Here is a 60,948-nt window from a genome sequence, read left to right on the forward strand (position 1 = left end):
AATGAAAGATGATTAGAAACAGGTGGAGGCAATGGAATTGACAATGGGAAACAGAGCTAGGAAAATGAAAACAAAGAGCACATGGAAGAAAAGACAGGAGAAAAATAGAAGAATCACATGACAAGGGGGGACTATTGCAACAACTAGGCAAGCCTAGTTTTTCTGGATCATGTGAACAAAGTAACATTTTGGATCCTGGGGTATTTCTGAATGAAGCATACTACTTTTCAAGCTAATCTGCTGCAAGGAATTGTGATGTTTTGAGGCTATCAGGATGTGGGGAAGAGGCACGATCAGACACATGTTTATTTTATATAAGTGATACATGTAGTAAATCACACACGCTCTGCACACCTTAAACACCAACACACGTACTGCGACACACAAGACATATATACAGCCAAGACAATTACACATAACACAGAACAGGTGGACGACATGAGGGGGCGTGGCAACGCAGACGAACACACACATACACCAAGATGTTTGAGGAGGGAGTGGGGCCATAACATGACAGAGCCGCCCCCTCAAGGCGCACCAGCCTAACGTGCTGCGGACCTGAAACCAATGCCAAATGGCAAGGCCAGGGGACCGGGCAGTCCGCCACAGGCCAGCGTGAGCAGGAACACGGGGGGAATACTGGGACTAGGATAAGGACAGATACAGGAACATACACACTAACGGGGACTGACAGACACAGAAGGGAACAAAGTGATTGGCACATTTAAGGTAACGGGGACAGATATGGTGATAGGGACAGGCACTACACCACACAAATTAAACAGTCCAGGGAAGAGTGAGGGAACCCCGATTGTCCCCTAAATGTCAGCTGGGCCAGAGGCCAACCAGCCTGGGGGGAGTGCCTCTCTCCTGCTCGGTTGTCGGAGGCTGTGTGGACCCTGGCGCATGCACATAAGGCATTGTACCAGTTGTGTTGCCTGGTTTCGGAGCAGGCCCTGGTGCCGCTGCCTTTTTACCTCCCCGAGGCTTAGGCGTAGGCGCATGCACTTTGGTGCTCCTCATTTTACAGGAAGGAGTTTCCTCCTTTGCCAACGACACTGCCTCTTTGCCAGTCACCTGCGGCTGCTTGCTTGCAGAGCGGCTTGCCCTGGGTGGAGCCTTAGGTGGGGCCCTGGGTGCTGGGGTTTCATCCTCCTCAGAGCCTATGGTGTTGTTTTGAGAGGAAGGATCCTCCTGAGGTACCTCCTGCACCTCCATCGATGGGTCACCCTCTCGATTGGAACCCATGTTTGACTCCAAAGCAATGTCACTACACTCCCCACTCTTGCCATACTCCGCTTAGTCCTCTGTAAGGTCCATGCAGGACCCAGTAGATTCCACCTCCAAGTACCAGTCCTCATAGTTCAGCTGGTTTCCGGAAAACCCAGCAGAATCCACCTCTGAGTAACAGTCATCACAGTCATGCTGGTCTCCGTAGGACCCATAGAGCAAGGCCAGGATGAGTGATGGTCTCTCAGCAGTAGGGGAGAAGTTCACGGTGTCTGACTCTTTATACCAGTCATGGAAATCTTTATACCAGTCATGGTAGTCAGACGTAGTCCCGTGGCTCCCCCACTTCCATACCAGGACCACGCTCCCCTATAGTGGGAGTCAGGAGGGTACCCAAGAACATGGGAGGCTTCTGTGCATGGTCGAGGAAGTGCGTTTACTCCCCCTCTTCCACTTCTTCTTACCTTTCCCAGGTATAATTCTTCGGTTGGTGTTTCTGTGACGTTTCAAGGCAATCAGGATGCGGGGAAAAGGCACGATCAGACACATGTTTATTTTACATATAAGTGATACATGTAGTAAATCACACTCGCTCTGCACACCTTAAACACCAACACATGTACTACGACACACGAGACATATATATACCAAAGACGATTACACATAACACAGAACACGTGGACGACACAAGGGGGCGTGGCAACGCACACGAACACACACACACAAACACACACAAAACAAGATGTTTGAGGAGGGAGCGGGGCCATAACGTAACAGGAATCATCCACTTTTAATTAATTTCTTTGGTGCCAGTGCTGGTGCCAAAATCTCAAATGTTTCCAATTTTCTACCACACAAAAAGTTCTTGGCCAGTAAAATTGGTGCCAATCTGGTTACATAATATTGCTGGTCTAAAACAAATTAACCTTTGATGCAAGCTTCTGTAGGGACCCTGGTATCACCATGTAAAGTTTACCTGCTTTTCCACTATTAACAACTAAAAGTACAAGAACCATCGCATAAACAGCAGCAATAAATCATCAGTGGTCTGTGAAAGGAACAAATGTATTACTTGCGATATTGCTGTGTGGATTATACAATCACTTCCGACTTCTGTTTTCAGGTTAGGGAATGTCATCATCCAGTTATGTAATCTCTGGGCTCTCAAACCTGGGGAAAGGCAGGTTTTCTTAAAAAATAGCACCAACTTCAGCATGAAAACTGGCACTTTGTTGATGGGAAAATGGTATTTGTGCTTTTCCACTGTTAATTATAGCCACAGCTAGCAATAAATTCTAAACATGAAGCATTTTTACATCTCTTGTATATGTGACTTTTAGTGAGATCTTTTATAAAATGATCCTAGTGTTTTCCCTTCGGAGAATTATCTGCAGAGAATTTAACCTATAAATTCTTGACTGCAATATCTGAAAAATCGGGGACACAATGTTAACTGATTTTCAAGTTGCAGCTATCTGCCTATTTTAATAATGACTCATACTTGCAAATTCTCATCTTGAATGTTAACATAACCTAACTCCAACAAAGCCAGTTAATGTTATTAAAAATAATCTCCCTTTAGTTTATTTTTAGTTTTCATTTGTGAACTTGTCAATATGATTTAGTTTCTTACTAAGTTAATCCAAGGGACAATATTTGTGTTCGATGTCTGTGGAATTGTCGGACACCATCTTGGGAGCTTGGTGGATTATCAAGGTTATGAGGTCAGACTCCTCCACTGCATCCATGCTGAAGGTGAAACTGTTACTGTGTGGAGAATTTCAAAGACATTAATTGGTTACAAAATGCAGTAGAGCAAAACACAATATGTCCTCAAGACCAGACCAAAAAGTAGGTGCCACAGACCATCTACTACATAGTAGCAGATTATAAAATCGCTTAGGAGGAAAAAAAAAAATTTCAGACTTACTTTTGAGCAGTTTAATTTTATCCTCTGCCAAAGAACACTTCTAGAGAGCCACTGAACTTTTTGTCACAATACATGAATTATTTGGTAAAACCTCTAATTTAAGACTCATCTTACCTATTATACTATGCTTCAGGCCTCAGAAGCTATATGTTAAGGATAATGGTGTAAAGGAGGCAGAGGATTTTAGCTACCTTGAATGCTCCAGAACCTTTGCGTGGTATATAAAGGACTCTTGGTGAGGTGCCGAATAAAGATATTCCAACCCATGTCTGGATGACAGTGCAAGATGCTGTGAAATACCTGGTGCAGAGGAATGGTGTAGAACCATTTTTCTTTGGTAGAAATTGTTCTACTGTTATCCAAATAATCCTTAAGGAACCCTCTTTTTTCTAAGTAGGAATTTAGGACTGGAGTACGATGTGCTGAGTAAGCTGGTGGCTAATTTCATTGTCTTGACTGATGTGGTAGCACCAGTTCAGGAAGCAGATAACTAGGTTATAACATTAAATCATAAACAAGGAAGCCACAAACTTTATTGGAACCTTTTGCTCACTACATTTCATGCACCATTTCCATTTTGTCGTCATAGTTCATCTTATCCAAAAATAATGACAATAAAACCTTAAATCCTGACCTCCATCAAGGCCTTGAGCACCTGTGTGTTTCTCCGTCACTTTAATTACCTTCCATCAGGTTCCACAAGGGCTAACACAATAAGGGAGGGTGAGAAAATATTAATCAAAGAGATTTGCCAAAATGTCATCCAGTATTAAAACACATCCCTTGTTGAAAATCCTCAAAATAGTTTCTGTGGAAGGGCAGCCTCGTTTTCTGAGCTTTCTGTCTCTATTAGGAGGATGACAGCTGCTGTTTGCTCACACTTTAGAAATTAGATCATTGAATACCCTTCTACTGGAGCAGTGCCAATAAATGGATCCAGTTAACAAGGTCCAAAAAAAGTTTGCACTGATCTTGGCCAGAATTGGACAGGTTAGGTTGGCTTTAAAATGCATTAGAGTTTGCTGCAAATACCTATTACTCTCACCAACAGTACCACCACCAGTACCATAACCACCACCACCACCATGTCAGGCACCTTCATTATCATCCTCAGAACTGAACTAGGAGGAATAAAAGTTAGATTTCAAACTTTTTATAGACTTTTTTGTTGTTGTTGTTAGTCTTTAAATTTCCCCTATCTGCATGCTACAATAGGGTTGTAAATCTTTAATCTGTCAGCAGCAGTCTTGAAAGTCACTTGCTTTGTTTGTATGTTTGAGCAAAACAGTGTGCTTTGATGTTAATGTTTCAACTCCTACCAATCACATTTTGCATTTACATTTCATTGTTGCTTAGGAGATGCTGTCATAACTTTTGAATGTGTTCAGAGATAATGAACCCACAAGTAACACAGCCCACAAGAGGAATTGTACAAAAGATCCAACAGTAGCATCTTAGAGCTTTAAAACAGTTAAATAATTGATCTAAAAAAGCAGAGAATGCTACAGAGAAACAAACACATAAGTACCCTGCATTTCTATTTGATAATGACATAACACTCTTATGTATTGCTATTGCAATGCAAAAAGCTATGGGCTGCGATTTACATATTTATTATATTTAAGCACATTTATTTTATATACATCTCATTATAATGCACTCTACAAATGTCTCTCATATCAAATTTATTTTGAATTATCTACCTAAAACTCTCAGCTACACAGGCCAGGAGATGCCAAACACACTATCAGTGTTTTGTTTTTTTGTTTTTTTTTTTAATGACGCAGGGCACCTCATGGATCTGGATAGTGCCTCATTCACTCACTTATGGTTAGCAAGCAGTAAATTCTTCACTGAGAGGTGCTACTGTGGACAAACACAACAGGGGTTCTACGTCATTGGCGTGCTTTGCATCAGTGACACCATGCCCTTGTTTCTTCAACACTGCAAAGTTTCACTACTGAAATCTTGCTTCATATTTTAATCTTTATATTTTATACTTGTAGAGAATATATAATTTGGATTTGCTAAAATTATTAAGCCATGTAACAATATAATTTTCCCCTTATATAACACTTAATTGAAATTAAATAATTCTTTATTAAGGAACATGTTAAAATCAGTTCAATTAAAATGTATTAATATAGTACTATATACAACAGCCATTGACACAAAGCAGCTTCATAGATGTCTGTGATCAAGTCCTCAGTGAGCAAGCCAAAGGTGGCAAGGAAAACTTCACTAAGACTATGAGGAAGAAACCTTGAGAGGAACCAAGACTCAAAAGGAGAAACTCATGTAAAAATGCTAAAAATTGATAACTGTAAATGAAAGCTTGTAGGGAGAACAATTCTTCAGTAGGCTTTATTCACTTTATTCACAGGTTAGCAGGACTGTATTTGTCTATAGGTGACTCCAACCCTCTTGCTGTGCCAGTACCATCATTACTGAAGAGAAGGAAAATTTGCATCCCACTCCGCTAAAATCTGAGATCAGTACACTGTGTGACAGAATATATGGGGCAGATTCGATTTGTTTCTTATTGACACTTCTGTCCGTGCCCAGCAGAAGGTTGCTTCCTTTTTATCGATCCAGTATCTGTGGCCATTTGTCTGAAGTCACAGTCTCATAAAAATATTGGTACACTCTGACCCTTTTCCACAAATCCAATGTTGTTTGGGCTTTTACATCTTATTTAACACAAATTACTCAAGACAATCATTGTTTGGGGAGCACAGGCCTTAAATTATATAAAAAAACATGACTGTAAAGGGATGGAGGATGGACACATATTACTGCTGACTCAGAGTACACGTTAATATTATATCCTTTGTCTGAACTACATAATCACAATGGGTCTCATTGGTATTTTTTTTAGGTAGACCACTGAGGTGAATTGAATTAAAAGGACTACTTTGGAGCAGATGGGAAAAAAATCTAAGGGTATTTTATGGGCTAAGCAATATACAGCGGCACCAAGTGTATGCTCAAAACACAGGTGCATTTTAAAAACATACACATATCACTGCCCACTCAAAGTCAGAGGTCACCATGTAACAGCAGAGTCCTGGAACTTTTTGAATCCTTAGGCACATTGTTGGCAAGCTCGCCCAAAGCTTGCCAGGTCTTACCTGGAATACTAAAATCCAGAGTCCTCAGACCACTGGCAGGATCACAGCTAGGGTCTTAACTTTTCACCAAGGACAAACACACACACACACACACACACACACACACACACACACACACACACAAAAGCCTGCTCTGTGCCAAAAGATTACCCAAGGCATTAAAACTCTGACAATTCACCTTGCATACTGTTTCACTATGCACCCACTTGGGTAACTTGGCCAGAGTGCTTGAGAAATGAGGGAGCCTGATGAGGTGCAGAATAAAGATATTCCAATCCATGTCTGGAAGACAACGAAAGATGTTGTGAAATACCTGGTGCCAAGCCACTTATTTGGCTCTGAAATGTCCTTGGGCTATTTTATTGAGTTACGGATTAGCATGTCATTCCTAAGGACAGGAAATTCAAGGCAATCCACTTTTGCCCTTGCTCTAAATGACACAGAGTGCTTATTTTCTCTGCTACCTGAGCTACGATTGGCTCCGATGAAAGTTAAAAACCATGCTGTTCCCCACGAAGTACAATATTTTGGTGCACCTCTGCTCCCTTCACCTGAAGAGTGCACTAAGGCTGGCATGCCGAAATGTCTGTCCACTCTGACCTTCTGCTTTGAAACTGCCTTCCATCCTAAAGCAAACGTGCCAAACCCTGCAAACCAGAAAGGTTTCTGGGCCCATTCATCTGTGAATGCGGAGATGGCTGCTTTGATTCACCTCTTATTTCATATTGCATGTGAGCTATGCGTTAACATATAGAACGGTATAGAAATATCATTTATATCTGTTGGGATATTTCCCAGCTGAGTCTGTGGGAGTGTGGCGTGAGTGAACATTGTGCTACATTGATTTAATGATGCCAGCATACTGACAGGGGAGAGAGTAAGAATGCGTAGTGGGAGGCAATCTACAACGTAATTACCCCAGCAGCCAGTCCCATCACACACAGTCTGGGACAGCGCCTCAACTTGCGTCCAAAAGGATCGCTGTTATGCATATTGAAGGTTTACCAATGCAAAATATGAGATGATATAAAAAGATCCGCACTAGAGATGAAGATTAACATACATCCTTTTGGCATCATGGGAGACTGGGTGACAGTTGCGTTTGTAAGAATGTAATGCAGTCGTGGAATTGATAATGCATGGATGTGGGTCATTTATAGGAAGTCATGTGGGTCAGGTTACAATCTGCAGTGCAAAAAGTACAGTTCCGATACTTGGGAGGGTGTATACAAATGCAGAGTTTAACAACAGAAATGATCCAAAAGACAAAAAAAAACAGGTAAAAATGCAGTCCAGATGCCAGGAAAAGAACAGCAACCGTATCCAAATGCTAATTCTTGGGAAAAATCCCTGTGGGGGAAAAAAGAATGGCTCATAGAGATTCTCTAGTTAAGATGCATTTTTAGTCAGTGATGGTTGCATGGGATATGGTCCAGGTGGGTTGGTGTTCAGAAAGCTGGAGAACTCAAGTGTGTGTGTAGCCTTTGCCAGAGGAAGGCGTGACAAAACGTGAGATTTAGAGCAGAGGTTAAGCTCAGAGAATATAGTATATCTTGGATTTTGAAGAAAACTTCAAGCAACAACAACAACAAAACATTTAACATACAGCTATAATTCTTCATAAAGTTCCTAAAAATTCTTCAAAGCTGCCGAGCTTTGATAAAATCTGCCACAATACAGAAAATATACGGCGGTCAGTTGCTTTTTGCACAAACTGCTATATGTCCGTTAATATTAGTGCTAAAACCACAACAGTATGATCTATGCAAGGCCATTGCCATTTGACATTTTTTAACGTCTTTCCTCCGTCTTCCTGTTTGCACAGCTTCAAATTCTATGCATATGTATATAACTGTGTTTCAGTGATTCAAAAGGAGAGAATAACTTCCAGTTTTGTTGTTTACTAATAAAAATCTCTGGATGACATTCAGGCAGAGCTGGGGCCTCTTACTGACAAATCTGGCATTTATACTTAATTAGGAAAACACTCAGCTCCACTGAACTTTTAATTACAGAATATTCAGTTTGCCAATAACCATGACCCAGACCTACCCTTTACCACTGACCTGACATCATTGACATGAGAGGTGGATTGAATCAGAATGAATCACAGGAATTCCTATGAACCTTTCCTTGCAAGTATACACTGATCACTTTCCGCAGTAATTTAGAGTAGATATAGTTATGTACAAAATAATAGCAGTGTGTTTTAAACAACTGAAAAAAACGCAATCCTCATAGCACTTATTTCCATATACACAAGGGCACTGGGAGCACTGCATACTCAATTCCAAATGAAAACATGAATGAAATATCAATTTTTAAACTGAAAATGAAGAAAAAAGAATAATAGGCTGTTAAAAATATAGCAGTGTCTTCATTTTCATTTACAAACTCGAATATTTACAGTATAAACTGAAAGTTGTTTAAAGATTTAGCTTTTCTGTTGATCACTGAACTAATATTTTGTTGTATAACCTTTATTTCTGACTGCTTTACAGCTGTGTGGCATGGAGTCAACTAACATCTGACACCTGCAAATAGATATTCCTGCCAAGCTGACTGGACTACATTCCACAGTTCTTCTGCATTCTTGGGTTTTGCATCAAAAACAGCATTTTTGATGTCACTCCACAAATTCTCAATCGGATTGAGATCCAGGGATTGGTCTTGCCACTTCATAACATCAATCTTGTTGGTGCGGAACCAGGATGTTGCCCGCTTGGTGGTGTGTTTGGGGTCATTGTCCTGCTGAAACACCCATTTCAAGGGCATTTCTTATTCAGCATAAGGCAAAATGACCTCTTCCAGTATTTTGGTATATTCAAACTGGTCCATGGTACCTGTTATATGATATGATGGGTCTGACTCCAAAGTATGAGAAACATCCTTCAAACCATTATGCTTGCACCTCCATGTTTTACAGTTTTCACAGTGTACCGTGGCTTGAATTCAGTGTTTATGGGTTGTCTCACAAACTGTCTGTGGCCTTTAGACCCAATAAGAACAATCTTGCTCTCATCTGTCCATAGAACGTTGTGCCACTTCTCTTAAGGCCAGTCAATGTGTTCTTTGGCAAACTGTAACCTTTTCAACACATCTTTTTTTCAGCAATGGTACTTTACGAGGGTTTCAAATAGTTTGGCTTCACATAGGCGTCTTCTGATTGTTGCAGTACTCACAGGTAACTGAAGATCTTCTTTGATTTCCCTGGAGCTGATCATTGGATGCTTCTTTTGCCATTCTTGTTATTCTATGATCTATGCGGATGGTAGTATTTCTTTTCCTACCACGTGTTTTGGGTTTTGCCATTTTAAAGCATTTGAGATCATTTTAACTGAGCAGCCAATTATTTTCTGCACTTCTTTATGTTTTCCCCTCTCCAATCAACTTCTTGATCAAAGTTCTTTCTCCTTCAGTACAATGTCTGGAATGACCCATTTTACTCACCGGGCAAGGGCTACAACCAGCAGGTACAGCAGTTGCTGCCCTTCTTCTTTAAATAAGGGCCATAATTGACACCTGTTTCTTCATAAAATGAATGACCTCACTAATTGAACTCCACACTGGTATTAATATGAACACGCCCCTTTCATTAAATGAGTCAATTACAACCAATTAGCAGTGTGCATGTAATGACTGTTGATTCTGTTGGTTGCCCATTACTTGGTTACACCTAGTCATGAATTTTTTCCCCCATGTTGTATTATCTTTTCTGCCAAAATCAGTAATTAAATACATTAGTGATGTAATACTGCTGAGTATAAATTGTTTTTTTACAAGTATAAATTGTTAGCTATGCTAATTTCCTTGTTAATTTTGTTTCTTTAAACAGGATACTGAACTAGCAGGTCAGGGATAATTAAAGGCCAGTGAGCCTTTATTTCATTTCCTTTGGCAGTAAGATGTGGCCTTCAGAAGGCTTGCATATCCTAAAAATTGTAGTGCTGTGCTTTTAATGGCCATTACAAATGCATGTACGTGTGTCCACAAAAATACTATCACAGTGCATCAGGTTTACAGGGCAATATTGCAGAAAAGGTTAATGGAAAGAAGCAATTATGACTGCCTGCCTAATCCAGAAATAAGAAACTATATGAATTTAATAATTTGTGAAGGATGTTGAGCTCAAGATTTTATACAAACTAGTTAGCTAGCAGATTTTAAATTAGTCAAGCAAAACCTACCAAATGTCATTCAGAAAATATGCTCACATTTTAGTGTGAACTCTGTTTAACTCCCATCTCATGCATAAAAGAATTTACCAGTAAAAATGGACTGAGTTTCATTTTCTGCAACAAAATTCTGTGCTTAGAAAACATTAACATTAGTATTATATACACTGCAAATATGAATAGCACCATACTATTAATGCACGTTATTATCTCTTATCTAAGGAGGTATCAGCATGATAAAAGTTCATGGCATTCTTAGTAAAAATAAATGATTACATTCCACTGCAGTACTTTGTTCTACAAGCAGCCTCAACAAAGAGTAATCCTTTTAGATCTCAAGGAATAGACTACGAGTATCATTCATGAGTTAATCCCTTGATCTTGGAGCTGGGCCTTCCAAAGTATTTACTGAACTTAACAAGCTCACAGTAGATTACAGATAGGAAATGGGTTTTGACCCAATTAGCTGTTTTAGCATCCCATCTCTTCTACTGAAGAGTCAAGGGATGAAATTGTGAACTAGAACCAATTTCCACTGATTGCCTGCAAAGTTATTATGTCAAATGACAATCTTTACAGCCTTTCATTTCTTCCTTTTTTCAGTCTAATGCTTAATGAAATATGACTCAGATACATCGGCCTTTTGATATTTTTATTAAGTTACAGGTTTATAAAATTCAACACATATGCACCAAACAGTTTTCCCCCACATGCACAGTTTAAATATACAAGACCAAACAGTTACTTTTCAATTTGAAAATGTCAGTGGTATAGGCAAATCATCTCACAGAGATTATGCATTAATACATCAGTATTAAAACTCACAACCAAGTCATGTAAAAAACATTACATTATCTATACTGGGCAAATTTAAAAATATATAGTCACTATTTACATCTGGAAAAAGGTATCAATTATTGGTCAGGATTACTGATAAATACACCTGTGCTTAGGGAACACCGGTTGCTAAAACTTTAAACAGAACATCCAACATTGCTAAGTAACTCAGGGACATATATTTTTCATATAACATTTACACTAAAAATAAGCGTGCTTTAGGCTTGATTGCACAGGTTCAATAATAAATAATCAAAAACAAGCATATGCTTCCTGCAGTGAAATGTCCAGATGCAGATACTGTACTAGAAGGGTGTTAATTTACATGTGGCCAGTACATGAGTATAGGGACCACACCAGTAATTGAAAAAGGTATTCAATTCACAATCATACATTAGATGAAAAGAACAGAAGGTCTCAATAGAAAAATCATAGTACTGTGCTTACTGGATTTCCAACTGAAACTTTAAAGTGAAATACCACTTTAAAAACAGATATACATTAAATATGTAAATAAATTTAAACAAACCATATTTATTGGCAAAAGTTATTCCACGACAGTTATCCAAAGTTATTCCATGATAGTGAATCGATATTTTGTTTTAATAATAAAAAGTGTGTGTGTGTGTGTGGGGTGGGGGTGGGGGTGGGGGGGGGTAAGTAAGTAAGTTAGTAAATAAATAAATTTTAAAAAAGGAGATCTAGTATTATTGTATTAGTATTACTGACAATTAGTACAATATTCATGTGTGTCCACCCATGTTCTTTTCAGACAAATTTTGATTCAAGGGAAACATACCACCTTCCATTCCATTTCAAGGGCCACTTTCTTTTCTTCCACCAGTACTCTGTTTACTCCTAACTGCTTAAAATGGCTCACTGGGGCAGGAGGTCTGCAAGGACATCTCAGAGCGCCTCCACGCTCGGGCCTTGGCGCCGCTTGAACGCCAGCATCGGTCAATCAAGGGCCTACATTGTGACGGCCTCAATAATGGAGCAGAAAAATCAATATTCCATCGACTGGCCCAGCGCAGGTCTAATCAAGCGGGCCCAGACCCTTGCGAAAGCTCGGGAGGGAACAGATAGACCAGGGTGATTGGAGCTTTTTCGGACGAAGCGCCACGGGGGACTACGGCGCGCCCGATCTGGTTGGGCGAGCTGAGAAGCCAGGTCACCTTGGCTGAGCGGGTCTCGGGGGGGAAAGTGGGTGTGGGGTATTCACGTGCAAACGCAAACCTATCTGGCAAAGGCACAGTTCCTCATAGCCAGTCACCTTACAGGAAAGGTCTACCAGTTAGAAAAAAAGAATTCACCAACTTGTAAACCCAAACAATACATGTGACTGGGGACCAAGGTCATTATTAGGCTCTACTGACTAGTCTTGGAGCATATATGTAAATAAGATGAAAAATCGGCTGAACATGTTCTTTAAAACCCATTGTTAACAGAAATAAGTGTCTTGCTTTTGACATTACAGTTAGATACACAGGGTCATTGTATCAATAGGGTCAATGAAAGTCTAATGTGGAATTTTTACTACATTGGTATGTGAATTATTTCCTCTTATGGTACCATATGCACTTTTTTGAGTGTATTATTCAAACAATACCATGCATAAGGAGTCTCAATGATCAAGATTCCAGCTTCTGACCTCAGATGAACCCATTACGAGTAGCAAAAATCAAGGTGTGGGCTTTATAAGGATTCCGCCCCCCTGGATTCATCGCTAATGCATTTAGACCTATAAAACTTTTAGCACGACGCCGATTTGCGCTGACTTGCTTTGTGTCTTGCCACTTAGTCAGCTCCAGAAGCGCGCTTGCCATTTCAGAGCTACGTTTGCCACCCCAGAAGTGCATTTGCCACTCCAAAAGCCTGTTTGCCAGCTTACCAGATTCTGCCCTTTGAGGTGTAAATTCGCTAGGCTGGAACACGGATCTCATCAAGGCACTGGTTTTATTCAAAGCTGATGTGTACAGTAGAACTGAATCTGCAGCCCTACGTTCACCTCTGTTGCTAACCCGGCCCTCCATGCCGCTGTTGTTAACCCACTAGTAACCCACAGTACTGCCAGCGTGAGTTAAACCCTGGGGAGAATTTGGAGTTGCATGTGGGGCCAGCTCCGTCACTTAATGAGCAAAGCACACGTTGTCAAAACACTAGCCTTAATTGTGCCGAATGCCTAATGCACAACCCATCCATTATTTAACAGGAACAGAACAAAACACTACATCGCATCAAAGGGACGCAGATATGGTTTCTTCAGTTCAGGATCTGGCAGCCCTGCTAGGGGCTTAATAGCGACCCACTCTGGAGTAATGGGTACGTGGGGGAAGTTAGATAAAAGAGGGATGCAAAAGGTAACAGTGGCGTTCTAAGATAGCGGTAAAATCTGCCCACGTGGATAGATCTAGGAGCTGCGGCCCTCTAGCCGAATCCCAACTTTGATGGAAGTGAATGCAATACAGGTCCAAGGAGAATATGTACTGCTGACTTCTTTCACCCATGCAACCTACAGGCTCCTTTGAAATACACTGCTGAGCTGCAGCCGCATGGCTTGGATATATACACTAAGAAATGTGAGAGCTGAAACTCCTGTCGGGTGGAGTTTACAGGGATTTTCCACACACAGGCTGGTGTCACATAAAATAAAAAAAATAAATAATAATAAATAAATAATCATATATATATATATATATATATATATATATATATATATATATATATATATATATATATATATATATATATATATCAAGACAATGGAAAAAGTAGTACTTTTTCCATTGTCTTGAGATTATATATATCAGACTAATTTAAAAACAGCTATATTCAGAATGAACTGCAGGGGAGAACATGACTGAATAAGATAAAGAAAGCACTCGTAACAGAAAATAACCAGAGGCGACCCTAAAACCTGGCAACTAGGTGGAGTCATTTCAAGACCAGAAAAAATAACACTTGTATTTTCATCAATTGTTGTTGTCCACTTTGGTACATAAATGGATTTAAGGCATTGGCTATTGTCAGGAACTAGATACAAAACAGGAAGGAAGCCAACACATGGACTCCAGAGAAGGAGGTGTAGTTCTTAAGAAGCAAATAAGAAAAACTCGAGAGTGAAGAGAGTCCTTTCGTGGATACAGTTCCATACAGCAGAAATAGGTCATCTCCTTGATGATCATCCATACCAATTCAGTAATCTTTCCAGCCATAGTAATCACTCTTCCACACAGTTCCTTCATGTTTCCATCACAATGAGTCCTTTCATGTATCTGTTTGACACTCCAATATCCTAGAGAGTCACTGCCACACGCACTGGGGCAATCCCATCAAGCCAGACAGAGATGGGTAGCGATGAATACAGGTAAATTAAGAGTGCGGTCGTTTGCTGCGCACGTGTGCATGTGAGCATGTGAGAGAGGGGGACAGGCAGCAGTGGCGTGTCCCGGGCTGGAAGGGGAAGGGGCTGGGGGGTGTGCTCACAGCGGAGAGCCCTCAGGAGGCATTTAGAGTAGCGAGTGCTGCGATGACAAGAGAAGGCAAGAAGAGGGTGCGTGGTCTTACCGCCTCAGAGCCTCGTGCACCCATGCCTACGAAAAAACAGAAGCAGAGTGACACGATGAAAAATCTGCATCTCCCTGTGCTGAGGAAAAGAGGCACGGCAAAACACAGACACTTAAGCGCCTGCTTTTCTGACAACACATTTCAAAAACAAGATGATACCCTGCTACCGGGCTGTCCGCATCTATATTATTAATAGATTTCAACAGGAAAGGCCATTAGATGAGCCCCAGCGGCGATAAGGCTCACGGCACACCAGAAAGCCGATCTCTCTGAAAAGTGTTTGTGTGTGTGAGGGTGGGTGGGGGGTTTCAATTTTGGCTGCTGGACGTGAGAAGAGCCCGTTCCGCTGCTTTATATGCCGCTTTGCTCGGCAGTCAACAAGGAATAATAAGGACCTGACAGAGATGGATAGCGGTAAAAACGTGAATTTCTAAAAAGGTCGGACGCTCTGGCACAGCGCGAGAAGGAGGGAGAGAGAGAGAGAGAGGGAGAGAGAGAGAGAGAGAGAGGTGTCTATTATACACGGATGGAGGGGGACGTGGTCGGGCAAAACAAACGCACTTGCTGGATGATTGAATCGCCATCAGAAGCCTATGAATGGTGGCGGAGGGGGTGGGGGGTGTTAGGTGGGGGACAGTGCTTACTGAGCTGGTGAATGTGGATGGGCTCGCTCCCTTCTCCCAGTCCACCTTCGCTGACACTCTTGATCTGGATGACGTAGTTGTCATCGGGAGACAGGGTCAGCTCGGCCGTCGTTTTGTCAGTAGGAACGGTGTATGTGCCGCTGTGGCGGTGGCGACGGTACACCACCTGTGGGCGACCACACACAGAGCCTGTCGGGGGCATAGCGCTGGGCTGGGCACATGCGCCATGAAGGAAGAGCTAATTTGCTGGATGGAGACCAGCACCAATACTAATACTGCTTTGGTGTCGAGGTCTTACGAGTCTAATTTAACTGCTGAGCGAGTCAGCTCCGTAGCAGATGCTAATTGTACGGATGTCGCTGAGAGAGGCGTGCGGGCAATTGTGATTAATTGCATAAAAATGGAGCGTGGTGTTTTACACACACACACACACACACACACACACACACACACACACACACACACACACACACACACACACACACACACACACACACACACACACGTATCCACACCCTTTTGGTAAAATACTCTTCAAAAGCTTTCAATACACATTATACACTATTATGCGTCATATAATATGATCTGTACATAATTCAGGTGTGTCAATGATATCAGTAATGCCACCTACTACATAGCCAGTGACCTCAGACTCTGTGTCCAGGGCAATGACCGGATCCCACTGCAGGGTAAGCTGGGAGCCTATGAGACTCCATTCCACATTCTGGGGAGGCTGCCCTGGAGCTGAAAGGCAGTCCACAGAGGCACAGAGACACCATCAGAGAGAAAGACAGGAAGCATGAGAAAGGCTTACATTACATTTGTTATTTCAGAAATCCACAATAATTAGCACTGTGTGTGCTTGGGGAGGGACCCTGGCTGACCATCGGAGGACACTCACGTGGTTTCTTGGTTGTTGCATTCACAGGCATAGACTGTGGGCCAGTCCCAGCAGTGTTGAAGGTGCACACGGCCAGACTGTACAGCGTGTTCCCCTGGAGCCCACTGATGTTGACTGCAGTGGTGTTTCCACTGACTCTCACTTTGCCTACGGTGTCTGGCTTGGTGTCATCTTCCCAGTACACCACCTGAACACAACAAAAAGATGCAAGCGAATAAAACATATGTGAGGGACTACAAGTTGCAGAGACACACATTCTTTGTCAGTATGATGCAAGATAATGTATCGGGACACAATGTATTGGAAATATTAGTAAATGGTAAGCATAAACAAATTTATTTTTAATTTATGGCTTCGGAACCTCAGCACAATGAGTTTCAAGAAATAAAAGGTTATAAAGGAAATGTAATTAATACAGTGTCAAAATGTTGTTCTGTTAAGCTTTATCATCGGTTTCTAGTACAAATGGGTGCTAAGGGGTGTCCATGTTGTATTGCACTGAAGTGAATCAATGGCAGACTTCTGAGTTCAACTGACATCATTTTAATTGCATTAAGTTGCCTTATCATAATCAAGAATCAGTTGAATTGTCAGACACCTTTTTACTGCATGCACCCAGGCAAACACATTACTGTACATCAATAGCTGCTGGGAATGGGGATTCCTGTTGAAATGGTGTCTGATTGATTTTCTTGAGCATATGAAATTTCACTTAACACAGCTGTGCCCAAGTGAAAAATGACTTTAAGAGGATATTAAAATCAATAATTAAAACACATACATACAGGTCATACATAATATCAGCACGTGGATATTAAGTATCAGAGGGGTTAAGTCAATGAATAATTAGACAATAATGAGATTTTCCCAAGGGGCTTCTAAATGAGTAACAAGCTTTTTTTAATTCACTGAAGTTTTTTTTAGCTTTAGACAGTCTCATTTAAATTGTTGCAAAGGTTAAAAAAATGAGCAAGATGTTTTGCAGAATGCAAAGTCTGCCCTTGTTCCACACATAACCAGGCTGGTCTTCTTATGCATAGAATTAGGTTTTTTGACATTCTCCTGAGATGGCAAATACAAGCATTATAAATCCAAGTGTGGTTTAGCAGTAGATTAGGTGTTTACTTGTTAATAAAATGACAAAAATATCTTGGTGGAAGGCAGAAAGCTGTGAGACAGGGTAATTGAAGTTGGATAGGCGGGGTGACAGTTATTGTGCGAAACAAAATCTCATATCAATGGGCAGTCACAGCTGCTGTATCTGAGCAAAAACAGCTAACAGTTGAACACTCAAATTAAGTTTATTTGTACTTTGTACAAATTAAGTTTATTGAACTCCTGTGACCCATGTATACTGCCTTACCGTAGTGTATACTACGTATACCCATGTATACTGCCTTACATGTATACTGTCACCGTAGTCTGTCTCATTTGAATCATTTTAAAGATTCAAACAGGCAAACTGATTGGAGGAAGGCAAACTCTGCTCCACTCCTGAGTGCAGAAGGACTGCTCTCGCCGTGAATGGTTCTGGGGAACATTCGCCCTGCAGGTGCAAGGGCAACGTCACTGCTTGTAGGAAGCGTCGAGATGACGGCTCATAGCTCATTAGCCCAATAATTTTCCCATCCGGCGTGCCCTTGTTTTGGCCTGGGAATTAGGTGAGCATGGGCAAGAGCTTCAGGACGGTCCTGAAATTGTGCACTCCCTGCGGAATAGGTCTTCCACCTCAGTCGATCTTGCCCAATGTGTCCTAGCTTTGAGAAGTCCAGCAGGCAGTGGCAGAGGAGAAGTGCTTTTGCCTCAGACAGTGAGTTGATGACCGAGTCTGTAGGGATGTGTCATTTAGGCTGTTAAGCTCTTTAAATAAAGCTTACTTCTTGAGGAATGGACAGGTACAGCTCTAGGCTGTCTTGGGTCTTTTGTGTCCTGAAGCCTGAGAACTTTTCCTACAACCTAAAAAACTTAAAAGACTTAAAAAAAAAAACAAACTTTAAGACTGATTTTCCAGAGAATTCCATCCATACCATTTAGAAAATCGTGAAACCAGAATATTAATTTTGAAGGGTTGTGTTCATGTTTGTTTGTTTTTTTCCCCCACGTAGAGCTATGTTATTACATCGGTGGTCATTTTCAACAGGTTACCATGTAAGAAAACTGGCAGATGATGTCATTAAATTGTTCACATGTTAAAATGGCTACGTTGTGTTTACTTTACAGTGAATAATGTGCTAAAACCACAAGGTCTGCCCTGTCTTTAACCTTGCAGTACTCACCGACTAACAAAGTTCTATGTTCAATTTGTCACCGCAAAGCACCTTCAATGATAGTTCTATTCAATTCAGTCAAAAGAACTGTTGCCATGGCAACATGGACAGTCTCTCTTTTGGGGGGGGGGGTGTGGGGGGTGGAGGGGTTGCAGTGAAGAAAAGAATGTTTGGGCGAGAAAGAGTCACTCTCTTTTGCCCCCTTAAAAGCATAGCCTACAGCATTTCTCATCTCTCTGCTAACAGCTCAGCGACACTTAGAAACTGGTGGCCGAAGATAAATGGTGCTGGCCAATTCCTCAACTCGGGCCGAGGTCAGGCCAGGCTGAGGCGGCCACTGTTGACGACCTGCTCGGACCAAACATACCAGGGGTTGGGGGGCAGAGTTTAATGGCAGTGTCGTACCTCGTAGCCAAGCACTCTCTCGGGACCAGAGCGAACAGCTGCCCAGTTCACTTCAACATCGAAGGCTGACAGACTCCTGGCCATAACTCTCTCAGGAGCGACACTCGGCACTGAGAAGGAATGGAAAGCGTTAGGCTATATGCTAGTTTGGTAAATTCACTAGTACTGGATTAATAAGGCCCCTATAAGACCCCTGTCCTCACCTGAGAGCAGAACCTACTTCATTTTAATGGCATCTGTGACTGACAGGAAGGAATACAATCTGCCAGGCAAATTCAATTAACACTGTAGCTCACAGATAGGCTTGTAAGTGTCTAGCAGGATTGGCTGTAATCTTTTGCAGTAATAACTAATAATGCTTTGACATTCGTGGTACTGGAGAGAGTGTGTGCGCGCAAGGGAGTGCTGTCTGAATCAACTTATTTCATCATTACTATTCAAGGTCATGCTTGGTGAGGAATGAGGGAGTGTGCTTGTATGCTTAAGAGTATGGAGGGAGTAGCACTATGCGTGCGTGCGTGTACACGTGTACATAAATGTATGCTGATACTAGCCTTCTTCTGCTGAGAACACAGTTGCAATGGAGCTGAAGGGTCCCTCTCCCCGTTTATTAAATGCGCCAACTTTGACGTCGAACGGTGCGAAGGGCGGGAGGGTGTCGTTCCGAAACACGTATCGGGCGACACCGGAAGCAGATATCACGGCTCGGGTCCAGGTGACCGTGCCCACGGGGCGGAAGGCGATGATGTAGCCGAACCCCTCGCCGTTCTGCAGCTCCTCTGGGACAGGCTGAGAGCGGAGCACAAAACTGTAGTGATATTAAAACACACCGAGACCAGCGCGTCGGCTGCCCAAGCACCATCACGGAGATTTATCATGGCCTATAACATGGTCAGTCACCCAGCTGTTCTGCCAGGGTGATTAAATATTCACCATGACACTCGAATAGAACGTGGAAATCGCTGTTTTAGTCATAACTCTAAGTTACAGCAGGTCAGTTATTAATGTCAGATTTTTTTTTAACTGTTTGGGGAAGATTTTGTTTTCGGTTCAATTAAAAAAAAAGAAGTCGGCATTAGTTCACTTTAATACTATTAAAGTGAATGAAAAAAACATGTAATATTTATAGCAAAACACACAAACATGAGCATTCCTACAGAGAAGCTTGAACAGACGGTTCAGTGAGCCATATAACTCCACTGAATTTACTGAGCCAGAAGCCCATGCCAGCTTCCTACATCAGCATCATTTTAATTATTACATAAAAGTTTTATATATTCAATTAAATGTATAAAGCCTGTGTTACAGGGTTCATCAGGTGCTGCCTTTAGGCAAAGCATTGCTGCAGCTTTCCCCTGCATGCCCTCTGGTAACAGAGTAGAGGACTCCTTAAACCCGTTAAACCTTCTGGGGCAGGTTTCAGCACTTCGGCAACCATTTACGTGGGAAGCAGACTTCAAAGAACCCCCCCCCTACCCCCCGGTCCTGAAGAGAATCCCATCTGGAGCCGAAAGAACTGGCCAGAAAATGGAGCGCCTGGATACTGGTGGAGTGTGTTACAAATAAATAAGTAAATAAATATATAAATAAATAGATGGTCTGTTCGATTCCACACAATTAAGCAGGAAACCCTCATGCCTACTGCCCAAGCAGCTGGGCGGGGGGAGGGGGGGGGAGCGGACACAGTGTCTGACAAACGACTTACCTCCCACGTTATCACTAATTCCGACTTGGTGCCTCCGCCTCCCCCGACGTCAGTGGGAGCAGTGTCGGGAACTACGGGGCGGGAAAAGTCACACAGGAGAGGATGCATTTAATTTAAGGCAGTCAGCCCTGTTCCCATTCACACGGATGACACTCGGAACAATGGTGGCGAGATTGAATTGTCAAATGTTTCACGGCGCAGGGATAAAGGCTCGTAGGGGGAGTGTGGGAGAGTAAAGAGCATGGCGTGCAGGAGTGTTATATGCTGGCGGTTCCAGGCAGAGCCCAGGGCTGCTGCTCCACTGGGGCGCATCCACATAGTGTGTTTGGTACTCCGGAGGAAATGATCCATCATGTTTGATCTGTCACATTGGCTTCTGGCTGTGTGTGTGTGTGTGTATATATATATATATATATATATATATGAGAGAGAGAGAGAGAGAGAGAGAGGAGAGAGAGAGAGAGAGAGAGGGAAGGTGTAAGGGCATGTAATACAGTGCCTGAATACATTTAATATTTCATTTGATCATGCAGTATTAATGCAAGTGCATGTGTGCATGTCTGTGTGTGCCAAAGTGCGTGCATGTATTTGTGTGTGTGTGTGTGTGTGTGTGTGTGTGTGTGTGTATATGTGTATGTGTGTCTGAATGTACACTCACCAGCATCCTCTGTCGTGGTACTAGCTGATGGTGGGCTTGGCTCGCCCATTCCCACGCTGTTGCTGGCCACCACTCTGAACTCATACTCCACCCAGGCGTTCAGGTCCACCACCGTAGCAGTCAGAGTGTTGCCATTGATGACCTCAGGGACTGTGCACACAACGCAACGTTATACAGCCTTCAGTGTGACCAAGTACCTGTCAAATATCCTCAGCTGCCATTTAGGGAGTGTGTGGCAACGCTGCCTCCCTCCGAGCCCTCGTCAGTTACCCGTGTCTGCCGCCTGCCAGCCCACGGTGAAGGGTGTCCTGGCCTGGATGATGTAGCCGGTGATGGGGCTGCCGTTGTCCCTTCCAGGGCTCCAGGTGAGCTGGGCCGTGCTGTCAGTGATCTCCTCCACCAGCACTGTGTCTGGGGGCCCTGGGGGCCCTGATGAACACATATACGCATGTGTGTACGCATGCGCATATATTACTGACCCAATTATTTGACCCATGTTTTATTATTTTTTTTATTTGCAAGTAATAAACACTTAGCAAATAATGGACACTCATGAGAGATCTTGCTAACTACTAACTATCTACTGTATTCTTAAGGCATTCTAACTTTGAGTCGCTGAATAGTTATGGGTTTTTTGTAGCTGCCTAGCAAGCTTTAGACAAAGCATTTTATGCAGTGTAGTGAGATATGTAGACAGAGTACATGCAACTTTTTTTTAAGGATAACACACACACATTCTCACACACACTCTCACACAGAAAGACCCATATAAGCAACTAGTTAAGTGTGAAGGGGACATTTGGTCAGATTCTGGAAATGATCCAACAAATCAGATGATATGCATAGCTAATCTTGGCCAGAATCTTATACACACTACAGGGGATGAGGTGAGACAGAGTGTGTGTGTGTGTGTGTGTGTGTGTGTGTGTGTGTGTGTGTGTGTACGTGCGTGTGTAAAGAAACACTACAGAGGTGGGTGTGTACAGCATGTACATTATTAAATGAGAGCCCCTTTGGCCCCAGATAATGTACATCTGTGCTATTTTCTTCCATCCAATCTTCACGGCATTCCTGTACAGTTTTGCTACTCATCTTATGTTTACATGAGCCATTTTAAGACATTTCCCAAGATAAACAGCTTCTCTCTTAAACCCATGGGACGGCATAATGTGTAATGTGCATGAATACCTTGTGAGTCACTAGAAAGCAGCACCGGTAATGTACACTATAAAACACATCCACTGACACATTTATTAGTGTCTACATTGTGAAATGGGCTTTTAATAAAATATTCAGAGATGATGCGCAACATGTCAAATATGTCTTGTGTGTTTATGTGGGGGAATGCGTGTGCAGACGTGTGTGTGTGTGTGTGTGTGTGTGTGTGCAGACGTGTGTGTGTGTGTGTGTGTGCAGACGTGTGTGTGTGTGTGTGTGTGTGTGTGTGTGTGTGTGTGTGTGTGTGTGTGTGTGTGTGTGCAGACATGTGTGTTTGTTTCTGAAGAGGCACATTAGGGGCCTCTAATTGGTGATGCTAAAGTGCAAGTGCAAATGTATTAAACATCAGAGAGTGACTGCAATCATCATGTGAATATTGTAATATATATTACTGACCCAATTATTTGACCCACGTTTTAATTTTTTTATTAGCAAGTAATAAACATTTGGCAAGTAATGGACACTAATGTCAGATCTTGCTAACCGCTAACTATCATTCTAACTTCAAGATTTGCTGAAGAATTTTTTTTATAGCTCCCTAGTAAGCTTTAGACAAAGCATGTTATGTAGAGTAGTGATATACATAGACACAGTACATGCAACCTTCTTTCAAGGATAACATATTTAGATAATTAGATAGCTTCCTTACCTTTAACAATCACGACTGCATCCACAGACAAGCTCTCTACATCTGTATCAATAATACAGACATACTTCCCACCATGGTTGAGCTGGATATTTCGAATCATAAGGTCCCCAGCAAGTCTCTGTGGTCAATAAGATAAAGAGATAAAGAAGAATAATATAAAGAATAAAATCAGAATAAAATTGTGTGATTCCAGATCTATCTGCCACAAATCAACAAATCAGAGGTCCATTTCAGTAGCATGTTCCTAACCAGTTGTTGGGACTCTGCATTTTGAGTGCTTGTACATGCGTGCTTGTTTTGTCTCTGACCAAAGTCATCTTGCCAAAGGTGCTTTGGGTGGTACCAACACAAAAGTGTGACCCCTTTCTGAAGGCTTTTGAGCCTGCATTTGACATTGGCGAGAAAAAAAAAAAAAAAAAAAAAAAAAAAAAAAAAGGTGTCACTGAAGGACGAGGGATCACAATGTGCGCCTGCAACCGGAGCCACAACTGCCCGCGCTTTCCGTTAAAGCCCAGAGATGTCCACTGGGACTGCCACCTCTCTTAATATGTCTGGTGTACTTCGGGGAAAGGGAGAGAAGTATGCAAAGCCTCCGAGCTCTACTCCTCTCCAGCTCTCTCAGACGCTCAGAGGAGCCTGCTAAAACAAACATGCTCCAGCTAATTGGCAAGATAATTATTCAGTAATTACATAAGGGGGTTTTGGTGGGGGGGGGGGGGAGCAAGACACATAAAAAAGAGCTAATACAGTTCTAAATAAAGCTCAGCATGCTTGAACATCATGTGAAATAAATATCTGTTCGTATATGAGAGGAAGGGTTCGAATCAGAAACCAACTTTCATCAAAGCTAATGTTTCAGCAGTTTGATATGTAAGCCAAGGGGGATTGCTCAAGAATACAGATAAATCGACTGCTTTGACAGTAATTGGTATTGACCGTACCGAATGTCTGTCTGAGGCCAACTGTGTTTCCCGACCACAGCCTCTGTAGGGATGAGCGCAGTCATGTGTCAATTAGGGGAGACAACCGAACAAGGATATCACAAACAGAAATCTCAGAAACAGGCCCCAAACACAAACAATGTACATTCGAACAAGGAACAGGTATTCTTCGGCTGTCTGCTCACCACAATCCAAAAACAAAAAATTAAGTAAAAGAGCAATCCATTCCTCTTCCTAAAATATATGCCCTTTCCATTAAAGTCTCTGTCAAAACATATCTCTGCAGTGCTGGCTTATAAAACGTGTGGTGGAGGTAGTTCACTCAGGAGTAATATGGGTTACAAACTCACAAGCCTCAGAACATTCCCTCCTGGAAGGTCCCTTTGTGACAGCCCACACGCTAACTCTGCGCCAGCCGCGCAAGTAGGCCATGGATGCCTTGCCATTCACAGATCGCATGCTAATGCCGCAGCCGCCATGGGGAGGCCAGCCCATCTGGGACAAGCTAGTCTCCCAGCCCAAAGGCCTTGGAGGATGGCAGCTAGCTAGCAATGAGAAGAGCGACAAAGGTTAAAATTCCAGCTCTGATGGTCAGGCAGTGAAGTGGGGGGCAGGGGCGCTGTTTAATTATGCTAATGTATTCGTCTGAATCAGCCAAGAGGGGAAGTGGTAATCTCAGCGAGTGGGAAGCTCGCCAAGCCATGAAAACACACATCTCGTTGCATCCTGTGTCAGCATATGTCGCCATTATCTGTATCATGTGTCCACTGTCATGTCACAATGTACTTTCTAGAGCTTTATTGTGCCAGGGGAATTCTTAAATTTGGACCAACCTTGCATAAATAAATAACTTTCTATCAACATCATTTTCGGACAAAAATAATTTGCAAGTGACGAGCCAAAAACAAATAATCAAGTCCTACATTTAAAAAAAAGAACACCCTGAACACATTCAACATTGGCCAACTCAAAGCAGGAATTAAACCATTCTTTGACTTACTTCAACCTTGTCCTTGCTTCTTGGTAGCAAACTCATTCTGAAATTAATTCAGGACTCTTGCTACATAAATAGGTATTCAAATTCAATTACAGCAGACTAACAGTAGGGAATGGCCTCCCTTGAGGTACAGAAATTAGAAGTTAGGAGGAAAGAAAAGTAGGAAAAATATTATTTTAATAGATGTGGTCTCTTTCTTTTGCAAACTATAATGCACCAGCTGTTCATGTTAATTCATCCACATTCAAATGTAGGTCATCAACTGAGTGACCCAGAACAAGGGAAAGGAAATCATCTGGAATATTCCATTATAGCTACAAAAATGGTGAGGACTGGAGCTCTTTGAAGCAGGGGTTTCAGGATCATACTACAAGCTGATTCATTATACCAACACAGGTCAAATAAATACAAGTGAATATAAAGAAACACTGATCAGTGTTAAAAATAACGCTACAAATCCACACATGCAAACCTGAGTGTTAGGGAGCAGGTAAAAAACGAATAAACAATAGTAAATGGCAGTTAACAACACACAAATTAAAGCATACTAACCGGTATCCACTAAGTTCCAATTGTTTCATTTATTAAACTAGGTCATAAATACCTTAGAAATCATTAATGAGATTTGAAATGTGGTGGTGCTTTTGGCTGAGGGGTAGAAGCATGCGACATGGCGTGCCAGGGAAATTCCCCGTACTCACCCCGCCGACCCTTTCGAAGTGGTCCAAGTCCTGGTGGAAGTCAATGGGCTGGCCGTTGAAGGCCCAGGAGAAGGTCACGTCAAGGGCTGGATCAGAGGCCACCTGGCAGGGTAGCACGATGCTCTCGCCCACGATGATCTCCAGACTGCCAGGGCCCTGCGTGATTCGGGTTGGCTCTGTGCACGGAGCCAGCACAGATCAGTCAGATGGGTGTTTGTGCTGTTCACGCCACCACAGACTACTGAGGCATCGATAGCGGTGCCTCTAGACTCCGGGTCATTTAACAGCACCATGGGCTACTGCGATTTGTAAATGGACATTCCTGCACATTCTACAGAACCCGTTCTTGAACTCCCAAGTGACGAAAGTGTGGACAAATAACATTGGTGTCCTGAGGAACTACCAAAAATGTGAGATGATGTACTTTGAGAGATGTACAGTCTAGAAGAAACACTAGTATCAGTATTGGTCAGCAATCATTCTGACAGAGAGGATGTTTGAAAAATAGGTACATTGTATCAGTCGCTATACTAAAGATGAGTGGACATATGCCACTTTTCACACTTGGTTAGAATATGTGAACAAAAAACTTGTGGTAATGTCTTGCAACAAGTCAAATACTGTACTGCCAGACAAGGAGAACAACTGAGGTTATAACTCACCGTGATCTGCTTTATATCTTTATAACCCCACAATGCAACGCTGGCATTTCGATATCTTTTGCCCATTGGTGATACTTGTAAAAAGGTTAAGAACCACTGTTCTACATTATGGTGACTGTCAGTAAGAGGAAAAAATGTTTAAGTGGGATATAATAAGGGAAAATACATTGAGTAAGGTATCTAGAGTGAACTGGGATGCAATAGGATGGGTGGGGGTGAGGGTGGGGGGGGGGTGTGGTGGGTGACGTCTTCTGAGGAAAAGGTCATGCTAATTAAATTACACCAGATTAAAGGGGTCATCTTCTGGTGCATAACAAAACGCTAATGAGGAATAAAGAAATAATAAGAGTGGCTGATACCCACACACGTGGACACACACTCACGCACGACAACCAGCCCCCTGCCATCCCCTGCCCTATAAAGCACATCGTAGTTAATGGCAGAAACAGATTATAAAGGAAAGGAGGAGAATGGAAGGACTGATTTCACAGTGCCATTAAATGAGGAAAAGGTTTACCGACTCTCCTAATGACCCTGAGTCAGCTGTGCCTTTAAAGCTGAAGCCTCCTTATACCAATCACCAAAATAGCTGCTCTAAAAGAAAAAGAAATGTCTGGACTGTCCTGAGTTATGCAGTCAGTAACCAATTTTTTTTCTTACTTTTTTTTTTTTTTTTTTTTTAACCTTTTCCAGTCCAGCTGTATTAGCCAGTCAGGAAACTTCTGTACAATAGCAGTCAGTTACTGTCAGCTACTGCCAGGGCCTGTCAGTTGTTTGGCATGTGCACAGACAGCACAGAGGGGTAGGCTAAGGGGCTTTGGAGAGATGTTTGGAAAGAGCGCATGGTATTGAAGGCAGAGGGTGGGCACCTTCTGTGGCCAAGTCTGGCGGAGGTTAGCAAAAGCTTTGAGAAGTGTGGAACTCTTTGGATTGCCAGATTAGCTCATTTCTTCCAAATGACAGAGATTAAATGTATTACAGAATGTAGACATTTGTTAAGTACGTTATTTAGAAGTACACATTTTGGATGGAAGCCATTTGTCCTTTCATTTGAAATGTGTGTAATAGAGGCCATCCCCTACTACAAATGCTCATAACACTACGCTCCTGGTTATTTTATTATAATGCCTAACAGATCATCGCAGGCTACACTTAAAATGTGACTTGGCACCAGGAGACCAACGAAAGCAATCACAACAGCAAAGCCTTTGAAACTTTAAAGTACACTTAAAGCTCGACACTACTGGGAAAACATATGTGAGCGAAATTGGAGAGCAACTGACCTGTGATCAGCAGCCGGCCTGCCATGCTTGCACTGCCAAATTGGTTTTTGGCGATGCACGTGTAAATGCCCCCGTCTCGCTTAGTCACGTTGGCAATCCTTAGCGTTCCATTAGGGAAGAGCGAGAACCTGAGGGAAACAACCACCGCCGACCATTTTGAAGAACACATTTTTATCCTAGGGCGAGTAGGCATGGCATGAGCTGGCAATTCGACAGTAAATCTTGGCGCCAGCAAGAGTGCCTTGACGGGTGACGCTATTTATGCGGTGTCTCTTACCGTTCGTCCTTGTGGAGAACCTCGCTCCCTCGCTTCCACACACTGATGGCTCTGGGCGAGGCGTTTGGCCGGCACTCCAGGTTCACCTCGCTACCGGCGCGAGCCTTCAGTGTGCTCCTCAAAGGGCTCTGAGAGAAGTCGGGTGGTGAGGCTGTGCGAGACAGAGAGATTTGGCCCGCAGACGAGGTTTAATGCCGCTTTGATAGAAGCCGTGACCAGCAGCGAGTGCCTTTCTTACGGCCTCCGGCGGTAAGAATAAAAAAGGGGCGCCCTGCCTTCAAGGGAAGTCTTTGAGATTTAAGACTTTAACAAATGGAGCCATCGACTGGCGCAGTTGGGTGTCGAGACAGAGCTTCTGGTTCTGGGCTGTGACCTGACTGTCTCGCATTAAGTCATCTTCTCAACATGGCATGTGGTAGGATTTGGTTACACAGGGTTCCGCAAAGGGGCTGAAATCAATATGTCATGATTTACATGCATGAACTCCAGAAAGAACACAGCTACGACAAAACACTTGTCAAAGCGGCAAAATCAATATGAAGCAAAAGCTAGGCTTTGAGGCGCTCAGGCAGATGAATATTGTCACTGTTGCCCTGGGTGACATTTTGTGGGTTGATAGCAGGGGTAGGCAAATTTTATGAAAAAAAACCCCAAACATAACAGGATTAAGAGATAGAAAGATGGCCTGGTTAAAAATAAATAAATCCTGATCCAAGGTTTTACAGTGTTTTCTTTTTTTTTTATATCATCGTTTTATTTATTACTGACATTTCACAATATTCACAGAACTCCAATGCCTTGCTATATATAGAACATGTTTCAACATATAAGGGGGAAGGAAAAAAAAAAAAAAGGCAAAATGGTCTAAGGGTAACCACCTCAGCTTATACTGCTGCATGCCTTCACATCTAAAGTAGAACCACATACAGTATTGTATTATGAGACAGGACCACTCACTCTGAAAGGTGTAGATTTCCACATTGTTTTCTTCCATGGATTCATTCTGATAGTAACTGTTAGTCTGACAAGTTGCCGTGTTGTTTGTGTGCTGGGCCTATAAGAACTGTCCTGAAGTTGCTGGCTTATTTAGGCTGATGGTGATGTTTGAATGGAATTAGAAGAGGAATCCATAACAATGACTGAAGCACTTGAGATATTGCTGATGATACTAAATGACCAGTTATAGCATGACCAGCAGGTACAACTGAAGTAAAGGAGAGGATGTTTTAAGTGCCAGCAAAAGCTTGTTTTACTAACCTTTACCTAGGCAGCAAAGTGTTGAGTAACTATTCAGTCAGTGTTGGAATGAATTTGGGGAGTGCAGTAAAAGGGAAAGCCTGTGAGGTTCTGGCCTTTATTTCGGAGCGGAGAGGTGAAGCCCTTACCTAGCACCATCAGCTCAGCGGTGGCATAAATGATCCCGTGCTTGTTCTCTGCCACGCACTGATACATCCCCCCATCTGAGACAGTCAGCGAGGAGATGGTGAGGGCACCATTCTCTATTAACACCCGGCCCTGTGGGGGGTCACACGCGAGCACACACACACACACACACACACACACACACACACACACACACACACACACACACACACACACACACACACACACACACGGTAGTCTACGTGCAGGAGCAGGCTATTACATTTACATTTATAAGCACAGATGCAATTACTCAGAAGCACCACTTTAGGAACTATAGGAAGAGAAGCAGAGAAAGAGTGTATGAGAGAGAGAGACTTTTCAAATACTGTTCCACTGTATTTATAGCATACATTTTCAGACTGTTTTGTGAGGGGCAGTTGAGGAAGAGGTGCTGGATATAAGGGGTAGACAAGCAGGCCAGCAGGCAAAACTCGCTGACCCTCAACTTCGGCACCTAGGGTGGCAGCGCTACTGTTTTAGCAGCCATGGCACACTAACACTCGTCTCATTTGGCAACAAAGGGCTGTTTGAAAAGTGAGCGAGACGCAGTTCAAAAACTGTCAGCTAAGCTTGACGCCCATCAGCTGTTTTTTTAAAGCTGGAACTCAGCACAGCATGCCTGGCATGGACACAGGCTACTAAGGGACAGACAGTGAGGGAGTGAGCGAGACAGAGACAGACAGAAGGAGGTCATTTGCTTGTGATTGGTCCAAATTGAGGCCACAGCTAATGTGTCCACTGTTGCTGCTCTGTTGCCTCGTTACAGCACTACTAGTCTTGCCACGCTAGCTTTGGCTTGCTGAGAAAGTTAATATTATTTTGCTGTGCAGAAGGGGCACTGTGCCCTGACCTCATTTCATAACAATAGGACACAGAATTCGGAGTTTTGTGTAATACAGCAACACCAGTGACAGCTTAATAGGGACACTTTTTTAATAGGGACACTTTTTATCTTATAGTTACAGTCGGGCAACCCTGTCCCTTCAGCCGCCACAAATAAGAGGCTGAAGTTGATGCAGCTGCCCTCAGTATAAAACATTGAGTGCAGCCGCTGTCAGTAAACCAAGAAAAATGTTTCAATGTTCTATTGTTTAGTTCACAGTTTCACCTGCAAACTGGAAAAGCCCAGCCATTCATGCAGAAATATAATGTAAATTATATATTTCACTTTCTAAATAAAGTTTACATAAAACCTTTGTGGGTGACATGCTTACTAGGAGTTTCTGAGAAGGTTGTGCAAACTGAAAACAAACAGAAGTGGAGTGCATGAAAGAAGCACTGGGCAAGAAAGGGCAGGAGAACAGCAGGAGGGTTGAGCTAAAAGCCCCTTCATCCTTTAATGGCTGTTTCACACCATGTTTCTTACTGTCAGTAAAACCCATTTTGGCTCATGGCTTTCTTACAATAGTTGTTATCGATCATTTTTGCTATGGGCCATGTGAATTTGTACATTTTCCAGCCATCTTTCATAGCTAACCTTGGACATATGTCAAATAAAGCCAGCATCTGAGTTTGTCTGAAGTGTTCCACTGTACCTCAGACATGAGTGTTTCTCCATCCTTCAGCCAGCTGTAGGAGGGCTTAGGCTTCCCATTGGCTTTGCACTCCCAAAATAGGTTCTCCTCGATGGACAAGGCCATGTTTGTCATTGTCTGTAGCCAATGAGGTTTGGCTATGAAGAGACAATTGTAAGTCAATGGTAAAGTACTGAGGACTCTGTAGGAAACTAAAGATAGCAATTCAAGTGCAAAAATACATGTACAGGCTTAATATTTGAACATTAGTATTACATTACACCACATTCCATATTATTATGCAAACTGGATTTAAGTGTCAAAGATTTAATTTTTTGTTTTTTAGTTAAACTCATGGATGGTGAGTCTCTCAGGGCTCTTTGGATCACTGAAATCAATCTCAGACACCTGTGATAATTAGTTTGCCAGGTGAGCCCAATTAAAGGAAAACTACTTAAGAAGGACGTTGCACATCATTAAGCAGGCCACAGGTTTCAAGCAATATGGGAAATAAAAGTGTCAAATAATGCAATGCCTTGGACAAGGTATGAAAACATTAGATATTTCAAGAAACCTTAAGCGTGATCATCGAACTGTGAAGAGATTTGTATCTGATTCAGAGCACAGACGGGTTTGTGCAGATAAAGGCATAATGAGGAAGGTTTCTGCCAGACAAATTCATTGGATTAAGAGAGCAGCTGCTAAAATGCCATTACAAAGCAGCAAACAGGTATTTGATGCTGCTGGTGCCTCTGGAGTCCTGCAAACCTCAAGGTGTAGAATCCTCCAGAGGCATGCAGTTGTGCATAAACCTACTATTCGGCCACCCCTAACCAGTGCACACAAGCAGATATGGTTGGCCCAGACATACATGAACACTAATTTTCAAACAGTCTTGTTTACTGATGAGTGCTGTGCAACCATGGATGGAGTAGTGGATGGTTGGTGGATGGCCACCGTGTCCCTTGCTGACGTCGCAGCCTTGTTGGAGGTGGCGGAGTCATGTTTTGGCCGGAATCATGGGGAGAGAGCTGGTAGGCCCCTTTAGGGTCCCTGAAGGTGTGAAAATGACCTTGGCAAAGTATACAGAGTTTAATGACTGACCACTTTCTTCCATGGTACAAAAAGAAGAACCGTGCCTTCCGTAGCAAAATCCTCTTCATGCATGACAATGCAGCATCTCATGCTGCAAAGAATACCTGTGTCATTGGCTGCTATTTTCATAAAAGGAGAGAAACTCATGGTATCCTCCCCTGACCTCAACCCTATTAAGAACCTTTGGAGTATCCTCAAGCAAAAGGTCTATGAGGGTGGGAGGCAGTTCACATCAAAACAGCAGCTCTGGGAGGCTATTCTGACATCCCGCAAAGAAATTCAAGCAGAACCTCTCCAAAAACTCAAGTTCAATGGATGCAAGAATTGTGATATCAAAGAAGGGGTCCTATATTAACATGTAACTTGGCCTGTTAAGATTTTTTTTTAAATTGAAATAGCTTTTGATTTCAGTAAATGTGACCTCTCAATGCTGCAAATTCAACAAATGACCATTTTCAGTTCTTTACAACCTATAAAATGTTTTGAAACTGTTGTACATCATTTGTTTCTTTATTTTTGAAAAAATACTGTCATCATTGGGAGGTTTGTTCAATACAATACAATCTATACTCTAACGGTTGATGACTTGAACATTATACTGACTGTCATTTGCATTGACCATTTAGGAAAATCAGAGAAAAATATCATTTGCATAATAATTTGGAACGCAGGGTAGTACAATATTAGCCCCTTGCACTAGAGTCTACAAATTCATTTTGATCATGCAATGAATTGTATAAATTCTGTTGAATTTATTTCAAATAAGCTTTTTCTGCTCCTTACTGCTATTCTTTTCCATAAAATCCTCAAAATTATTAATAACTGCAATAGTATGTCTTGCTGAGAGAAACACATCATGTACATAAAAGCCTCTTCACCGACAACAAAGACTTCACCCAGGTGGTTTCTTTCTTCCCCTACAATACTTTGCTGTTCTCTCTTCCATAAGGATAATACACAGTAGGGTGGGACTGGAGTCAAAGTAAAAGCAATAAAGTGCACTGCTTTCAGAGAAGCGTATGGGTATGAATCGGTTTAAGAAAATGAGAACCACGACCCTTCCCCACAACCACGACCCCTCCCCACTGCCGCCTGGGAAAATGTGACAATTCTATCACACCGAAGGCATGCTCCCTCAGCTCAACACAAATAAATCCTCTGACCTCATTCTGCAGGCCTTATTACGCGTCTGCCCGGTAGACACCCTCCCCAATGCCTGTATACTGAGTGTGAGTTCAATTAACGCTGGAGTATAATTGCATTTCAAAAATAATCTATTATGAAGAGGACGAAAAAGATGAGAGTCTCCATTATAAAACCAGCAGCTCTCTGCATACTATGAGTTTTGGAGCACAGTAAACTAGTTGAGAAGAGACGAATCAGAATGTGTTTGCGTATCTACAAACATCCAGTTAAACAAAAATCAAAGTTACTGATAATGGGAAATGATTCAGGTTGCTCTTTATGGTGTTCTTCAAATATCAAGAGGGGTATTGAGTGTCTAGAGGTTTAGGCCATTTGATGTGATGGCAACGTGTCCTAATGCTGGGCAGTATCGTGATCATATGGGTTATGCATTGGAGCAGCTCCTCTTCAATGTGCATCATTTGTGACTTGACCTTGCTTTGAGTTACAACACATGACACAGTGAGTGTAACGTTCATTGCATTCAGACTTATGCATCACGATGAAAATGGCTAGATGCCTTGACAAGCACGCCAATGTGTATGCTTGGAGAAGAAGTGATATAATCATTCCCGGCAGGCCCAAAAGGTTTTGCTGACCTTCTCAGTTTAAGCCTTATTATTGATCAAATAGTATGATCAAATATGGCAAAAGCTCCAACATGTCCACTCAACATGTCTTGTGCTAATATGGAAGAATGCTTGCTCTTTGATTTGTACAGACTCCCAGATGGGAATTACTGCAGAGATTCGGCTGGCCCCAAATTCACCAGCAGAGAGCAGTGAGAATTTATGGTGTACATAATTGTATGTTTTAGTAAGTGCATTGTTAATAACAAACAGCTGCTGCAGCAAAAAAAATAAATAAATTGCTTGCCAACTTGCTTGTGGTTTCCATAGACATTAAATGAACACTTTACCATGGAAAGACAGGCGGCCTCGCACCGCATTCTTCCCTCGGTTGTTCTCCGCCACACACTCGTACATCCCAGTGTCTTCCTGCTGAAACCGTGGGATCTCCAAAATGGCATTGGAGTTCCTCAGCTTGACTTTACTGGGGAACGGAACGTCGTTGGTCCTTCTCCAGCTGATCTTAGGTACTGGACTGTGGAAAGGCAGAAAGAGCACCGTTAGCTGGAACACATGTTCTCCTAAGAACCCTCTCCTAGTTCACTTCAAGCTCTTTACAGAATAGTCTACACATGCTCCCGAGAATGGAGTTAAATTCTTCTGTTACTGAATAGGTAAACGCACGACAGGAAAGGATCTATTTCCTCATCAGTTTCTTTGACGCAGGTGCCCGCTTGAGGAAATTCTACTGTGAACATATCTGATTCACACTCATGTCTGGTGTGATATTGCTATTTGCTCCCTGAAAGCCTGTAATCTCCGCTTCTTTGAAAATGCGCTTTTTCCTGTACTAAATGAGGCCTCTCCTTCCCAGCCTCTGAGAAGAGGCATCCAGCTCATTTTCCACACTACTTAAGAAGTAAATCTTGTGGGTTATTGCTCTGTGAAAAGCAGACCATTACACTAAGGAGTCTCCTGTGGGAAAAAAATTGCCATTGCAGATGGCTAATCGCATTAGAAAAGGACCTAAAGGAATGATCTTCAATTTCATGTCTCCTGCAATGGTGTATCAAAAAAGAATAAAACTGCATGATAACTAAGCAAGGTTCTGAACACCAGCTCAACATTACACACACACACACACACACGCACACGCACACGCACACACACACGCACACACACACGCACACACACACGCACACACACACGCACACACACACGCACACACACACGCACACACACACACACACACACACACACGTGCACTCACACGAATGACTTACTTCCCCAAGGCAAAGCATTCCAGTTTCAGAGAAGATCCTTTAGCAGCAGGTACAGTGTCAGGGAAATGAACTTCTATTTTGGGCTCATACTCTCCCATTGCTCCTGTAATGGGCAAACAACACACCATGTTTTTCATCAGTGATTTATGGTATACACACTTCAGGCTCCTGTACACAGACAACCCAGCAACAAGAGGACAATGGCAAAGAACAGGAAGAAATACAGAGAAGATTCATAAAAGAAAACACACAGAAAGCTTTATAAAAGCATTCTCTGAGTAAAACCAGTATGTGGCCTTGTGCTGACATTGTCAGAGCTACAGGTTAGCTTCTAGTTCAGCCATCAAAAGACTGGCATTTAGCAAAAGATCTCTCAAACAACCTTTAGAAAAAAGGGGACCTTTCTTAAAAAGGCATCTTGGTCTGAATCTGAGATTGTATCTCATTGGAAGCAAGCCATTCTGAGTAGATATAAAAGATGGAATCTGGTACGGATGAAGGCTCTTACCATCATTTCTCAGCACAAGAGGTGTGGGAGAACTAAGCACTTTCTCCTTGGTGATACTGTTGTTCACAACACACGTGTAGTTACCCACGTCCGATGGCTCCACCTTGGCAATGTATAGGTTCCCTGTCTCCTGGGACACAAAGCGTCTGCTGTCTTGCTGAACAAAGTAAGGGTACTCATTGAAGACCCAGGCGAAGGTGAGCTCTAGAGAATTGGACAGAGACAAGCCCTTAGGTAAGACACCTTAATCTAGCCCTTGACACCTTAACCTGTCTCGTTGACACCTTAGCTTCTCCCTTTGACACCTCTGGATCAGAATTATTATCTTTGTGCTGGAGTGAACTCTATGGGTGAAAACCCCAGGCCACTTGTGTGAACCTGTGAGCAAATCCACAGATTAGCCTGCAAGGGCAAAGGCATCCTTGGTGGCCTCCCTTCCACCATGCTGAAGGTATTCACAGCCTGGGTAGCAGTTCTTGCTTCTTGCCTTGAAGGTATGTACAGCCTGGCTAGCTGTTCTTGCTTCTGAAGGCAACAGGAAAGGGAGCGAAACAAACTAGATTAAAATTGTCTCACAGGTCCTCTCCTGACACGTGCCTGGTCCGGATATACGCATCAGCAGCTGGGGACGGAGGCTCCTCGCTCGGTGTCGTTCATGCCTGGTCAGCCAGGCATGAACGACGCAAGGGGGGGGGGGAGAGGTCTGCTAGGGTGCGTTACCGTGCCATCCACAGAAGTGGCAGGGAGAGGAGGAGGAAAAGGAGACAAGAAAAACAGACAACAGCAAAACGGTGTCTTTCAGAAGCAGGCACGAGCGCTGCGAGCTACCAAGGTGTGTGCCACGCTTAACACTCATGCCAAGTCACCAATGGAGGTATCTCCAGTCCTCTGACCGCAGATGCGACAGGGATTATGACAGCCAACTGGCTGCCTAAAAAGCTCGATTAGGCTAACAAGTAGAGTTAGCATTTGTTGACTGACTTGAAAGCTATAGAGAGATAGCGCGCCCTTGACTGAAAAGGGCTTGTATTATGCAAAAGAAAAAAAAAATACAGAACATGTCGTTCTCACACATGTAATTGCACAGAAGAATCAAACAAGGCACAAACGGCAAATGACTGAGACACTTAGGAAGAATTCTTACAGTGTGTGCACAGGCTGTGAACCATGATTTGCAAGATGCCTCTTGATATAATAATCATGTAATTGTGTTTTACCATCACCATCTCATCACCCTCATACAAGGGCTAGAAGCAGAGTGCATAAGTTTCAATGGGCACATCACAGACACAGTTATACATGGTATGCATGCCTTTGAAAGTGAGGAACACAACAAGCTAGTTGTGAAAATATTACCTAAATGGAGGCCATAAATCAAAGAACTCTAAACAGCAACATGGTTTTTGTCGTAGTATTTGTGATATTTTATCTCTGAAAGATCCATTTTTTTGGGAACATGTGGTACTAAATGTATAATACGACTATTATATCATTATTTACTTTTGTTCATCTGGTCTACATCTCGACTATCCATGTGGCATTTAGGATTTGACACCATTGCTCATTTACCTAGTGAATCCATGAATCCCCTGGTTCTCATTCTGAGTTTTACAGCCTTGAGCTGTGAACTAGAAAGTTTTCCTCTGGCTAAGAAGGAAACTGAGCTGGCCAGAATGTGTCCAACTAAGCATTCGCCATTGTATTTTAGACATGATAATCTCACTATCGATTGCTTGTTTGGAGCAGCAAATGCAGTCTGGTGAGAAATATATTGCTTTCCGATTGGACTGAAATTCCAAGTCGAGGAATACATTTCTATTTGCCAAGCAGAATGTAGTCTAATTGAAAACAAAGTGATTCAAATGTAACAATAAATGGAGGCCAGGCAGGTAAGTATAAGGAGGGATTTAGGAAAAAATATCAGCAGTTTACCAGTTTTACTTTTTTAAAGTAACTATAGATTGTCTCAAAAATACAGTGCAGACCAATGACATAAATGACATTGCAAGAATTACTGTCTCATTTCTGTCTCACTGCGCTGGTTAGTTAGTGCAAGCTTTTATAAAAGGTAACAATATGAAAATATTACATCAGGGGTTTCCAATACCAAATGGGATTCCCATACTTTAACTAGTCAAATGATTAATCACACATTAATTATCATCTTCACAAATCCTAATAGTTAGCCTATGAAACAAATCCCATGACTTCTAATGTCTCATCTGTTTCTGTAACCACTGTGGCCTCAAGTTGAAATGGAGGTTTCTCACTATCAGTCTTTCATTTTCATTTGGGACATTGTAGCTTTCTAAATAGACAGGCCTAAAATTTTCAAGGTTTCAGATGGCCACAGAAAATCTAGGGAGCTACTGAGCATACAGGACAGAATGATTGTGACTGACTCTGATGGAGTGCAGCTTATGCACCGAGAAGTTTTATTTAGTTTTTTTTCCTTTTGGAATCACTAAAATAGTGGTTTCTATGCCTCAAGCTCCCATTTGGGAACTTCCAGTACATCAGACTTCAAACTCATCCTAGCCGCATTTGTCTTACTGGGAAATGATCCACAGCTGTATTGATATGTTACTAAATGGCAGGCACAATATTCCTGTGCTGCCTTTAATATAAGAGCTCTGTGCACTTCTTACACCCTGTGTCTTCTGGGTAATTATGCTCTGCAAAGCATGAGACATGAAAAAAGCTGTTTCTAACAAAAACATCCATATAAAACAGCCTTACCTCCAGAATGCATAGGGGTTCCACACAACAGAACAACACCTTGGCCTTCCCGCACATTCACAGCACTTCTTGTCTGGGTTTTGAAATTTTCTAGATCTACAAAATAACATACATGTACATAGACATAGACATGAGACACAGAGACACTATAGAAGTCGTATTTTAACATTTGGCCATACTGGAGGCAAAGCACTCTAGCACATGTTATTATCAAATGAGGCCTGATCTTTGCTCTGTAACAGCATCACCCTCCATGTCAATGTAGTTCTACCTCATTCATCTTCCTATTCAAGTTAGGAGGAGGAGGAAACTCAGGCAGCCTGCTCCAACACCTGGCCTGGGAAAAAGCCTCCTCTCTGCTCCAGAGCTGAAGAGCTAGTAGCAGGCCAGGTTGCTAGTTTCACATTCTCGAGCAGACTGAACTCTCCAAGGAAAACATAACGGGGTCAATATGACTGTTAATATGAATAGGGAGGGGCAGTGATGGGGTAAAGCAAGATTGGGTGGGCAAGGTGGAAGCGCTCAGGCCGGCTTCACCCAATGAGAAACTCCTTGGTGGAGCAGAGACACATCCCAGACTGTCTCCAGCTCATGTCTGTTGAGCGAGTCACAACGTCCCACCGTCACAGCACGAAAGGCTTAAAACCAGAGGGGCCGAGGCCTTGTGGTTGATTAACGAGTGCTTGGGCCGGAATCTATATGGTTTGGCCCATGCCAAACATTTGAGGAAGGACCAGGCACTTATATAGTGAAGAACATTAATATCAGTCCAGCAATGGAGGTAAAGGAGGTGAACTCAGGAACTGAAGGCTGGTGCCATGGGATTCTCTCTCTGTTTGTTTTATTGATTTCTTATGAACCAGCACATTCAGCTTTTCCATTAAAGTTTATATATTAGTGGCGTGATATGGTTCATCATGATGTATGAGGTGAAAACTTGAAATGAAACAAATCAGACCATCCTAGGTCTGTATGCCTCACTAACAAAGAACAATATAAATTCCTATACAATTTTGGTTCCTAAACATATTGTTGCAGCTATGGACAAACAGCTAACATGTAAAAAAAGCATTAGACTCCTTGATAAGACTGCTGATTTATTTGCCTAAAATAACAGTCTCACCTTTAAAACAGGTAATTAACACTGGCAGCAATAGGACCCTATTAAACCAACACTCCTCTTCTACTACCCAATGATCAATAACGGAAATAAATGTCAAGCAAGTCCTTTTAACCATTCCCCTGAAGTAAAATTTATTATCTTACCCATGAGGATAGTGGCAGCCTGTCTCCTAAGAGAGTCAGGTGCTCTCTTTGGCCAGATAGCCAATCAATTGCAAGTCGGAACAATATGGAGAAAGAAAGGGCAGAGGACCTTCCAGGACCCTGCAGGACCCTACAGGACCTGCACTTCAAGCATACAAGGCTCTTATCTTGTCTACAAGTTGAGGTCAAGAGGAGAGGCATTAGCAACATCAAAAGTTACATGGGTTCACTCATAAGCTGGGATTGACGCTACGCATCCTAATTTATTTTACTGTTACATTAATATAGCCTTATAAAGTTAACCTCCATCTTTGGACCTATTGATTCCAAGTTTGCCTTTATTTCTCCAGTTCAGTTCCTATGGTCATAGAGTGAGTCAAAGTTTAGTGACTCCCCTCTTTTTAAAGTTGAAGCTCTGTAATTGGTTAGTTAGTTGTAATGCACATATGACACAAGTTACTAAAATACCTTCAAATGACAAGTGAGCCATTTTTATTCTCTGACTCACTGGTGAGAAGGTGAGTCATCACACATTAGTTTTACTTTAAAATTTTACTTACATTAAAAAAAAAAATACTGAGGTGAAGACCCCAGTGACTTTAATATTTTCAATGTTAGAGTCTTGATACACCATAAAATGTAAAGAGCAATTATAACAATTGCTGAGCTGAGTCAAGTTGAAAAATACACTGTGTGCACATTTATTAGGCAAGAGAGTATTTTGACCATATCATTTTTATGCCCATTTTCCAACTACAAGCTATATAAACTTGAATGCTTATTGGATTTAAGCATATCTGGTGATGCACATTTGTGAAATGAGGGAGGGTGTGGCCTAAGGATATCAACACCTTATATCAAGGTGTGCATAATTATTAGGCAGCTTCTTTTCCTCAGGCAAAATGGGCCAAAAAGAGAGATTTATCTGACTCAAAGTCAAAAATTGTAAAATGTATTTCGGAGGAATGCAGCATTCTTAAAATTGCTAAGATATTGGGGTGTGATCACAGAACCATCAAATGCTTTGTTGCAAATAGTCAACAGGGTTGCAAGAAACGTATTGAGAAAAAAAAGATGCAAATTAACTGCAAAAGATTTGAGAAGACCAGGAACCCATTATCCTCCAGGGCTGTCATACTCTAGACCTGCAACCTACCTGGAGTGCTCAGAAGTACAAGGTGTTCAGTACTCAGAGACATGGCCAAAGTAAGGAAGGCTGAAACCCAACCACCACTGAACAAGACACATAAGGTGAAACATCAAGACTGGGCCAAGAAATACCTGAAGACAGATTTTTTTTTTCAAAGGTTTTATGGACTGATGAGATGAAAGTAACTCTTGATGAACCAGATGGATGGGCCCATCTTCGACTCAGATGCCAGCAAGGTGGAGGTGGAGTACTGCTAGGGTTGGTATTATTAAAGATGAGCTAGAAGACACTTTTTTCAAGCAGTGGTACATGAAAAGGTCTGCATCTTTCAAGAAGATCATGATTTTTATGCAAGACAATGCTCCATCGCATGCATCGAAGTACTCTACTGCGTGGCTAGCAAGTAAAGGCCTTAAGGATGAAAGAATAATGACATGGCCCCCTTCCTCACCTGACCTAAACCCTATTGAGAACTTCTGGGCCCTTCTTAAATGTGAGATTTCCGGTGAAGGAAAACAGTACATCTCTCTGAACAGTGTCTGGGAGGCTGGGGTTGCTGCTGCACAAAAAGTTGATTGTCAACAGATTAAGAAACTGAGACTCCATGAACGGAACACTTGTTATTGAAAAGAAGGGTTGCTATATTGGTCACTTTTTTTTTTATGTCAGAAATGTTCACTTGTAAATTCTTAGTTGTTTGTTTTTTATTCTCACTTTAACAGATGAAAAAGCGAGATGGGAAAATGTGTTTTTTATTTAGTTGCATAATAATTCTGCACACTAATAATTGCCCAATAATTATGCGCACACAGATATTCTCCTAAGAAAACCAAAACCTAACTTTTAATTTCTTAAATATTCAGGTTTGAGGATTATTAACATTGTAGATTGACCGAGAGCACTGTAGTTGTTCAATAATGAATCCTCAAAAATACAACTTGCCTAATAATTGTGCACACAGTGTAGTTTCAAATTCTTGATTTATCACGTCATAAAAGGGTTAGACCCCTACCAATCTTTGCCTTCAGATGCAAATTGCCTTAAGGATAAAAAAAGTACTAGATCTGACAGATATAAACAAAGGAACAAACAAAAAATAGCTTAATTACTGCATACCACTGTGTATTTTGGCAAACCCATGGGTTATGGAACAACCAGCGTGGGAAACATGACTTTCGGTGCATGATAGCATGAGTCAATACACAGTGTTCAAAGATTACGTTAAAGCTGGCGACAAATGGGAATTGATGATAAAGTCAAACATCGCTCCTTCCTTGTCAGCTTGCTGCATCTGACATCCACCTCAATTTTTGCTTTCTTCTGCTGACCTGAGAAATCTGATTCACTGACTGGTAGTCAGAACAGTCACAAAAGATGAGGAAAACTACAAAAGCTCTTATACACAGAAATACAGAGAGGCATGGACCCCACTCACATGCACACCTCACTCACTGGTCTAGAACGGTATGTTCTGTCCCCGCGCTCGAGTGTTCCTGCAGTGTATGCTTTGGTGTCTTTGCTATGTGAAGGACTTGCTAATTAGCTTATGACTTGAGCCTGCATGAACTCCATACTGAGCCGTGCAGGGGATGCAGAAGCACAGGAAGTAGTGCATTAACTCACAGGCAAACTGCAGACTGGCTCTCCGGCTTAGAATGGTTCCACGGGTGTTGGAAGCAGAGCACTGGTAGATGCCGGTGTCCTGGTCCCGGTCCAGCCCCTTAATGATCAGATTCCCTCCAGATACACGACGCCTCGCATCAGCACGGAGATCAATGAGTGTCCCATTTAGAGACCATCTGCAGAGATGCAAACACAATCACGTCTCCAATCACAGGACAGCCCCGCTTGGGACTGTTCATCACAAGCATTGATCTGATCAGTTCACCTTTATTATGTTCAGCAGAACAAAGAATTAATCAAAGCTCACACATTACATCTGCATTTGTGTTTTGTTTTTTTGTTTTTTTACAATTCTCTTGCAGAATTTACATACATGTAGGAACTGATGAGGAAGCATAGCAATTTGTCATCTTTAATAAATGGTAAATGTTTTGAAAATGAATGGAAATAACTAGCGCAGTCATTTCCATTTTTTTTATGTGAGATTCTAAAATTCCAACTATTCATATACATTATATAGATACAAAATTACAAATACTTAAAAAAAATAATGTTATGTATTTAAACATTTTCAATTACACAATATCTAAAATAGATTATAAGTTTTTACTCCTATCAAGCATTCAAAACTGCTGGTACTCTTTCTACAGGCATTTAGTTTAACAGAACTCAAAGGAGACTGTTCATTTACCTTATTCATTAGTTTTGGGGCTTGGATAACTATATGTGCAGAATAAGGCACATTTTAAAGTGCAGGATTTGTTCTTGGCCTCTGACAGCATGAAGACCAAAGAAGTGTGAATGCAAGTAAAGCAGACCATTAGGCTGAAAATAAGCTAAATCAACCAGGGATACAGTTGAAGCACGCATCCCAGGGCCAACTCTTTGGTATGTTATTAATGCCCTAAATTCAATTACCTGCACAAATTACAAACACAAACAAAACACCATCACATGTAGCGTGACAACAGCACTGAGCTTATAGAGCATGCTGAAAGGTTATCCCAGATATTATTTCTGGAGTTGCATTATTATTGTAAAAAACAATTCTGTAGATACAATACAGAAAAAATCCAACTAACCTTACAATCTGAGCAATTTCTAGGGCAAAGAAAAGTATGGGCCAAAAGGTCCTCTTAGCTGCGTGAAGAAAAGCTCTCTTAGCGTGCCACTCCTAGAATTTAGAACACCACTAAAGCAGTCTATACGTGCGGAATCTAAAAGGAAGCAGGGTAAGATGCAGACCACTAGTAAGTCTCAGACACAAAAGCTTACTTGTACCAAATGGTTGGAAAATAGGAGAGTGGAGAGTGGGAGAAACTAATGGCTAAATGGACAAGACTGCATGCCTTCATCCATGAAACATCATGAAAAACAGAGTTAAGATTATCTTCATTTCAGATTACTGCACATTAAAACAAAAAACAAATGTGGGGGGGGAGGGATATAAAAAAGCAATACAAGTCATTGGTTGTCTTGTGAATGATAATTTGCAAGAAGGTGACACTGATTGGTTTTGACAGGTGTCATGCTGAGTTTAGAACAAACCAGCATTTCTGATTGAAGGTGTGAATGTATTTTCTAGGCAACACCACACTGTCAGAAAAGCCCTGATGACAGGGATATCAATCCATCATTCTCCTTCTTGCCTGACACTATGGATGGGAAGGTTACAATCCCTGTTTGTCAGCAAGTTATGTTTTTTTATATAAAATCATATCTTACTTCATCAAATCTCATTTAATAACAACAACAACAGACAACAAAATATTTTTGTCCCACAAACTAAATACGTGGTCATGGTTCTTTTTGCACTGAATTCAAATTTGTTTTAAGGATGTTTCTCTCAGGCATGGTTTTTAAATGAACATCCCTCTTAAGTGTCCAATAACTGTCTGCCAACACAGAGGGGCACCACTTTCCATGGTGCTGAGTTTCCACAGGCCCACTATACGTAATGATATGGGAGTGTAATCAGATATAACCTATTTGTTCCAAGTAGACAGTGGAAAGCACACTGGTAGATCACATCTGCTAAATGCCAAACATGTAGGTATAAATATAGTGGAAGAACAAAAACCATGGGTGATATGTTTTCAGAATTTCTCTATTTGGATTCAGCGTTCAATACATAATAAACAGCTGTTTTTCTTTGCTTTGGGTCTTTCTCCTACTTGGCTCATATATTATGTTTAAGATACATGAGGTTTTTCATATGGGCTAAATATTATGCATATCACTTAAGTCACAAAGTATCACACTGAATTTGGTGATCACTTTGTGATTAGTACAGTTTGTGGGAATATACCAAGTTCTTACCCAAGGTAACTAACTATATATATATTTTACTTGTTATATTTACATTGTAATTAGGTAAAAGATCAGTCAGGATGGCTAGCTAGATACCCTACACTGCCTAGATAACAACTGGGCCTGCACGTGGTCAAAAGAAATGTAAATATATAAAGTCAATAAGAAATCTTAATCCTTATAACCTTGAAACCTTTATAATCGTTATAATCTTGAAAGAAAAAAAATGCCTCAGCATAATGTATTGCTCCATGCCATGAGTTCAGCTGATGCATTTATGTTTCTGTTGCGTGCAGTTTACAGCTACATAGCTATAGCTAGCTAGTCATGTTTTTCTGTCTGAATATCCTTTATATAAGATCACACTTTACTTTCATATTAATAACGTACATTAGGAGAGAGTGCATATGTGAGCCATAAGAATAAAGGATTACTTCATACATGTAATCCACTGAATCCCATGTGCGTGTGTGTGTATATATATAAACATATTTCAGTACTAAATTGCTTCTCTCTCTCTCTCCCTCTCCCTTTCCCTCTCCAGTTCTGGACTAAATCAGTGCAGACATCTGTCAGCTTGGCTGATGAGGATGTTCAAACACTGGACTGAAATCCTCAAGAGCCACAAAGAAAATGTTGAATCACACTGAATGCGCTGGCATACAGCATCACGTAGAAGCATTGTGGGTGTTAATAATCCCTCCCTTTAGAATTCAAGAAATCACAAAGACTGCGTTTTAACACAGGGCTACTGGAATTACAGCTCAAAGAATGTGAAATGCTCATTTCAGATGGCCAAAAAAAAGAGAGAAAGCAAAAAAAGCAAAAAGGTGAAAAAAAAAAAATCAATATTATCCCTATGCCATGGAAATCTAATGAGTGGGGAAGACAGCGCTTCTCTCTTATCTAAAGCAGCATGACTGTCCCCAGACTCAGCTCCACCTACAAAGGTAGGGCGGTAGCTGTCCGTCAAGCTGATTCTCACCTCATTATTATTTACTTTATGTGGAGCCAATCTGACGTCTTTAGTCACCTTTTGAGAGACAGCTGTTAAATTCACTTTAATTGATTTAATTGATTCAACTTAATTGAGACGTATGCTACGTTACCTTCCCCTGAACCCTCAGATGTGGTTAAGTAAACTACGGGTCTCTCACACCCATTTACACAGACTCTAAACAGCATTAGCACTGTCTCTTTGTCAAGTGTCCTGTTCTAAATTGTGCATAATTATTCTTATAAAATCATCAAAAACCGACAGCACTCAAGCATTTATCAGACACTGACCATTTTAATAATGACACTATGTACAATTATGTACATCATTGTAACTTTTACACCTTACTACTAAGTAATTCCTGCCTCACCCTTCTAGTGTTTGGTCATATCTTCAAGTGGGTGGTCATATCTTTATCCTCCCACTCAGACCTTCTACCAGAGGCCTGAGTATTTTAGGATGCAACAAAGTAATTGTGCTGGTCTTAAGATCATGCCTTTGTGTCATTCTTGGGATCTGTTGGAGCCACTCCTCCACATTAGGGCTCACAAACCCAAGTATCACCACCAGGACAGCCTTGGAGTGGTGTATATATAGACACACATATGTATTTGGCAGCAGAGACAAAAATAACATTTCCATGTTGCACTTATAAACCATTTTATAACAACTTGCTCCATCGCAGGTATAACTGTCACCAGGCATAAGTGTGACTACTGTATATTCCCAATGTTTTACAGCCTCCTGAGTATGTTACTTTAGAAGCAGCAGAGGTTATTTATCTTCCGTGCAGCACAGTGGAGCCTGTTTGTCGTATGCTGCAACTCTGTAGGCATGGCAGAGGCAAAGCAGTGGACCTTCACTGAAAGTAATCGAGGGGGACAGGAAGCAGACTGAGCTGGTGGGGTGGCTGAGTCCTCTTTGTAGGCTGAGAAAGCTTTACCACTCGTTCAACAGAAGAACGTGCATGCACTCACTCATTCATTTATTTTACCAGTGAAGCTTGAAGAGTAAAGATGATGTAGCTTGGGTAATGGAGAGGCCTTTTTACAAGTGGGAAAAAGCTGGCCAGGAATTAACCAAAAAGCCTGAGCTATTTTCAGGTAATGACCAGTGGGCCAAGATGTAAATGCCCTCGCTGATGTAATCCTGTTCAAGTAATCTCTAAAACAGGTTTTATGCACAGTTGTTGTACACAAACCTTTCCTGACTTTGGGTTTCAACATTATCATAAATATCAGCTGAAACATCATCGTGTGTATAGCCGGAGTGCACCCAACATTGCCGATATGTCCAAAATATGCAAAATCCAAATTGTTCCAGTGCGTATGTTACCTAATTAACCAGCTGCAAAATAAATAAATACATTTTAAAAAAGCAAGCATGTGGTGTACAAAAGCAGCCCCAATTATCTTTCCAAAAAATGCAGTGATGTCCGGCGAGGGCAAACCTATGTGCCAGGAGGGCAACCTATGCTTGGAAAGATCACAGCAGAGCAAGGCTAATGAGCACCAGCACAAACGCACCTCGAGCTTGCCGTGTGTCATTTCTGCATTTTAAGCGGCTCTTGCATCAACCTCCTCTTGGATCGCTTTCTGATCCACCAGCCACCTCACACGCGGTACGGACTCCTATCCAAGGTTAAAAGCATCTTCGGTAGCCCCTGTTGATCTTTTGAAGACGCACCTCCGGCCGGCATAAAGGTAAAAGGGAGGGGGGGTTTCTCATTTCGTTCCCTTATATTGTCGCCGTGCTTTTATTGGCGTGTGGGTACATGCAGGCTAAAGTGGCTTTGGGCCAGGGATGGTGGTTCTCCTTTTATAAACAGCTCACCCACAAGGGAGTAGGGGGAGGGGGACTTCAGGTTTGCTCTGAACGAACTCTGGCCGACCTTCTGGTCCATATCAATGTTGCATGAGGCTTGCCCTCTACCTCTCCTTCGTCTTACCAGGTGCTGTCATAATGACCTGGCCTAATTGCCTTCCTGTTTTCCCCCCAAGGACTCACTCTATGGTTTGACAGTCGGCAGCCAACTTTCACTTCAGCTCGAATGTGCACAAAGAACTGCTGACCTGACTCAGAACACAGCACATCAAAAAGGAATCTGCTTGGGCGACAGCCATAATTCTCTGCCGACTGTTCTTCAGTGGGTAGGACCAAAACTGTGTTAATTAACAATCAATAAAATAAATGAATTATGTGTGCAACCAGTGCTGAATAAACATGCAACTGGTCTCTGCCATGGGTCACATAATGAATGTTTTATAAATCAGTCTTTTATCTTATTAAATTTAGTTACAGCAATGTAAAAGGGCATAAATATTCCAAGTTTCTTTAAGGAGCCTTTGTCAGAGACATAAAGCATGCCAAGGAATCCATCACTCCACCTTGCACTCACAGCTCTGGAGGGCTCGGAGACCATGGAACAAACACCAGCTGTGACAGCAGCAACAGGAGCTTGGCACGGCACAACTCACTCCCAACTTCTGCCAGCCTTGTCCACGGACTGCACTGACCATTAGGTGGACTAATGTGTGGAGGCCTCACAGGTTAGGTTTGCACTGTTTGGTTTCACCGGAAAGAGATCACCTGTAGGGATTTCTCCATCATTTTCACAAAATGGCAGATCTGGTTACAAAAGAAGACAATTCCTGACATGACTGCACTGATTGTCTTGAGAGCCCTTTTTATATTTCAGTGTCTGGATACTTATTGAACCTAGTGTCACAGTTACAGTTGGAGTGGTATTGTAAGTGTAAGGCATTTCATTTAAATCAAAAGGGATTAAGGATATTCAGAAATGAATTCTTTTAAACATTTGCTGACTTCAAAGTAAGGCATGTTGTGACATATTTCCCCTGATCCTTCTTTTATCTTCCTTTTAACTCTCAAATGAATCCTGACTTGAACTGATGCTGGAGCTATCGATGTTAAAGCCACATTTTCCTAAAGTCATAGCGAAGACAGGGCTACAATGTATTAGACACACAACAGACTAGTGGCAATGTTAAAGGATAATGACAGTGCATAATAAACAGTCTGTGAACAGCAGCCAGACCCGTTCCTGTCTGAAATCTCCTGTTCCATGTCCTGAATGTGCACCACTGGTTGTATTCTATTCCATCTCTATGTCTTCATAAATAAACCAAAAGCTCAGAGTTCTGATTAGAGTGCAAAATTCATGTCATTTTACCTGTCTGGAGAGCAGCAGGATAGCTTGTTTTCCTTTGTTGCCCCATGCTGTTAGTGTGCTGGTTTAACCCACCCCCCTCCACCCACACCCACACCCACACACACCAAGCATAATGATACACCCCACTGCTGAGGCAGAGCCGGTGAAGTAAGGAAAACGCATGCGTTTAACAGAATGTCACCCGCAAGGTTACTGCCCCTCCCAGCCTGCACCCTGAGAGCGTGCATGTGGATTTGCATGATGCTGACCCAAGCTCCGAAACACAATCTACCACAGAGCCAGAGCAGACTGCTATTTCAGGCCCCATACACCTCCGGGGACTGGGCAAGAGAGTGCCTTGGAATCTTGGGCACAAATTATGCTTTCACATCCTTCCCATATTCAAAGTCATTTTTCTCTGCCATGCCTATCACAATGGAAATGTGCATTTCTCTCAGGGAAAGCCTAATGAATTAAGCTTGCTAATACCCCAACCTCAAGCTGAGATCTGCGCACACTGGGGAAAATGAGGGAGTCTCTTGCTCTAGCGCTGCTCCTGTATTTAAACCGGCAGTTTTGTAATATTGGGATTAAGGCATTTAGTGTACACATTGAACAAACTACAAAAAAAAAATTAAAAATGCTGATCCAGACATCCAGGAGAGATTAAAGCTGTAAGAGGCTGTGGGAGAGAGTGCTCGACAGTACAGTATACTAGAGCCTTTCTACAAGTAGGGTGTGGGGACAAACAAGCTGGCTTCCCCTTTCGAAAATCAATGGCAATCAGCAGTATTAGTCCCTCATTCGATCCCCCCTGAGGCAAACACTGACAATTTGCCAAGGCGAAATGGTCAGCTGGAGCGCAGAAGTATGGAACAGCCACAAATGGTTTGGGAGGCAGCACAGCTGCGGGGTGGAGGAGGGTTGGGGGACTCTCACCTGTACTGGGGAGGAGGGACACCAGACGCCTCGCACTGCAGAGCAGACTCCTGACTGGAGGAGCGGATGGGTAGAATCAGGTCACTGGGCTCCGTTCTCCAGCTCGGTCCATGAAAGATGGTGTCCTCTGCATAAGCTGGCCAGAAAGACACAAAAGGAAAGTTTCTCTCACTCTCTGTAACTGCCAAGACAAATTAAGAACAAACACTGAACATACAAATACACACACACAGACACACACACACATAGATATACACACACACACATACACATATATATATATTAAAAAAAAACAAAACACACAAATATACATATGTATATCTATCACCACACACACACACACATATACACACACACACACGTGTGTGTGGTGATATATATATATATATATATATTTATTTTTATTTTTTTTATTACACATACACACATGTATAACATACACACACATATATACACATGTATATCTATCTATCTATCTATCTATCCATCTATCTATCTGTGTGTGTAATATATATATTTTATTTTAGATATATTATATATATTAAAAAAAACAGTCAGATTGCTTCAATAGTGCACTTGTATTATGTGTGAACATAGACATGAAATCATACATAGACATGAAATGTCCCAGGAGGTTTGGTTTAGTTGCTACAAAACACATGATCTGCATATCAGGAATGTTTTGAGATGGTAATTGCTGGAATAGAGCTCAGTAAATGGAAAAAAGTCTTACTCCTCTGTCTGTGGTTGATAGCAAGCCTGCTTTTAGGGTACAATTTACTGTGCTGTCTCAGAAGTGGGTTACCAAAAATAAAAAGTCATGCAATAGTGGCACTGAATATACGTTCTTAAAAGACCATGTTCATATTTCAAAGGCTTTTCACCCTACTTTCTAGATACCCCTTTTAGTGTCAGATATAATGCTGGCTGTCAGCTTCTCAGAAGAACCCACAGAAGGATCACCAACACATTTCCTAACCCTTAGCCTACCAGTGGGCAATAAAATAAAATAACTTCCAGAGTCTCTGACACAAAGAGTTTTAACAGCTAACCTGTGACAAGCATGAAAAAGGCATAGATCTTCTGACTGGAAGCAACAAAAAACCCATTAAAAATACAAAAGACCAGCTTCAATCAAATCTCTACTTCCAAAAACAGTTAATTTGACTGTAAACTGTTGTTTTTATTCAGGTGAATCTTGTCTCTTTTATTAAGCAGTAAACAGACTTACTGGACATACGTCCTTCTATGAAGTGAAGGTTAATTCTACTCTTTCGTTCCTCACAGGTGCTGGAGTATGCCGCGCCAGGAGTGCAATGCACCTGAGACTGGGAATTTCAGCAGAGAATCAACACAGTAGTCTTGCTTTTTCCTTTAAAACCAATTTAATACTGTAGATGGGCTTCAGAACAGTGTCTTTCTAAGGCTGGTGCACTGGCTTTCGGGTGGACTGGTGGACTGAGATGCGGTGCTGGGGTTAAGCGCCTCACTCGTGTACAATGGCAGCAGCCAGAAAACACTTGACGCTGCTGCTCTATTGTGCGGAATCAGCATATTGTATGTTCGTGAGGAGGTGTGATTTGCTACCCTTTATAGATAATGAAACGTGCTTTCAGTATATTACTGGACTGTCTGATGACATGCAAGCTCCAACCACTGTTGAGCAGGGTTTAGGAGTTAATGACAAGGAACGGTATGGAAGGCAGAGATCCGGCAGCCTTTAGCTAGTCTCAAAGCAGACTTTGATAAGGTGGAAAAATCAGTTGAGTCTTTTTAAATACAAAATAAGTGTAAGGTCTGTAAAAATCAGGGGGTCTTGCTCATACTGACTACACTCAGTACAGTGCTGCACAGATCGTCGCCAGCATTGTTCGGAGGCATGACATCCACCGACAAGATGTGCCGTCGTAGTTGTCAAGTCACATCTGTGAGCCGCGTTTGGCTCTGTGCTACCTTGCTGAAGTGATTTGATCATCGTGTGCTTCCCCCCCCCCCTTTCTTCTTTTTCCTTTGCCTTATGTGAGTCTGGCAAAGATGGCTAAGAGACATTCTGAGGTTTAAATGGCCTAAATGCTGTTTGGTGGGTGGGGGGGGGGGGGGGGTTGTCACTTTGGTTCAGTGAATACCCAGCTCCGTTCACATCGCATTCAACCCCTCTTTTTCAAGCACCGAGCTCAGCCAGTGCAAAAAAGCAAAAGGGAAAAATGATATTCACTGTAAATCCCATGAGTGCCGAAGGGCGGGTAGAGGTAGTGATCTCGGTGAAGATGGTGGACATTATTGGGAACCACGGGATCGAACAATCATCTCTGACAGGTTCCTAGCCGTGGATAGGACTCTAGTCCCAGTAGGGCCTCACTTAATGTAAAAGGCCCCAACACAACTGGATGACAAGTGGGCAGCAAAAAAAGAGCTCTCCTAATCAGTTTCAAACACCATGTACAAAGCTATTGCACAGTCAGGGACCTAAATCATGCAAGCTTAAGGTGTTATCTGGGAAGGCAAACAGGGTAAGGTGTCTAATTTTATTTAAAGTTGACAGTATTAAACAGGATTCTGAAATATGATCAGGGATCATGACTGATATTGGCTTGCTCATATCTGTCCCACACAAAATATTCTCGAAAATCTCTATCAGCGATATTGGAAAGGGGCAGTATTATTTGCAATTTTACTACAGATTTTGTTACAAAAATATTATTGCAAAGGTTTTATTATTCAGAACAATTCAAACATATTCCACTATATAAGTAAATCCAGTTATGGAGTATCTTCATTTCAAACCCATGAGTGTCCTCAGAAACAGTCCACAGGTTTAGATTACACTTTTATTTTTCTACTACAATTACAGTAAACATGATATCCCATGATTGTGAGTGTCCATTTAACTTATATTGAAAATGAAAAACAAAGAAAACAAGTGCCGGTTTAGAATAAAATGACGAGTAAGATGTTTTACCTGCGAGGCAGCTTATGATTGATAGCAGCACCAGCCGTTTCCATGGTAACGTCATCTTCAGTTGCCAAGGGCAAATATGACTCTCATCCATTTGCTTGTGAATGGAATGATTTTTCCCTTGAATGTGAGATGTATAATCTGTGGGAAAAGTAATTACAGAAATAATTAAAATGAGACATTTTGGGCCAATTGTAACAGGTTTTTTTTTTTTTTTTTTGGCTTTAAAGACACATCAGTGATTACACTTTTGTTGAAGTCCACCCCTTTCTCTCCAGACACTAAAAATGCCATTGACAGAAACATCAGTGCAGTCAAGATTCTCCTTCCACTGAAAGAGAAGGTTTCAGTTCTTCAAAAGACTTTAAAGTACATTCGGCTTTTCATGAAGTCAGAAAGCGACAATTGTAGTAGCAAGATGACATTTTAATTATGAACCACAGGCAGGAGCTCAAACAGCTTTTTTGAAAGTGCTCCATAATTGGAACCCTTTAACCTCCGCTTCTTAGAAATTATTCGCAGTACAGCCCGGAATTAGGACGAGGCCAAAGAAACTCACCACCATCGAATGATGTGCCTCTGATCAAGGTGTGGAAAAAAAGCCCAAACAAACAAGAATACTCTTTGTAACTAGGTTTGGGGGCTTTGCAACTTCAGACCTGAAAGGCTCCTCTTCCTCACCTATTAATAGGAACAACCAACCTAAATATCTTTGCGCTTCTGCCGGCCCTCGGGCCCATCCAGGACTACGTGGCCATTCCTTTCCACTGGTTACCTTTTCTCCTGAGACGTACCAAGAAGCGACTGAAAAGTCTGTTAGGCATTTTCTAAAGCCAAGAATTGGGCTGACCGAGCACAAGTCATCCGGAACCAGAGCTCGCTGACATAGCCTCTGGCTGTTGTGCGTAGGGCACTTTTAGGGCGTTTTATAATGACAGACCCTTTCTGTGCATGTGTTTTTGTTGGCTTCTGTGTAGCAGGCTATGTAATGGAGTTAAGAATATATAGGTGTCAAAAAGACATTATAAAGGTATTATTTTGCCTTCTAATATTTTTAAATAAATTTTTAAATTGCATATATTTATGGCACATGGTAATCGTTCTTGTGCAACAAAATGAAAATTGTTTGCAATATACCAAGACTGACAAGCCAAGAGTACAGCCCTATTGTGACTTTGGAGTTATTGAACAAAAATACTTTTTTTTCCCCTAAGTGTACTAGTTTTTTTTCCACTTGGCTTGTATTCCACTTTTCCTTCATGAGCTAATAATTGTCACTGTTCCAGTGCTGTGTACAAAATCTTTTCATTCCATAGAGACGACTATACAAACATCTTCTGTGAACACAAGATGAACAGTCCCAAGGCGTTTAAAGATGTCAACCTCAAGGTTCAGAACTATTTGTATACACAATCTGGTCTTGGGCTGATTCAAACAAAGTGACCTCTTGCATTCTACGAGCTGTGCCTCCCAACGCTGTAAACAGAGATTTCGAACAGGGGCGATCTGTTATCCTTTAGACAGGTTTGCATAATCTTCAAATCAGGCCTTGACTAAGCGTGCCACCTCTGGTGTTAGTAATTTGTGCATGTTTGTTGTAATTGTGAGGATGGGTAGATTTACCCACCTTCTTCAATTCTGGAGACACATTCTTCAACTGGACCTTCTGTCGCATTGGATTAAAGGGCCCCGCATTCATTACACACAGAAAGAAATGCCCAATCTTCCACTCGATGGTAATGTCTTTTCCAGACACCTTTTAATTTGATCTCTTATCCCTCCCCACTCAGGGGGTGTGCACACAACCACGAAAGTCCAGATCCCATGTTTTCAACTGCAATCCAAGTGATAATGAACTGACAAAGCAAGCAAACCAGTGGGCTTCCTACCTTAAATGTTCATGGCAGCCTCTTAAAGGTCTGGGCCCACGTAAAAAAATGCCAGCGTGCATTTTAATTACAACCGGTCTCTTATGTTTCCCCGTAAGGATGGTGTGCCATCATTATCCATTGACTGTGAGGAGATGAACTATAAGCTCAATATTGCCCTGCCAAGCGTAATGAGGCTGCGCTGTTTCCCAGCCAGGGAAGCATCGCGTAATGAAATCCACTGACCGATCCTATTTCTCTGGCAAATGATGGGACTCCTTGGTTAAGGTGGCAGTGATTTTGAGGCAGCTTGAGGCAGTCGAAGACACCCAAGGGTTCATATAACAGCCAAATGTCTCAAAGCAGAAGAAGAAAAAGACACAGGCAATTTTCCAGTGCAGGAGATGGCATTTGCACAGGCACGTCTCGTTATAACTGCATACGGCTGCAATCAGAGACAGTAATACAATATGTATGAAATACATTGCTGTTGTGTTAAATTATATTAAGTAACATTTTTTTTAAAAAAAGGTGCAATCAGTCCGAGACAACATATGATGGCAACCATATAAATTCCCCCCATTTGCCGACTCAGGTAACGGACCCCATTTTTATCCACAAATATTAATGGCTAGATCTTGCCAAAAGCCTGTTTGAACACCTATACTCACAATTCTCAGGCCAGTGAGAATTAGCCAAATATTTTTATCCATAATGTGCAGCTTTAAACTCTAATGCCATGATAAAAGTTATTTTGACTATGATTTGAAAGATTGCCTTGTTTAAGTATAAGTGGTACTTCATGCTGTATTGGTCCAAATAATAAAAGCATGAACTCATAGCTTAAAAACTGGCACAATAAATCCCTTGTTAGCAATGGTTAGTGGGCGACACTAAATGCCAACTGTCATGTTTGCTGTGTATTTAAAACTCTCATAATGGATCCTGTGCTTGTGTCAGTCATGTGGTTTTGTGATGCAATGAAGCAGCATTGTGATTATTGCTTAAGTAATTGATCATCTGTCATGCTCCATGGATTATCAAGTGATCATTGCATGTGCAGACAGGAGGATACGTACGCACACACGCACAAAACACTGCTAAATATGATATAAGGTGGATACTCCTCGAGATCTGTAATGGCATGAAAATGGAAAATCAAAATCCCAGTCTATCTGTCAAATGGCAGCAGAAAATTAGTAGTGATGCTGGTGTTGAAACATCTACTCGGCATTATACAGAAACTGTTCTGAAATGTTTTTGATGCACAGTAAGTTTATTATTATTATTATTATTATTATCATTAATAATAATAAACTGCAGCAGGAGAATATCTGCATATGGAACATGTGTATGTGAGGGCACAAGGAATTTACAGTAAATCCATCCTGTGAGCATCTGACACTCGGCTGTGATACTCAGCCAGTGCTCCTTTAAAAAAAAAATCAAGAGGAAGCTGCCTATAGTATGTTGCACAGATGTCCCCAAAAATCCACAGGCTGCTGAGAGAAAATTGAGAAAGACTCGGCATCAATGTGTGTAATCCCCCCGCCCCCCATCCTCTCCCGGGATACCTTAAGCTTTGTTGTAAATGAATGTCAGTGTTAGAGGAGGTTAATGTTATTTGCCCATTGCAACTTGGTTCTTTTTTTAATCTCCTGGTAGAGGGTTGAAGTCCTCCACAGTGAGTGCTCGTCCCGTGGGGCGACCCCTGTGCACCTGTGCTAGGACCACACTCGTTCACCGCACAGGAACAGGCACAGAGCACACTCGGCATGTGAACAAAGTGGCTTCAGATGGTAATACGTTGAAAGCGTTTAACTGGCTGGCAAATTATAAGTTATTTACGTCCCTCGGCAAGACGGACGCCAAATCCAAAGCAAACAGCAACAGACTGCAAATTCTTTGCCAGGAGCCTACGACAAAAGACTGCATGCAATGAAAACCATCTCCACTGAAACGGTATGTCTTCCATCATGTTTTTTTTTCCTCTTCTTCCTATCCTACGCTGCACCCAACAAAAACATGAAAGAAAAAAGAAAAAACAAAAAACAAAAGAATCCGAAATTCATAACAACAGATTACTTCATTTGTCCCAAGACAGGAATGTGATGAAAATGCATTCTCCATGTAATGCAACCTCTTACAAGTTTAGTGCTTTTCTAAGCCACACACAGCACTACACAAAACCTCAGAGCAGGCACTGTGGAAAAGAAAACGAGAGAACTTCCTGGAGGCTTACTCACTTCTAAGCATGCACAAAATGTTAGGGTGAACCGCGGAGATAAGTGGTAAGGCCAGTGGAGTAAGTGCACTTAACGGAGTGGAGAAGCAGCAGCCAGTGATCGGCTCCACAAACCCATCATCACACTGCCCATTATCCCCCCCCCCCTCCCCCCGGCCCCTTCATACAGCCATGGCTGTGAGAAGGTTGGGGGGGCATAAATAGACAAAAAAGATGTAGAAAGATTTGACTGGGGAGTGACTAGGGATCCAAAGATAGAAGCAGAGCAAATGTAAATTATGCCTCAGAGACAGAATGAAACTGACAGACAGTAGCCTTAGACTCATCAACACGCTTAATCACATAATCAAATTTTCCTTTCATCTGATGAATACAGCCTTTGTGTTTCGCATACTTATCACAAGTGATGGGAGACACAGGCCTGAAGATACCAAGCAGCTGAGCGTGTTGAAACAGAATTCTGCGCGATGCTGCTTCACAGTGTTTGCCACCTCTAATTTGGCCGTGCTTGGTAGCTACAGAATGAGATGGGCCAAGCATCGCAGATGCACCTATAAATAAGCATGAATACAAGAAAGAGGAACCCATTCCCTTCTAAATAGTGCATGGTAGGGGTGCGTTGTGCATAAGACTAAACATTCCAGCAGCGTCTTTCACCCTCCATTTCCATCTCTCGGTGTTACTATTTCACTCACTTTCTTCTCACTGTTGGAGTGTGTCTGTCTGACTGACTCTTTTCACATAACTCTGTGAAGCGAAGTTCACATGAGACTCACACATTACGGCTCGGCAACCATAAAAGAAACGGTGATGACTTGTAATGGTTGTCTGTAACTAAACTTTTCCTTCGTTTCTTTCCTCAGCACTCTTTCGTCTCATCACATTTATCTTTCTTCTCGGTTTTCTGTGGGTGCGATAAAGCAAGAACATTATAATACAATCACGTTATAAACGAACAGTCAGACCTACTAGGAACGCAAGGGAGCCGGGCTCATTTTTAATGCTTTAACATACGCACATCTAGAAATAAGCGGCGAGTCAAGTAGTTAGCTATATGTGAAGTTCAATCTGTAGTAATAACGACGTGTGCGCCCCCGCTAACCGCGGCGTGAGAGCCCCATATGGACTTTAGCCCTGGGTGACACAAATCAGCCTGCATGTCAGATGAATACGGTCTGCCTTGGACCATATTCAGCCCCACTAGCGAGGCATTAGACATTGGATTTGTACGTGAGAGACTGTCTGGCGTTTGTCAAAAATAATAAAACGTATTTATCTCCAGTAGAAGGAGATGGTGAAAGTTTAACACGGCAAACAAGAAATTCAGGTTGCCCCAAATGATTGATACTTCACAAAGACAAATGCTATACCGTACTGCATGCTACTGAATCGCTCATCAGTGGCATACATTAGGACATCAATTAACTTCGACTGCAGTAAGACGCAATTAATCACAGTACGAAACTTGGGTTATACGGTTACTGCATTACTGGCCAAATGCAGCAGTTGCAAACGCATGCATTATTCTGTACTCGAAGGAAAGCCAACTTAAAATACATACCGGGATTTATTTGCGAGGTCTATGTTTTTTTCCTCTTCATCAACTTAATTAAAAACGTAGTTATTTTATTCCAATATCTGGGACGGATCCCGCTTGTAGGTCGCTTCTAGCTTCCGAGAGTTTTTAATACCATTTCTCCAAGGTTGTACTCAGTTTGGGCGCGTATTTGAAGGCTTCGAATACTAAAACCACAGTCGTAAGATGCACCAAAAAATATACGTTTATCCTTGTATTTACACAGAGGTGCTGGCCCTTGTATTTTTCTAAGAGTCCCGCAATTAGTCCATAAATTAAATCCTGTGTCGTCGTAACCTCTGAACATTCGCTCTCTTGCAAGTGCCTCCGCGTCGACTTCGGCCAGTTACACGGCAGGGTAAAGTGTGCTCCACAACGAGTAAAGGACAGGACGAGGACCTCTCATATAAGACTTGGATCGTTCCCTTCCGTTTCTAGACCATCGCCGTTTGTGCGAGAAAAGCAAGGCGCCAGTGGAGTGACGATGCTTTGAGACACACAGGACACGAATGCGCCACGGTTTGTGGATTTGATAATCGCTGTGTGCACGCCCGTTTCGAAGTAGTTAAGACTAGTGTCTGTGCCTAGCCGTTCAATGGTATGGCGATGATCATGCGCCCCACACAACCGAAACCTGTCCCTTCCTCAAGATGAACCAAACACGATTTACATGGATCTTAGTTATGCATCAATTAATTCAGAATTGGGACCATTATAAAATTAATTTTGCACAGATTTACACCCAGATATTCTGGGAGATATCCCTGTGACTAGCAGGAAATGCTCAGTATCAGATATTTACTTTTCACCTTAAGAAAGCATGAGCCATAGCTGTAATTTCATATTCAGGCTACTTTGTTGAGTGTTCCTCTGAAGGCTTTATCTTTCCTAAGCATCAGTACATACCTAAGGCTAACGAACCATAACATACATTGCCAGGAATTTTGGGACCGTTGAAAGGATAAATCCATTTCGGGCAATTTCAAATGCCCAAGTTGCAAAACAGCACACCCTACTGGCAAATATGAAAACTATCCCACAATACTCAATTTATCCACCCATTCGTCTACTAACCACTGATCTTTAATAAGGTTATTTATTATAGGTCAGTGCTAGTAACCCATATTTGGATTTCTTTTTCACTCTATAATATACTATGAACTGCAAGATTTAAGAACTATCTGTTCCTTTCTCAGTCACACATCTTTAGACTAAAACAGCTAAGGGAAAAAAGCATAAGGGATATATATTTTTTTGTTTTCTGTTTTTACGTGTTTGCTATTACAATGCTTTCCATTTGGAATATGACTCATCATTATTGTTAATCTATCAGAGATTGTTTTCCATTTCAAATATACAGAAATGTATAATTATGGCTACCTACAATGTACCTTCAAGTGCTTCTAAGTGACAATATTGCTTTTTCCTTTTTTGAATTTTAAGTGGCCTCCTTCTGTGACCCACCCTTTGTTATAGCTATTGCTGCCACTGTTTGTTCATTCCACCAGAGTCGACATGAACATAACAAGGACTTAACTCTTTCTCCATTACATCCCCCAGCCCTATCATGACTGTGCATAGTGACTCCTAACCCATGCGATATCCATCATAAAGGGCTTCTCTGAGAGCCTAAAACTAGGACAGAAGAGCATTTAAAAGGTGAACAGGAAGCACAGGGATTTGTAAATGCACAATGAATGGATGTTGAGGATAAATCTACAACCGGGCCCTTTGGCCTAAAGGTGCAGGCCTCTATCTGACCTCATGTCAAAACACAGTGTACTCTGACAAACAGGGCAAGAGATGGTGCATGTACCAGGAGAAAAAAGTAAGGCACCCAGAAAATGGCTGAAAAAGCCTGTGACGAACAGTCCTTTATGCTTCACGGCCTTACCCATGTTTATGGTGTGTCCTGAGGTAGTCCCACTTAATCTGGGGAAGATACAATTTTCCAGGTCAATGGCATGTCTGTCATCCCTGTAAATACTGAGCACAGTGAAAGGGTTTGGGTGGATGGTTAATGTTATCAACTGTTTCATATAGCTGGACAGTGACTTACTGCAGCTTCTGATATTCAGTATAATGTTAAGGAAAACACATGAAGACAGCAAGAACGAAACTGGGTCTACACAGAAAAAAGGAGATTATTATAACAATTTTAACACGCCTTGAATGACTATGGCCATAAAAAATAAGAGTAGCTCTAAAAAACAAACAAGGAAACAAACAAATATTTAAAATATTTGTTAAATAATAATTGTATCTTATTTTCAGGCTTTGAAAGCCTAGTATGTGGGTGGTACATTGGAAACTTGCACTTTGCTGATTCACTTCTGTTTTTTGTTTCCAT

General features: G+C 41.9%; 1 protein-coding gene across 1 annotated transcript; it reads right to left on the reverse strand.

Annotated features, from left to right (window-relative positions):
- Nucleotides 1-14,114: 14,114 nt before the first annotated feature.
- On the reverse strand, nt 14,115-59,173 carry cntn3b (contactin 3b). The gene is made up of 23 exons (XM_026999658.2): nt 58,584-59,173; nt 52,913-53,050; nt 49,954-50,089; nt 42,536-42,711; nt 38,497-38,592; nt 35,758-35,961; nt 35,250-35,352; nt 34,317-34,501; nt 31,139-31,275; nt 29,564-29,693; nt 28,179-28,329; nt 27,902-28,029; nt 25,957-26,132; nt 23,318-23,435; nt 21,721-21,879; nt 21,451-21,600; nt 20,793-20,863; nt 19,642-19,876; nt 19,088-19,197; nt 16,416-16,602; nt 16,146-16,258; nt 15,515-15,680; nt 14,115-14,896 (listed from the first exon to the last, which is right to left on the reverse strand). The coding sequence occupies exons 2-23, from the start codon at nt 53,001-53,003 to the stop codon at nt 14,802-14,804; spliced, it is 3,117 nt and encodes a 1,038-aa protein (XP_026855459.2). The 5' UTR covers nt 53,004-53,050; nt 58,584-59,173; the 3' UTR covers nt 14,115-14,801.
- Nucleotides 59,174-60,948: the final 1,775 nt, after the last annotated feature.

This window comes from Electrophorus electricus, chromosome 3, assembly GCF_013358815.1.
Source record: "Electrophorus electricus isolate fEleEle1 chromosome 3, fEleEle1.pri, whole genome shotgun sequence".
In the NCBI taxonomy this organism is placed as follows: Eukaryota; Metazoa; Chordata; class Actinopteri; order Gymnotiformes; family Gymnotidae; genus Electrophorus; species Electrophorus electricus.

Bases quoted from the DNA above. Each gene is read 5' to 3' on its own strand.
- cntn3b (XM_026999658.2), bottom strand. From the start codon at position 53,003: ATGGATGAGAGTCATATTTGCCCTTGGCAACTGAAGATGACGTTACCA. The intron at 28,030-28,178 runs GTAAGAGACACC...TGTTTCCCTCAG, and splicing joins GTTCTCCACAAGGACGAACG to GTTCTCGCTCTTCCCTAATG. The intron at 19,877-20,792 runs GTAAGTCGTTTG...CTCCGCTCTCAG, and splicing joins AATTAGTGATAACGTGGGAG to CCTGTCCCAGAGGAGCTGCA.